General features: G+C 43.4%; 4 protein-coding genes across 4 annotated transcripts; 3 read left to right on the forward strand and 1 right to left on the reverse strand.

Annotated features, from left to right (window-relative positions):
* Nucleotides 1–26716: 26716 nt before the first annotated feature.
* LOC128755888 (regulator of G-protein signaling 20) lies at nt 26717–32897 on the forward strand. The gene is made up of 5 exons (XM_053859982.1): nt 26717–26805; nt 27394–27554; nt 29985–30068; nt 30133–30367; nt 32102–32897. Exons 2-5 carry the CDS (start codon nt 27397–27399, stop codon nt 32291–32293), a joined length of 669 nt encoding a protein of 222 aa, XP_053715957.1. The 5' UTR covers nt 26717–26805; nt 27394–27396; the 3' UTR covers nt 32294–32897.
* Nucleotides 32898–35135: 2238 nt separating this feature from the next.
* Nucleotides 35136–39350, reverse strand: LOC128755708 (acyl-protein thioesterase 1-like). Its single transcript, XM_053859635.1, has 9 exons — nt 38984–39350; nt 38844–38875; nt 38696–38761; nt 37674–37721; nt 37522–37592; nt 37379–37452; nt 37116–37217; nt 36816–36992; nt 35136–36065 (listed from the first exon to the last, which is right to left on the reverse strand). Exons 1-9 carry the CDS (start codon nt 39050–39052, stop codon nt 36006–36008), a joined length of 699 nt encoding a protein of 232 aa, XP_053715610.1. The 5' UTR covers nt 39053–39350; the 3' UTR covers nt 35136–36005.
* Nucleotides 39351–39802: 452 nt separating this feature from the next.
* mrpl15 (mitochondrial ribosomal protein L15) lies at nt 39803–43560 on the forward strand. Its single transcript, XM_053859753.1, has 5 exons — nt 39803–39973; nt 40099–40256; nt 40444–40609; nt 41790–41913; nt 41980–43560. Exons 1-5 carry the CDS (start codon nt 39869–39871, stop codon nt 42315–42317), a joined length of 891 nt encoding a protein of 296 aa, XP_053715728.1. The 5' UTR covers nt 39803–39868; the 3' UTR covers nt 42318–43560.
* A 9682-nt stretch (nt 43561–53242) lies between these two features.
* On the forward strand, nt 53243–54793 carry sox32 (SRY-box transcription factor 32). The gene is made up of 2 exons (XM_053860596.1): nt 53243–53537; nt 54177–54793. Exons 1-2 carry the CDS (start codon nt 53243–53245, stop codon nt 54791–54793), a joined length of 912 nt encoding a protein of 303 aa, XP_053716571.1.
* The last annotated feature ends 16877 nt before the right edge of the window (nt 54794–71670 follow it).

Genomic DNA, 71670 nt, shown 5'->3' on the forward strand with positions numbered 1-71670 from the left:
AAGAATAAAGCATCGGACTGGGCAATTACAGTGTGACAGTGATTCCAGGTTGATTTAATTGGTTGAATTATAGTCAGTAAAAGTCATTATTTAATCATCAGTCACTCACCAGTTGTCAGAATCCCCTGTGGGGAATGTAATTAAGGAATCTTAGTCCTTCTTTTCATCAGAAATGTAGTGTCAGAAACAATTTTCCAGATTCCCTGCTGGTGACTCTCACTGGAACAAAGCTGTCACTGAACCACGCTGACAGGTATCAGTGGGGAGATTTTACATGTTACTTTCGATGTGTGACTGAGAGGTACCGAGGTAAATGCAGAGATAAAGAAGGTGGGGGATTTGAAGTACTGAGGCTCAACTGCCAGGGCCATGGAGAGTCTGAGAAAGAGGTGAAGAAGCGGGTGCAGGCAGGATGGAATCATTGGAGAAAAGTGTCAGGTGTGACAAAAGGGTGTCGGCAAGGATGAAAGGGAAAGTGTCCAAAAGGGAGGTGAGGCCAGCAATGTATGGTTTGGAAACAGTGGCACTGAGGAAAAGACAGGAGGCAGAGTTGGAGGTAGCAGAGATGAAGATGCTGAGCTTCTCTCTGGGAGTGAGCAGGATGATGATAGGATCAGAGGGACAGCACATGTGCTCAGGTGTTTAGGAGACAAAGTCAGAGAGGCTTGATGGAGATGGTTTGGACATGTACAGAGGAGAGAGAGTCAGTGCATTGGTAGGAAGATGTTGAGGTTGGAACTGCCAGGGAGAAGGTGGAGAGGAAGGCCAAAGAGGAGATTGATGGAGGTGGTGAAGGAGGACATGAGGTTTGTAGGTTTGAGAGAAGAGGAAGCAGAGGACAGGGTGAGATGGAGGAAGGTGATCCACTGTGGCCACCTCTGAAGGCAGAAGCTGAAAGAAACAGAAATTTCAATGCATTCCAGAGTGACCTGCCCAAACACTGGTCCCACATGAGTTATTTTTCTTACTTCTGCAGCCTGCTTTATGAAGACGTCTGACCATATTTCATGTCATTAGCTCGGCAACAGCAAGAAAAATATTGATCCAATTCTCTGTTCTCTTTGCTTTGCATAATGGCAGCAGCAGCGCTCGAGAAGTCATGCATCAGACTCATCCCGCCACATCGCTGTGATGGTTTGATTTAAGACCACCGACGGCGGACTCTATTATATTTGTCCATTTTTCCTGACACGTCACATGACTGGGATAATGAGGCCATTTCCATTTTAGCGCAGTTTGCCAAGACTAATCCCCTTTTCGGTGCACCACACCAGGAAAGACTTAAATCAAATATTCATGTGCTCAGGAACCCCACTGGTCATTTTCTCCACACCAGCAGTGAAGTTTGTTCTCTCCAAGTCTCCACAGAGCCGAGCAGTGGAGTCAGCACTGGCATGGAAGGAAGTTATTCTTTTAGTTTGTGCATCGTTCTGCTGATGGTGGAGGAGGATGAGGATCAGCTCCTCTCTATTTGAGACCATTCTAGAGATGACTCATAACACATTACGGGTGAGATCCTTCACCAAGGGGGCGCAGTCTTAAATGTAGGTGAGGACTGGTGGATCCATGAAGCACTGAATCTCTGGTCGGATGACACCGTAGAAACAACCACTGTACATGAGCACTGTTTACTCCATTTGAATAGATACTTTCTGGTCGGAGATTCAGGCCCAGTCTACTGCCGAAACCACCTATCGGCGAACTGAAGCGTTTCTTGAATCATGGATCTGTGCTGTGAGATGTTTCCGATTCAGTTTATGTGACAACTTGCTGTAACATTAGATTCTTGGGAAGCAGTTGGATCTTTTCCCACCGAAGCTGATCTGTCCAGACGCAAACCACTTGGTAGAAATGTGGGAAAACTGGGTGCAAATAGCAGGAAGTGTTGGAGGAGAACACTCTACCCGCTGCACCGTTTGTTAACAAGCTGCCATGGTGAACCGAGTTACACCTCAGAGCAAAGAACATCACATTATTTTTTTAAATTACCACTCATCCGCTGCTGAGAGTCGTTGTGTTTGTGGTACTGCTTCAGTGGCTGACATCGACGATGCTGGAGGACTGTTTGTTCAGAGTGAATTTGCTAGTCATCCTTAGTCGTAATCCCATCTCAATGACAGCTGAATCGGGTCATTTGTTTCCCCAGTAGAATGAAGCTTTTTCCTACAGATCAGGCATTTATTGAGGCCAGTGTAAGCATCGCTGGTCTGTCTTAGACGAGGGAAGAGCGTGAAAATGAAACTCTGCAGTCAGTATCCCAACCATGGTCAAGGTGTCCCCACAGGAATCTGGCCTCCCCCCGGGACCTTGTGGTCTTAGATTCCAACATCCTTTTCTTCCCTGGCAATTAAAAGGTCTTTCTTTCTTAGTCTTTCTGGTAGCTACAGCCAAAGAAAGATACACTCATTCACCAGCTACTTGGCTGGAAGTGCTGCATCACAACTCCAAAGTTATAAGCCTCTAAAATGTCACAGAGAACTTTCGTCAACCAAAAACCTCCCACGTATATTCAATAAAGCATTTAGTAAAAAAGTGTCAATTCAATAAAGTTTGTTGCTCCAATTGAATTACGCCGCTGCTTGAACCCATTTTCATTACGTTACATTTTGGCTGTGAGAGCTTTAACCAATGCCGAACTAACCAGTCTGCCCTGTAATCACATCAGTCGCAGAGACTTGATATCCTTCTCCGTCACCGTGAACCGACGGCAAATCCAATTTTGAGGCGATGCATCATCATAATGAAATTCAGTTGCGTGTTTCTGAACGGAGCTGACCAAGCTGGGAGCCACAACAAAACAATCCTGACTCCTGTCGGCCGAAGCATCGGCTCCCGAGCGATGGAGCGCGATCAAGAGAGTCATGCCGCTGTGCTCAGACTCGGGTGAGAGCAGAAGCTGAGACGATCGTGGCGTCGTGACACACGAGGAAGAGTATGGAGATGAAGAGTGTGGGAGAGAACACGGCAGAAAATTGAAATCTTTACCCTCAGTATGTGCTCAGACAAGCGTGAAGGGCCACGATGAAGAAAATAGAGGTGAAAAGGAGACAGGAAGTGATGTGCGCACTGACTTCGAAAATGGAGGTGTAGAAAAAAAAATTCTTTAATACTCCTGTAGCTACAATGTGGAGCTGTGGTTGAAGAACAGTAGCAAGAGAGAAGGAAGATTGTCAGTAATGAGAGCTGCTGATGGAGTCATCTGACTTTGACTCGGGAGTCACAGTCAGAAGAGTCAGAGATGAAGATGCTGAGGCTCTAATTCTAGTCAGGGCCATGAGAGAACTAGACAAGTCATTTCTTGCAAGTCCAAGTCAAGTCTCTTGTCCTACAATTGGAATGAGGTTGATACGATTTGCACTTTGACTACATTGTTATATCTGGAAGATCCAGAGCACAAACTATGACGGCTTCACCATGGGTTTGAAATATTATTACTTCACTGACAACAGCTGTCCTGCATTTAAAATGCATGGCAGTTGCTATTGTAACAACCAGCCTTTCATCTCTGTGTTCAAAAGCTCGGGCTGTTGCTCACTATAATGGAAGAGTAGCTGAAGTCGGTGTTAACAAAATGCTGCAGTCGAATGAGCGGCACTGCAGTGTTGGTCCGACATTATCTTTGTGATGTGATGACTTTCTGGGTGAGAGCAAAGACGCACGGTGCTGCGATTGTTGCCGATCCACTGTGTGGTATCAGAAACGCTCATGTGGATACGGCTGACACCGTCTCTGTGTGGACACGACCTTGTGAGCTGACAGGTCGCAGGTGCTGGTGCTAACCAGTCACAAATCACGGGTCCAAGTCGAGTCTCACGTCTTCGGTCTCAAGTCCAAGTCAAGTCTCAAGTCGCTGATAGGTGAGACTGAAGAGTGACTCGATTCCAAGTCGCAGACTTCAGTCTCCATCTGTGTCAGGGGCCAAGACGTTTTAGATTCTATGGAGGGAAGCTTGTGCACAAAAAATGTTTTGATCTGAAGCAAACTACTAAACGTATCGTCCATTGTTCAAATTCATATTTCTACAACACACTGAATGGGGGGGGCATGCACCTCAGGGCCCCTCCAGTCCCAACTACAGTGGTCACTTTTGGGAAAAAATCACTCATTTTCTTGCACTCACATAGGACTGAAGCCTTACCAGCTACTTCGGGTGAGAGGTGGGGGACACCCTGGACAGATCAGCAGACCACCAGAGAGAACAGACAGTTAAGAGTCACCGGTGAACCACTGTATGATTTGGGAGGAGGAGGGACACCTCACATTGGACATAGGACATCGGCGAGTCACAGAGGAGATGTTTGTCATCCTTGGAGAACGTTGTGATGGTTTTGAAAGCAACTGCATCGGAATGTGTTTGTAACTCTGACGCATCCATTCAAATCCAATCTTATCAACCACATTGTGGGTCCAGCTTTGACCTTGCTCGTGCTGAAAATGGTTTCTCTGCTTCGCTACATGCGCACAATCATCACAATGATTGATTTCCAACTGCAGCCATTATTTCCCATTAACCCAAAGTCACGCTGCATCTCTACCCAACTCCCAGTCACATCAAGTCGCCACACTGTGGATGACTCGTGGTAAATGTCACATTACTCGCCTGCTCAGCACCATAGTGCCACCATAGGATAAAATAGTGCCTTGTTCAGGGACGCGTAAACACTGCGACATGAACTTGTGACCTTCCAGTCATCCAAGCGATGCTGACCATGAAGGCGTGGAATCCATATTTGCATGGCTGGGCCGACCCCTTCACGCAGGTCAGGATCAACCACAGCAGTGTTTTTGTTTAGTTTTTCACCCGGGTACATTCTGGGGTTTTTTTCTGTTCTGTTCTGTTTGTACAGACACAAACGTTTGTGGAACGTTTCAGCGGCGTGAGAGTCTATTATTTAAAGGAATTCCCTTCAGCTCCATAATTGGTTGACTTGTTGCAGGTTGAAGGTCGCACGTGTATTCGGGAGGAACAGCACTCCGAGCTGAGGGTCCGCACGGAGGTCGCCCATTAATGCTGCGACGCCGTCGTCCTTCATCTCTGCAGACGTGGAATCCACCGCTGCACTGTTACAACGTGACCCCTCCATGTCGAAAATAAGATGAGCGCTGTTTATTTAAAATACAGAAAACGTCAATTCATTAATAAATGATTTATCTTTTATTTTTCAATAATTTGGATTGTTTTAATTTTAATTGATGATACACATTTCATTTCTTTTTAAAGCCAAAATTTATTTTCCTTCAACATTAGCTTTGGTCACATCATCTTTGAAGGTATATAGTGACCCCAATTTCCAAAGGGAACTTAGTCTTAGAAATATTCCTTACATTTTATTGACGACATTTTACATAAATATATTGTTCCCAGAAAGCTGAGAAACCTTTTGAGAAACAACGCGAGTTTATTACGGAAACAAATCAACTTTGCCTGAATAAATGGGGGTTTAATTTGGAGAAATCGCTTGCTTTTGAAGGAACAAGGAATGCAGTTTAAAGTGCTCATGTGGGAATGACACACGAACTTGAGCGCACCATCAGCGCACCGGCAGGATGAATGTTATGGTTTGAGGAAGAGCAATATTGAGCAACAGAGAAAAACAGAGAAACAAAAACAAACTGCCGATTCACCCAAATGATTGTTATTAATTATTAAACCGATTATTTTCCGCTCTTGCTCCAGCGACAAGATCAGAGAAACTTTTTGTATTCGAGGTCAAGGCCCAAATAATTTATTTTGTTTTTTTAATTAATTGAACAGCAATTTAACAGCAAAGAATAGGGGCCGTTTATTTCTTCAATGGGCCACACTGTATACTCTGGTGTGAGGAGCCGTCAGCCTAAAGACAGAAGGACAGAAGAAAACAAATATTAAATGTAGCTTGAATTTTGTTGTCAATTTTCAATAAAGGTTCCCAATGGATATCATACATAATTGAAGATATTTCTTAGTGGTGAACATCTTGGATATCTTTTTTCATGCTGTATTTGAAAAATAACTTCCATTTATTTATTTTTGTGGGACAAAAGGAAATGTTCACATGTACATTCGAAGAATTCAACTGGAAAATCAAATAAAGACCATGAGATTTAAAACGTATTGAGCGATGACAAACTTTTTTTTACTTGGCACATGACGGCTGCATAAACACGGCCGAATGGCTGCGGGTGGTCCCCCCGAGCTCTGGTCTAAAGAGCCTGTGGTCCACCACTGACTCCGGCTTCATGATACTGACGTATCATGTAGGTGATCTGGTCGTCCCGTATTTAGTTTGATTTAGACTATAAGGTTTTCTATGCTGTTGTGGGTCCAATAAATGTCATAAAGATTTGGCCCCCAGGCCTTGACTTTGATCCATACGCTTCAACACGAGCCATACGGTATATACTTTTATCATTGATTCACTTCAATGAGTTCATCCAGAAAAATGAGAATTATGAAGTGAGTTTGACATCACAGCGAAGAAGATGGGGGGGGGAGAAAGAGAGCTGTGATTGATGAACGCTGAGGTCAGCAGAGTCATTTGAATTTAGACGACTGCGTTCATTGATGCGATCTTGGAACGAGGACGGACATTTGCATGGTAATGGGGGGTTTGCTTGCTGACAGGAAGTGAATTCCAGATCAAATGTTTGCTCTGAGCAATGTGCAGGCGGCCGACACGAGACAGCGGATTGTCGTGTCCGACGATCGGTAACCGCCAGTCACATAACCAAGCATGTCTTTATAATCTCCAAATCCACTCAGCTGTAATTTGGAGTGATGCGGTGATGTTATTTGATCAGGGACGTCCCATAAATCTGCTCTAGAATCTCAGGATTTAGACTTCATTTCCACTTTGTCCACTTTCTGCACAGAGCTTTGACGACAAGATTGTTGAGATAAAACCATGTGATGTTGCTGTTGCTTCCTTGTTTCAGAGCTCACACACCGAAGATAGTGTCTTTGTGGACCAGCATCTTCACTATAGGATCTTCAAAACCTCTCTGACCTCACCCTCACAAGGAGGCCTGGAAATATTCCGCCTGAGACCTCAATGGCTTTGTAGAATCAGATGAGGCTCAGATTTCTCTAACACCATGCTTCCATTTTCCTCCACTCAGAGTTCACCTAACCATGAGCGAGCTTGTGTTACCACAAACAAAATCCGCTGAGCCAGAAGAGAAAGCTCAACAGTCCGACATGGACAACAACGATTTTTGCAGGAAACCATCCGCCCTCATGCTTCAGCTCTGGATGAATCATCCTCGCTTCTACTCCCGTGGAATCTTTCTGTTACAATAGCTAACCAGTCTTCTCTGTGTGACGCTCCAACTCCTGGTCATTTCTTCAGACCACACAGATAAGCTGCAGGGGGCCAGTGTGGGCGCACATGAATCGATAAGAGTTCTTAAGTGTTTTGGTGGGCAGAAGATCCCTGCACTCACAAGCGAGGTCAAGAAAAGAGGCAGCCGCTCTGACTTCTTGTTTGTTACCTTGCTGGTTTTAGACGTCGCGCTGGCTAGCTAGACAGACTGTTATTTCACACAGACCGACATCAACAAGGAGTAAACATCACATCATGTCTGTGATATGCTCCGATAATCTTGATTCTGTCCCACCACAGATCAAAACATCATCCTCTAAGTCAGAAATGTCACATGATCATGTGATTAAGGGTCACAGCAACAGAAAAACCAACACTTATCATAGAAATAGACGCGGTAATGGTGTTTTTGGTGTCTTTAAATGGAGAAAAACGTCCAGACAGAAACATCATAGTAACTAAACAACGGAACTAAGGCTTGCGTCTAGAGCCTGTAGTCATGTCTCATGGTGAAAAGCTCGAATTTTTGCTGTCATCAGTGCAATAAATATCAGAATTCCTTCCTTTACTTCTTTGTTTCTCAGTCAGTTCCATTTCACAGCTCAAGTCAGAATCCATGAGTACAAATTGCAGGAGGATCGTAATGGTGTTACTGTTCCTTGTGACAGATTTTTTTCTAATAAATTTCCCCCGAAAATCCAATTTACTGGCGACTTATATGTTCTTCTTCATGATGCATTTTTTTAACCCTACAAACACACAAAAATCCACATTGTATCGTTCCTTTCACGACCTCTGATGAGGACGATCACACGGTGGCTGTACTATGATACCGTGACTATTTAGGTGTGGAGAACAGAGCGACAGCGATGCTGGAAGGTGCGACAAGAGAAACATATTTTTGGTTCTTAATGCTGCATCACTGAGTCCACCACTGCAGTCAGAATGACAATAAATCTTCCTTTAATCCAGAAGCTATGCCTTGTTCGTTTTGCTAAATGATCGCATCTCTTTCCACGATACGGTAGCCCCAACTGGTCGAGCACAGACTTCTCAACGTTTGGTTTGTGTGTACCGTATAGTGGACCCTAAGGTTGCGTTGAAATGTGTAGATGTCAAACCAGCGTTCCCCAAAGTTCTGCGCCACCTTCAGCTCAGCTTTAAGAAAACAGCTTTGTTTCCAGACGTGTCTAAAGCTAAGCTCCTGCTCACTCTGTTCTTCGCTGAGTGGTGGGAGGTGCCGTGATATTCACTAAACTTGTACAAACACTTCCCTCGCATTGTCCTTCACCTCCAACACTCTCGGTCCAACACTGCAACTCCTCTCCACGTGTCCATTTCTGATCTTGTTCTTTCTCACCATTCGCAAAGAGAATATCTTCATCTGTGACTCCTCCAACTCTCACTCCTCAATCTGCTACTTGTCCCACAGTCACTGAAGGATTGTGTATTCAGCCACACAAGATTGTGATTTTGACTGTGAAGATAATTTTTTGGAAGCGATTGTGCTGTATTGCCCCTGTGCATTTTGTCACTCAACAGGTGGCGAGTCTCATGGTGTTACATCTGGGTGTTAGACAATGAGTGGGTCAAACACAAGTGAGATCCACTCATGTGTGCTAATCCCTGTGATTCCATTCGATGGATTCAAACAGGAAGTGATTCATGTAGTCACCAGACTCATGGATTCATGTAGAGTATGGTGGACTGAGGCTGAAGAAGAACGCAGGACGAAGTTCCTTCAACATCAGGCTCAGTTCGAGAGATTATATTTTCCACAGTGATCTGCTCAGCTGACCGTAACTGATCCGCTCGAGTCCATTGACTACAGCTCAGACTCCTCCGAGCGGCTGGCTGCAACAATACTTCCTGTTTGCCTCCGCACTGTAGATGTTATTCATTCATCCGCCGCAGAGACAGAAAAACACTGCCTCCTCTCCACATCTACCAACTGAACCATGTGACACCTCAAGGCCAAGTCCTTGCTCCACAGCCAGGACCTGCACGGTAATTGGTTTCCTCTTCCTGGACCTGAGAGGAAATCCCAGCAGAGAGGAGGCAGATTGCTTCCCAACAGTGGAAAATGCTCCACATCTAATCGATAAAAGCTTTTTGTTTTGGTCCAAATCTCTTGGTTGGGACGTGTAGGAACTGCGAATGCTCTGAGAGTGACTGCTGTGTTTAATGTCCTCGATCTATGGTGAGGCCGACGCTTGTAGATTCATGTCTTTTGTTGCTTCTGAGGTCATCATCGTGCTTCATTTGATCAACGTTTCTGATTCAATTCCATCAACACATCAGTGACAACTTGAATTCAAGGTTCCAAACAAACCAGCAATGCGCAACTGTGGACCTTCGGGAGAGCGTGGTCACATGATCATTGTTTACATTTGGTATCACTCAGCAGCTTAGATACATGAGAAATGCTAATGTCAGTGAACTCAAGGTCACCTGGAGCGACGGGTGAGAAAAGTCTTCAACAAGAAGTGAGTGGCAAAGAAGTGCTGAGCAAGTGCGTTTGAATGGAGCCCACATGACTCAACGCTTTGATTGACTTGTTCCTGGAGAATTCAGCAGGCTACTGTATATACTAAAGTATATTGAAATGCAGCAGATAAATATAAGCCTCAATGCAGGTATTAGGCCGTAACATGTGTTCAGACTAGATCCGAGAGATTCTGTAGGTCCCGAGCGACATCATCAAAGATGAGTGACATCATCACTGTCAATACACTTCGGCACAACAGGTCTCACATACTTGGTGGGCAGTTACATTTCCTAAAGGGCCACATTATAAACTGTGACTGTAGTGAGGGGCCTTCATGCCAAAAGAAAGGCGGCGGTGACTATGAAACGTGATGGAAAAAAATCTTAAGTAACTTGGACGAAATGAACAATTAAATATTCATCGTATTATATAAATCAGAATAAAACTGTGGACCAAACATGTATGATTAAAAAGGCAATTTATTTCAAAATATATTTAGAATTTTCTTTCAAACAAATTTTGAGGAAAATACAGGATATAAAAAAGACGACTTATCAGTTGTATTTTTTTTTTTGTCTGACCTCATGAGGGCCACAAAAACACAGGCAAAAGGCTGCATATGGCCCCTGGGCCGCACTTTGCCCAGGTCTGATGGTCATTACACAGGGCCATCTGACGTGCCATATCTCACGTGGCGTATTTGTTGGTGAGTGCATGACCTTTATATTTGTCTTGACTGACTGTTTTGAAGATTAATTTTTATTTATTTATCTATTTTTTTACCATCACCCTGTCTTATTGTGTTATTGTTGCTACAGGTGATTTCTCACCTAGTTAGAGTGAAATGGTCGTCTCCATACTGAACGCAATGGTGCTGAAACTCTCTTTTTGTGGTTCTTCCGTCTCCATGGCAACAGGTGAAATGGACTCAACGACCTTGTTGTTTCACTTTTGGTATCAATCCATTCAAAGAACCGGTAAAACATGGCTTTGCTGTCACTGCACTGGGATCCTGTAGAGCCTTGTTCACTGAACTGTATTGACATCTGTTGTGTGACGTCATCAACAAGCGACAAGTGACATAAAGTAGCAGCCCGTACACACACTCACACTGTGGCGTAGCTACATTTAACAGAATACATATCAATTTATACACAACTCATGTGAAAATGATGCTAACAAAGGAGGATGACCTTTGAACTGTGGCAGTCAGGATCACCCACACTGTCTTGTTTGTGTACTTGCCATCCCTACTTCACTTTTATATGTATGGAAGCTTCATTGCTCTTTGAAAACTTCTGAACGTCTAGTTTGGTTGAAGCGTCATTGTCTCTGCCAGAGAACACAAGTCTCACAGCAAAACGCTCATTTTCATCAGCAGCTGGATATTAAATTGCAAATGAAACAACCACGACGGTTCGCGCTTCAGCATCTGGAGTTGTTGCACATCATTTGGGGAAATAAAGGGATCATTCTCTCACAGCAACTGTCAATCATAAACCAGCAGTCTCTAGCTTCTGCTCGGTTCCCGAAGTGGAGGGACATAAATACTTCTGTGTTCTCCGTGTTTTCAGAAAACCTGCTGCAGCTGGATGGAGTGTGAGATAAACAGATGTGACACGCGTCTCTGTGTGTGTGTGTGTGTGAGAGCCAGGTGTGCGACAATTATAATTAAAACCAGCTCAATCTTCTGCAGCTGTTTAAGTGGCTGATCACGGCGTTTTATCGGCTAAAAAGTCGCAAATGAGTCAGGTTTCTTTCGAGCTGTTGGAGAGAGGGAAAGATAACTAACTTCTCTCTGAACCGGTTGGATGCGTGAAGCGGCAGAAACATGACAAACATCAGAACAAACCAGGCATCAGGAGAGGTGACGTGAAAGGAGCCGGCCATCTATCAATCCTGGTGTGAACAGCCAGCGCTGACGCCTCTGCAATTGTTCCAGCGACCTATTGATCCCAGCCAGGAGGAGAATGAATCGGTCGCTCAGCAGCGCTGCCAAATAAAGTGACTGATTCCTTTAATTAGTGTCGGTGAATAATAGAGACAGTCTTCTTAAATGGCGCCGCGCGCCTTTAACAAATCGCGGTTGCAGGAGCCGGAAAATTAAAACCAGGACGTTATCGAGGGAAAAGAGAGTGGCTGGACATAATAACGGCTTCCTAATAGTTGAGCCGTGCAGCTGCGTGACAGACGAGGGTTTGAGTCTCTGGAAGTGTTGAGCACGAGCGGGAAGTGTGTGTCAGCAGGACTCCCGAGCTGGGCTCCACTTTATCACGAGGGCTCGGTGGTTGCCCTCTTATCTTGACCTTCTCGACCAGTGCGCCACCTTGCTGGTTCGGGTCACAAGCTTGGGCTCTGTTCCATTCCTTCGAAGCAGAACTCATGTGAGGGATACAGAGGAGGTTGAAACCCAAGAGCAGATGTTGAGAGGACAAACCAGAACTTGCAAAAACAATGAAAAGTAGTCGTCCAAAGCAGTGGTTCCCAACCCCCCGGCTGGGGGGCGGTACCGGTCCGTGGATCAATTGATACCAGGCCGCACAAGAAACAATAAATTATTTCGGTTTTATTTGTTATCGGACTTTGAATGATCTTTTATTTTGAAAAAAAAACTGAAAAATGACTGGATTCTCTTGGTTAAGCCTCGGTCACTTGAGAGCCAAAATGTAACCTACTAGCTCGCAAAATGAGTCAAACAGCCGTCTTTGGAAAGTTTCTTTGCGAGGAGAAAAAGGCTCAGTGAAGAGACATGACTTCCATGAAGAAGAAAGTTTTTAACAGAGTAGTAGTAGGAGTTGTACTTGAAATACGGATTTATCATGGTCGGTGATTTCCACGTGCCAAGCACACAAAAATGCAGAGGCCTTATCTGAGGGTTCAAAGTGGCTACTTCATACCCCTCGGGCCACGTTGAAATGGTGAAGCGTAGACTGGTCACCGGTGATAAAAAGGTTGGGGACCACTGGTCCAAAGCACACATCTCTATAGTCCAAAGCTGGGCTGCCACCACGGATTTTGGACCCCAAAAAAGGAAGTGTCACTGGGCCCCCCATTTTACATTAAAGCATGCATTTTATTGATAATTTTGACCATGTTTCTCACATTTGTGGGACAGGGTTAGACGGTAGGTTAGAGACTTGGTTGTCTTTGAATTGAAAGGATAACTGGTGACTCTCCAAAGCACAGAGTCACGTGCCCTGACTCACTTAGCAACCATGCTAACGGTTGCTAATGAAGAGAGAAAATTCTCTCCAGTAGTCGGACTGAGCTGTTTACATGCATTTTTAAAGTCCAAACGTAGCCAAACTAACGCAGAACTTTGGTTTTATGATGTATGTCACATGTAAACACGTTTCATTTTACACAAAAAAAATGAAAGAAAGAAAGAAAATTAAAGCCCTTGGGGTTTTCTAGCAAAGTTCACTGAATCAGTTTATTCGTGTGGCAAAATAAAAGTTGGTCCCACAAGCCAGGTGAGCTGAGTACAGGGGTTCAGCTTGCCCTCTGTGGTTGGAGAAAACCAGGCTAGTATTCTCTTTTTTATATATAATGATACTCGCTGTTGTGTTTCCCTCAGAACCGCCCTGTGTTAGTGCCTCACTTCCTGCTGTAGAACTACAACTGCAAGAGCATCATGATTCCATGTTCCAGCACTTTCACAGGAGCTAAAGCAGGTGTTGATATTATTATTAGTCTGTAAACAAACCAAAACCAAATCACACCAACATTCCCCAAATTTACAAAACTAATATCAAATTCTTTGACAAAGAAAAGTACAATAGTTAGCTGGTGTTTTTGAGACGCCGGCCATCTGAGGCGTTGGCCGACTCATGGGTGTTCAGAGAGCCACCATCCCTGTGTGGCGCTCTGCTGCATCCTAGTAAGGGATCACCTGCCCCCTGGACACCTCCAGGCTGTGGAGCCTGTGCTATTTTGATGCAGTGAATCACCCGTTTGGAGGGAAATGAAATGTTCCGTTTAGAACAACATTAAAGTTTTAATTGAAACATGCTGGCGGACATGAACAGATTTCCACCCCAGAAAAGATTATGAATCACGATGAGTCATAGTGGCGAGACGACCAACAACTGTCACTGAGTGACTCCCTCTTCCACTTTATCTAAAAATGACTTTTATTTTCACGTTTTTTGGACAAAAAACTCGAATAAAACAAGGATCTTTTCTGCTGATATTGAAACTATTTTCCCTCCATCAACAGATGAAGCAGGGACTGGCTCTCGCCTGGTGCAGAGCGCGTGTTGGCCCACCCCACTCTTCCTGTGGCCTTGGGAGGAAATGAATTCTGTTCTGCTGTAGATAGAAAAAAGAGCCGTGTCGTGATAATTAAATCGCGGCGTCACTTTGATTACTGACGAACACCTCCCCCTGGGTTCCTCCTCCCGTGGGAGCGTCTTCACCTCCTCGCTCCGCGCCTGATTAAAATGAATAAAGTCAGATCGACTCCAACAAAAGACAAGCAACTTTTTGCCACCAGGACTTTCTCTTGCAGCTGCTGTGGATTTAGAAAAGCATGAAGCTGTTTTCCACGTTATCAAAGCATCCTCCTCGTCTTTATCGCCACGCAGATGTGGAGGAAAAGTGAAATCCTGCGTGCTGCAGGCTTTTAAGTTCTGCTCTGGGCCTCATAAAAATGCTTAAAGAAAATAACGCACACTGAGCTGACGCCAGTGGAGAGGATCTGCATCGTAAAGGCAGAGTAATGAATCGCAGGCTCGTCCCAGGACGATTGAGTCTCCACGGGCCACATTCTATTACACAAGTGTGAAGTAGCATACAGTTAGTAACTTCATGGAGAGTGCAGAGACACTTGTCTGAGTCTTGTTCATGAGTGAGGGATGGAGAGCAGCCATGAAAGGGGGAATGAGTGGTCAAGAGTTTTAGGTTGCGTCCCACTCCTCCCCCTTACACTAGCACTTGGTTGTGAGTGCCCTCCACTATGAAGTGCCCTCCAACGACAAAGTGAAGTGACTGACGTCCCTAAGAATTAGGACAATACTTCATGACGTCACACATAAAGACAGCGTGTCATTGGCTGCCGTGCTGTGTTTTGTTTCCTGCATATGAAGTGTTGGAGACGTTTTGGAAATGCCAGCGTCAACGTTTTTCCAATCTCTTGCATCGGGGCCGATCATCTCACTTGGTTTGGTGAACCAATGGAGAAGAAATGGGCGGAACCTCGCCACTATGTCGCGGTGATAGATCTGCTAGAATTATGAGGATGCTAACGTTAGCCTGGATGCTAGCCCGCTGTTGTTTGTTCAGAAGAAATGAAAACATACTGTTGTACATACATGTTGTATTGTTCATGTTGTCGGACACGGTCGACCATTTGGCTCGATAACGTGTGATACGAGAGAAAGTCAACAAACAGAAGAGAAGTCCTCATCACTAAGATGTCCTATCCAACATTGTTTTTAAATAAAGTACTTTGGTATCCTGGAAATCTATCCACACTTCCGGAGCTCCCTGGGTTTGAAGGGATCATTTCAAGAGGTGAACGGCGAGTGCCCTCGGTCTGAGGAGTGTTGGGACGCACTACACTGACACATGAACATGCATAACCCAGTGTTGGGGTGAGAAATGGGACACAGACTGAGCAGTGATTGAGGAGCACTGAGGTGAGAGCCTCATTCGCCGCCTCAGTCCTGAGCAACAGGTCTTCATTCTGTCTCTGTATCACAAACTCAGTAAATCCCTCCATTGCTTCCCCTCAGTTCGGCCCACACGTCACGCTGGAAGTCGGTTTAATGTTCTGTCACCTCCATTACTCTGTTTAACTTCGCCTCAGTGTGGAGAATACAGCCGCTAATGAGAGACGGGAAATGAAGGCAGCGACAACGTAAATGTTCTCCTAAAATAATTGGACTGAGACAGTGATGGCGCGCTGATATCCGGCGGCATTCAGGCGGTGAGAAATGAGGTGGAAGCGAGAAGCTTTTCTGCGACAGAGCGCAGCCATATCTGCTGTTATTTTGGGATGAAAAGTGCTAATGTAATGGAGCTAAAATGCTAATAGAAGATTCTTTTTTAAAACCAGTCTGATTTAAATTTCAATAGTCACTAATAAATCATGTCTATTAAAGAGGCCCAGTTTATGAAATTTGATTCTGAAGAAGCGTCAATTAATTTGAGCTTAAAAGTATTGGTACTGTTGCAACAGATTAAAAGCAATGTTCAGCAATTTTTCTGCTTGTTTTTTTTCTTTTAAAATTGTGTGATTGATAACATAAAGTAGCGTGAGCTAATGCTCATTAGCAACATAGCTAGCACTCAACCCAATGCAAACAAATTGCTCCCACTGTTTAATCCTGCGTATGAGAACTAAAACTGGAGACTAGACTATGTGATGGAGGTTTGTTTACAAGGTCGCCTAAAGGGGAAAGACTACGCTGAAGTGGACATGAGGAGACACTGTCGAGAGGCCAGTCAATGAGGTTTACAGATGTGGTGGCTGAGGAAGAGAGAAATGGATTGTGGAGTTCCACAAGGCTCAGTGCTCGGACCCAAATTGTTCATACTAAATGTCAATGATATCTGTCAGAAGTATGCCGTTTTATGATGACATAACTTTTGAAGATTAAAAGAAAATAGTGAGAGGAAAACGGAGGCAACTCTGATTAGACACAGACTCCCTGGATGTTATGATGGTTTCATATCCTGGAGAATAGTGGGTGAAAACTCTAGGTGTAAATATCAGAGACCATCATGATTTGCCTTACGTTTGGTTTTATTTTGATGCTTTTCTGCTCCTCCTGTTTTCTGGATGTGAATCGCACATGGCTGGAACTAATCGGTAAATCATCGCACCTGCAGCTCGACATAAGCTCCCAGGTTCCAGTCCACTGCGCCAGATCCTCCACCGTGCCACACTGCTAAACTGGACACTCAGTATTCTCCTGGTTTTGTCTGCGATTGCTCCTGAGCTTCACTGCTGTGCTCCTGTTCTCCTTCTCTTATCGAACTGCAGCCCTGACTACCACACTGCTCCCTGTTTGTATATTATTCTGTATTTTCCACAAGCGTGTGTTGTCCCGCTCGTGTCCCTTTGAAACAGTTCACTGTCTCCTCGCTATTGTTTGCACTTGGATCCAGCTGAGCTCCAACACAATGAAAATATGAAGACAGATATGTGTTATGAACAAATACAAACTGAACGATTGTCAGCAGAGCGAGAAAACTCCACTGCCAGGGTGCGTAAGTAAACATCCTATAGAGCCACATTATATACTGTGAATGCCGTAGGTTCCTTCAAGCAGAACATAAGAAAATAATAGTGTTATCCCTGTAGGCGCCAGTGTTTTCAATGATATATTCCACGATGGTATCACTATTTCAAAAGGCTGTATCTTGAAAATGGTGTGAGATAAAGCCATTCTGTAAATGAGTTCAGTGTGACCTGAAGTTTGGGAAGGAAGTAAAGTCAGTCATCAAACAGGGATATTATGATATCATCAGGCAGCGGACGTAGCAAATTGCATAACTTTTACAGATGTTTATCTGAGTCACCGGAAATGCTATTCCTAATTTCTTCACCAACAATGGCAATAACCGGCCTGCCTCCACCACAATCTTCCTGTATTTCCACCCACGGTGTTCTGACCATTACCAACACAAGAATCGGCTCCAGAATGTTCCGCTTGTGACACAGAGTCACTGTACCGGTGCTGCCACAGTGTGAATATTTCTTATCTGAATCTGAGTCAGATTTGCTCTCCTGTCAAATCAGTCAAATTCGCAAAACAAATACAATTTTTTTATTCTTTAAATAAAGATTTTTTTTAATTATTTGATCTGTCAAAACTATTAAAAACTAATAGTAAAATAATAATAAACTGATAAACAGGAAACAGCAGACATAAAATGGAGGAAGGAAGATAAAGATCTACAAAATAACAAATGAGAAATGTTAAGTATGCAAATGGTAATTTAGAAAAACAATATTTTTTTAGGTTTTTTTTTTACGTACACATGTACAGGGGTTGGACAAAATAATGCATATTATTGCATATTGCATAGCTGCTTGCTCTGCAGAGAAGAGGCGTGGGGCAACACTGATCAAAGTAACACAAGGTCACTGCTTCAACAGAGGACAGAATGTAGAAAAAGACCAGTCATGTTAAGACTGAAGTCAACCACGATTGTATCATTCACAAAGGACTTCTCAGTCCAACTCCAGATGAAGAGGAGCAGAGAAGGAGAGGGAACTAACTTTGTGCTTGAACTGCACTGAGAACAATAAACACACTGCTGTAGTTCGAGCGAAAATGTGGAACACTAACAAAGGAAAAGAAAACTTCACACGCACATGCTTCTTTGTGGGGACCACTCATTGCCATAACCCCTTCCCCAGCCTCTCATCCTAAACTTAACCATCCAAAACAAATGAGCCAGTTATTTTCAGGAATTCATCCTCAAATTGAGGCCCCACAACCAGCTAAACAGTTTAAAGATTTGAATATGAGCCCACTGCTATGTTAATATCTGCTCAGGTGTTCAGTGCGAAGCCGTACATTTCACAGAGTTGGAACACAATCTTCTGCTTAAAGATGGTTTACACCCCGGAGACGCGGCTGTTACAAAGCAGAAGAAAAAGCTCCTGATATTCTAAAATCGTTTAGGTGTCTCCTCCGTTGTGGCCATAATCTCTGGGATATGACCAAGACAAGGAGCGTGCACACACTCGTGCTCCCTGAGGCCAAACTGGCGATATTATGTTTCTGCTCCGGCTCTAGGTGGCTCAGTTAGAGTGGCGGCGAGGACAGCGTTGCCCTGGCGACAGATTGTAAATGCATGTTTGTGTGGCTCGCCGCAGCAGCTTGTCATTTCGTCACAGTTCCTGATATACGTGCAAATACAGGCAGATTGATGCATCTTTAATGGCAGGCCTCACGAAACTTTGTGTCAATCGCTGGAGAGACAACTTTAAATCGAGGCTCCCGTCGAGCTGCAGACGATGATGACGTCCCTTCGTCCTCAAACAGTGTCAGAAGGAGAAGCAGATGATGGCACTCCTGCTCCTATCAACATGAAAACGTCTCGGCGATGATGCAGTCGGGGGTCTGCCGTTCCTCTCTGTTTCTCGTTATTACTTCCTCTCTGCAGGCAAATGACAATCCTCATAGGCCCCGGACTCAAAGCAATTTCAGCCACAATGAAACTTTCCTTCCGAAATGAGACTCAGTTTAGTGGCCAAGTCTCCCCCGGAGTGTGGAGTGGGTCGAGTTGGGAGGGACAATGTGGTCAGTGGAAGATGGAAATAATGAGAGGGGAGTTATGAATTGGGGACGTTAATTGAATTCTACACCGAGACGAATTAAACAAAAAGGGTAAAACTTTGGAGTTCTCACAGAGGGTGTTGGGAGTGAGAGTGGAGGCGCTCTCCAGTTCACTTGCTTTGAACTGCTGGCTTCATCTGACTCCGACCAGACGTGGCCACGATGTAGAAGTGGGCAAAAAAAACAAAAAAAAAAGGTAAATGAGTGGGAGCTAATGTGGACCTATAGGGAGTAAAAGAATGACAGATCCTGTCTGAGGGGGGCCATGAGAGTCACGTGCCTAAAATACAGTGACTAGTAGGTTTGGATTTGACCGGAAAACGCATCCTCACTCCTATGGTGTAATACAGAGGTGGACTAAGTGCGGGCCGTGGGCCATTTGGGGCCCGATGTCTGTATTTCTGTGGCCGGTTTGATGTCTGACTAAAACTATAACTAATACCGTAATTTCCGGACTATAAGCCGCTACTTTTTTCTCGCGGTCTGAACCCTGCGGCTTATAAAACGATGCGGCTAATATATTGATTTTTACAGGGATATTCCAATCAATCGGCCACCGATTATGAAAGGATGAACTCGTTGTGATCTGTGAATGCCGACCACTGCCTGTCATTGCCGGTCACAAAGTCCGAGCACATGTGACAGCAGCCGTTCTGATGAGGCACCGCCCGCGGTTTGTGATGCGTCCGCTCCTCCCTCCCGACTCGCCACTCGCTTGGCAACGCCGTGTCTAATGCGGAAGCTTTTTTCAGTCTGTCATGTCAAGTTTGCATCCTGCAGCACATGCACGTTAAAGGGCGTCAACGCCACGAATTCAATACGATATTTAAAACACCAGCACTTGACGGAGCACAGAGAGTTTTCTGGTGCTCATGAAAGTGAAACTGCAGGAACCAGCGGTCACTCGCGACACTCGCCGGTCTGAGCGTGACGTTCAGAACGCGAAGCATATTGCCCGAGAAATAATCATTAATTTCACCGCGCCAGATGAGCAGCCTTTCTCAGGTGTCGTTTTAAGACGGAATCAACCGGGACCGAATCCGCTGCAGTCTTGTGTGTGTCAGATGCAGCGTTCGCGGTGAATCTGAAACGTTTGCAACCGTCCAGAGCGAGAACTTTCATGAAAGAGGTTGAAGACAGCTGCTTCAGCTGAGTGCTCTCCCTGTCTCTCGGAGCATCCCGAGTTTTTAGAGTCTAATGAACATGCTCTTTGCTGGCAAAAATATTGAGCTTCGTCACATCAAACCGATGACATCACGGGCGTTTTATTTACCTTTAAAGCGCTCAAATTGCGCTGTCTTCGCCCGCGTGTCCGCAGCTCTGCTGACAGAGACGATCTACTGGAGGGTGAAAACAGCGCTTTCTGAACACTTTAAATGTAAATAAGATGTGAGGAATTCATGACTGGAGTTCAGAACATTGGCAAGATTGTTTCATGAGTCAGTCTCGACACTGGACCCCGTTTTCAAAACTAGTACTAGAGGATCGCTAGAAGTGATCCTCATGCATTTTCTGTGGCGCAGACAGCAACGGTGCACCCGCGGCTTATAGAGCGGTGCGGCTTATGTATGAACAAAATCCATTTTCCTTCTTAGATTTGGTGGGTGCGGCTAATATTCCGGTGCGCTCTGTAGTCCGGAAAATACGGTATGTCCTAATTTTTCTGCCATTTTTTGTTTTTTCTCTTTTAGTCACCACCACCACTTCAGCAGTAAACATAGGATCTTCTTGTTTTAAGACTAAAATTTTCTTCTTTTCATAGGCCATTTTTGTGTTTTTCTTGTTCCTCAAAATACATTGAAGGAATACTGAAAATATATTTTGAAATAAATTGCCTTTTATCTTGAACGTCTAGTCCGCAGTTCATTTAAATTCAAATGAAGTACATATGAAATGAAATATTTCAAATGGTTTCATGGCATATTTCCATTTCTTAATATCCTGAATTACATTTCATCGTCTTAGGTTAATTTTGTCCTTGTTACTTAAGTATATATTTCGGATATTTTGGCGGTCTAGCCATGGTACCATAAGCCACATAAGGGGTTATAAACATCCAGTTTCTTTCAGTGTCGAGGAGCTCACGGTTGACACATTTCCAAAAGGAAAAGTGCTCAAACTTCCATCCATCTCTCTGATTATCTCTTCTGAAAACAAACAAAAGTTTGGAACACAAAGTTTGGTGGGAAGAAGCTCACTCTCCTCATGGCATCTAGTCTTATGCACCTCTTAAAAGAAGAAGTGTTTTCTATTATCAACAGAGCAAAAAGTATTATATCATCTTTTTATGACCTGATGTCTATTCCAATGATTTGGCCAGGTAATAGTCTGATTTAAAGACCTTTGTCTGAACATGGTTATTGTGAAATACAAGATCTTTGGTCCAAGCTCCCAAAATGAGTGTTCTGCCAAAGCGCTGTGAAGGATGTGTGAGTATTATGAGCTCAGTCATCTGGCCGAGGCTCCAAGTAGAACCACAGTCTTCCACAATCCTCCTCATGTCAAACTTCTGAAGACTATCGATCCAGTGTGACTCTTTCAGTTTACACCTTAGGTCTTTGTTCTCGTGGTGATTTCAGTGGACATTTGTGAGGATCATTTAGGATCACGTGATCATAGATGTACAAGACTGTAGTTGAATATTCCAACAGAAAGTGAAGAATGATGAGGCCGTACCTCCAAAATCACCAGTACTGTGTAACCTAGAGAAGATCTGCATCTTCCTGTGGGGTCCCACAAGGGTCAGGTGCTGGGTCCTCGACCCTTTCATTGTTTACCATTTCACTTGAATCGGAAGTTAACTCCCAGGATTTTTTTATTCTCATTCATTTTCCCGGCGCAGTGTGAGAGGGACACAGCTTACTCAGCCGACTGTCGGAGTGTGTGAGAGGTCGCCTGTCTGAGCGCCTCCTCCGAGCGCCAGAGCCCGGAGGCCAGTTAATTCAAATGATATTCATTTAAAGAAGCTTCCAGAGCCTTATAAACTGGTAAGAACTGATGCTTGGTGGCGACTTCTGAAGCAGCAGTGGTCAGACCATTTCTATCTAGTGTTCTAGTTTGAATAACACCTGGTTATGAGCACAGCTGCAGTCAGACGGAATGTACCGTAATTTCCGGACTATAGAGCGCACGGGAATATTCGCCTCACCAACTAATTTTAAGAAGGAAAATAGATCTTGTTCATTCATAAGCCACAGCGGTCTTTAAGCTGCAGGTGCAGTGGTGCTGTCTGGGCTGTAGACAGGTCAGTGGTGCAGCGGCTTAAAAACACTTTTCAAAACTAGTTTTGAAAACGGGGTCCAGCATCGAGAGAGGAAATAGCGGAAACGAGCTGCGTAATACGGAGCGTCTTGATTTATCCACGCTGCTCTCACAACACGTTGAACACAGTGAAAGAGATTACTGATGATCGAGAAGGTTTTAATCAGTGAAGTACAGATCCACACGTCAGAGATGATCAATGAATACTGATCTTCCAGTCCCGGACCACTGCACTGAGCTCCACAGCACCAGTCTCCTGCAGCTCCCTGCTGCACACCTCAGTGTGTTGGAGGTTTGAGAAGTTGTTTTTGAACAATGTTGTCCGCTCAGACAGCGATCAGACCCTTTACTGCTTGGTATTTTTCATGTTTATGTGGAGTCGCGCTGTACACGTAGTTTCCGGCATCTAGTGTCAAGTCACCTGAGGCGAGAAGCTCACCCTCCTCGTGGAGAGTTTCCAGAGACAAGGTCCGCAGCCAAAACCCGTCTCGCTTGTGTTCATGTCGGACTTTTGAGCCGAACGCACTTTGTCTGGAGACAGCGTTTCACATCTTTCACTCACAATAAAGCTCTCCAAATGCAATGTTTTCATCCGCGTGCCCAAAGTTCCGAAACCACAGCGGGTCTCAGTGGCTTCTCGACTCCAGACCTCCAGGATATCGACTCTGTTGATGGAGCTGTGGACACGCGGTTGAAAACAGCGCATTTTGAACGCTTCAAGGGTAAATAAAAAGCCTCCTATTTCATCGATTTCATCGCCTCTGATTTAATCTGATTTCAGTCTGTAAAAATCCATATATTAGCCGCACTGTTGTATAAGCTGCAGGGCTCAGACCGCGAGAAAAAAGTAGCTGCTTATAGTCCAGAAATTACAGTAATTATGATAACTGTATCCGTCGCCGCAGAGCAGACAGTGATTTACTGGATGTGTTTTGAAAGAGTTAAAATGATGGCGCACCAACACACCTCATTTACCCATGTGGAATCAGAGCCCAGGCCCAGCTGTAGATCACAGTTATCACAGAAAAGAGCAGGTCCCATTAAAAAGGCTTCCCTGCTCCAGGATCCTGCAGCTCCACCATGTATGATTTATGAAACAGATTCAGGAGACAGACCTCTGTGGATTGGATGGTTCTTTATGGGCTCAAATACAAAGTGGAGGTGGATGGATATTCCTGCTCCGCTGCAATCGACACCCAGCATATTGACGCTGTTGGGAGTGCATCCACCGTCACGGTGAATTATCTCTTCGTACAATATGTGCTGCGTCGCACAAGAAAAGTCTGCGATTGCAGCAGTTGGAGAGTTTAAAGAGGGAGTGTGTGCGTCCGTTGTGGACTCTGTTTTGACCTGATTACGGGGCACAAATAGGATTTATAATGGGCTGGTGATAATTGGAACACTGCAAACAGAAATATGGTCCTTCAGAACCGAAACCACAAGTTCAGAGGGAAGATGAGGTCGGTACTTTTCTTTTTTGGAAGAAAATCAAGCCTCTACAGAACAATGCGTCTAACTGAAGGCCCGGGGGCCAAATCTGGCCGGCTGGGTCATTTCACGCGGCCATAGTAGCGATGGGTCGATGAGGTGTCATGAAACAGTGTCCTGGTTTTCAGAGGCCACCAGGTGACGCTGTCTGCTGTGAAGTGTTTGGATTTGAACAACTAATTTGATCAGATCATTTCTAAACCAAGAGCGCCATCTAGTGGCCTCTGAAAATTACGACACTATTTCATCAACCCAGTACTGCAGTACTGTTTCATGATGCCTCATCTACCCATCACTAAGACACGGCAAAACTCATGTAACAACCCAGATTGTTTATTTAGCGTTTATTTGCAAGCGAAAACATGAATCTCTTGGGGTTTTTTTCTCCTTTTTTTGATTATTATTTCGTTTATTGATTGATTGATTATTTATGAGTGGTTACGATTTACTGCTAAATATTTTTAATTCCTTTTAATGCATTTTTATTAAGGGTGGGATTCGATTAAAAAAAGAATCAAATTAATTAGAGAATTTGTGATTAATTAATTTCAATTTATCACAATTTAATGGTATCAGACTATTTGCCACAAGAAGCCACATTTTTCAATTTGAATGAATTTGGTATATGACTGAATCAAATGATGGACCCATGCGTACATTTAAACAACAAATTGTATTATTGTTTATTTTGCATCAGCTTGACAATAAATCACCATGGTGGCTACATTCAAGTTTTTATATCACCTTATTTAAGCTAAAGCTCTTTTAATGACTTGAAAATATTTGTATAAGAATTTCAATTACATTCAGAGTAGTGGAAACCCTGGCCAGTGGGTAGCGAAAAACATCCCTGAACCAAAGCAAACAGGCTACTTTTGTTTGTTTTTGTTCAAGGATTCCTCCATGTTTGTTGTTGTTATCATCCTAGCTGTGACGTGTCTTGTGCATCAGTGTGATCAATGATCAGTACCACCGCTAAATTTTATCCATGCCCTATCCAAAATAATATTGAATATAGTTGTGAATATATTCATAAATAAACGTTGACTGCCTTCATTTTAAGTCTCAGAACAGTGAGTGAGTGAGTGAACGGACGGGAAAGATCTGTTTCGAGCAGCTAGAGCAGAGAAGGGATCCTTCTGTCCGAGTTTTGCTTGTCAAAGTGAAGCATGACACGCGCGAGACTCGTTGAGCAGGTGCGTTTGAGGCCGCGGCGGATGACCCCTCATCTCTGGATGACTGAGCCAGAAGGCTGACAAATAGCTCAGGACAAGCAAAGAGTCGCTTGTGAAGAATGGCGGCTCAGAGGCCACTGGAGAGAGAAAATCTTCCATTTGACATTCACTGACTTGTGATGAAGAAAATAGAAGGTTTAGACGTGTTATTAATGAGGTGGGTGATTTGGAATGCAGCTGCATGACCCATGATCCACCGGAGAGATGTGTCCCGTTCACTGTAATAGATCTTCCTTTGCTCCCTGAGGGGGGCGTCACAGTTGCAGGAAATGAAACATCCCTGCGCTTGAACTATTGTCTCATCAATCGGTTTGTATGTATGAAACAATACATCTTGTTAAATTATATGACTTTCTAGAAAATATATTTTCCCACTAGTCTCTGTCTTTGGTCATTTCCTGTGGGCGTTTGCCACGGCAAGTCATCCGCCATCACCTTCTCCCTCCCTCCCACACATAACATCTTCACTTCCTCCTTCATCATGGACCACATTGGTGGTCCTCCTCAGCTTCATCTCCAGCGGTCCAACGCTGTCTCTCCTCTCCTTGCCTCCAAACCACCTGCTCTCCAAAACTTCTCCACATGATCCTCATTTCTGAACCTGTACTTTCTAGTTCCGCCAACTGACAACATCATGATCCTCATCTCGGACCCCTCCTCTTCTCCTTCTGTCTACTCTTTTCAAATTAAGAGTCCATGTTTCCTCATTAAATGTATTTTATATTAAAAAAATTTAAAAAAATTGGTGTGAAATTCTTTTTCACTCTCCGATTCCCTCAAAATTTGCCAAAGGATGTTGCTTTTGAAAAAAAAATTAAAAGGTTTCTTGTTACATTTCAAATTCATTACCTTCCTATATATATATATATATAATTTTTTTATTATCTAAAAGTATAAATTCATGTCAATTACTTTATTCAGTGTGTTGCCTAATTTTTTTTTTTTATATTTTTGGGATCCTCCCTTTAGAATTAGATTTTTTTTTTCTTCCCTTTATTCCATGTAACTAATATATGAATACAGACTCACGCACCTGAAATTGTTTATCAGCCAGAACATGTGTAGACCACAACCCAAACCTCAGGTGACTAAATTCTCTGCGTGTCGCACAGCATTTCTTTAACATCACCAGCTCACAGACTGACGTTTAATAGAAAAGGTTATTTCCTAAAGGTGACCAGCTTTCCTTTATTTACATCCAATGCCAACTTTTTGGGAAATTCATTCAAACTCACATCCAAAGGGGCGGGGCCGAGGCCATGAAAGGGCCGCGTGTGGCCCCCGTGCCGCACAGGAACGGTCCTGAAGCGCGGGTTCGTTTCGGGAGCCATGCTGTGTGTGTCACTAGTGCCCTCTAGTGGAGGTATCCTGAGATGCTTCGGCTCCATTGGCGTTTCTGGTCGTTGGATCTCAGTGAGAAATTGAAATTCCTCGATATATCGACTTTTTAGAGAGCTGTGTACAAAAATCGCCTCCTTGTTCTCATATAGCACCGACCTCTCTGCTCACATTCGACTATTTCCACCGAGTGCAAGGCGTTTCTGGCGGAGATCTCCGCTGTTTCCAAGTGATCAAAAGTGAGAAACGATCGACGGCGCTGTCAGCTGGTCCTCCGAAGCAGAAGAATCGGGACGCGCATGCGCACCGAGGGGACCAACTGGCTTGTGTCAAGCGGAGGCAGACGGATGTGATCGAGGCAAAAAAAACACCTGAATTCTTGCATTCATGGTGACACAGTGAGTAAATAATCTGATTTGTGCATCGGTGATTCGTAACTGTTCGAAGAATTCGGGTGTTTCCACCGAAATGTGTCCATGGATCAGTGTCTATTTTGGAGGCATTTTGCCGTGGAAATCCGACTCGGGAGTCCGGCTGGGGTCTACGTGCAGCGTTGCCTCCTCTCGAGTGGATATTTTCTAGAAATCGAACTGATTTGCCGAGTAGAAATTCACCATCATGTTCCTATAAATAGCCGCAGATCCCACTACTCCACTCAGCTGCATCAAGTCGACCATCATGAGCGTGTTTCCTCCGGAGGATGAGACTGATGGATGGATGCATCATTATCTCAGCAGCAGCAGCAGGATGTTGCTCATCGCCAGCTGACGTTCCCTCATCCAGCTGTTCCACACTCCAGTATTGGATTTGTAAAATGATCAATGTGGTCGTGCATCAGAAAATGATAGATTCAGGCCCACTGTAGTGGCAGTTGGCTGATGATGATGATGATGATAGTGGTGATGATGAGGTCTTGCCACATCCCCCCCCTCCTCCTCCTTCCTCCCTCTGTGGTCCAGCTCTCACTGTCCCATCTCTGCCTGCAGTTCATGGGCTCAGAGCGGCTGGAGATGCGCAAGAGACAGATGCAGGTTCACCAGGAAGCAGCTGCCAGTGTCCTCCAACCCCCCCACAGAATGGGAAACACCCCGACAAACGCCTCAAACGCCTGCTGCTTCTGCTGGTGCTGCTGCTGCAGCTGCTCCTGGTAATAACACGCACATGCTCCAACACACCGCTACGGAAACATGTCATTTCAAACTCTTAAAATCTCACACGCATTTCTGGAAAACCCCTAAATATATTCTGAAATATTATAAAATATTGAATGTTTTATTGTGGGCTCTGATGGCAGTGTGTTTTATTTATTTTTATCAAATATAATTATTGTTCACAATTCTTTTAAGAATCTAGCAATGATTACCTACAAATATGATATTTCTAGATTTGTGATTTATTTAATATTATTTTTGGATACTTCTTTTTTGATTATTTCGCTACACTCTAAAAACTGAAGCTGAATTTTTGGATGACACATTTTTACACTTAAAATGACTGAGTCATTAACAGACATGGAATTTGTTACATATACATAATAAAGTAACAACAAGTTACACATTTAAGTAGATATGAATAACCTTATTTGAAACTCTTACCAATACACATGAGGACTGATACATGTAAGAGTTTTTAGTTGACAGAAACAAGAGAAAAACAAGAGAAAAACAAACTTAATGCTAACTTAACTGACTTGAGATAATTTGTGATAGTTTTAAATAAAATGTTTTTTTAAATATATATATATATATATATGAAACATTCTATAACATTTTATTAACTCAATGATTTTAAGTGTAAATGTGTCTCAAATGTTAGAGTGTGTAATACATTTTATTTATGTCTCAATGTTGCTGTACAATAAAACAGTCATGAATAAGCCGAGAATGAAACGTAGTATATATAAATGGATACAATTTATTGACTAAAATCAATAAAATACTGTAGTGGGGGGCAGGGAGAGTAGATTTGTTTGAGCCTCCATCCATCCATCATACACAGTATGTAAATACACACTTTCTTTAATAGAAAATGTTGAGTATATTATCTTTTTAATGACGTTTCTAATGTGTAAATAGCCTAAGCCTCCTAATAATCGTTAAATATTATTTCAGCCTGAGATGTGTTTTAAATGTGCTCACATTTTACTTCCATTTTATCACATTACTCACTCTTCAACTCTCAGTTCAGCTCCTGCGCTCACCGAGAACCTATTAGCCAATCAGAGAGTAGGAGTGTGTTCAGGTGCTGAAACAACTGCGGAACTTTTATTATGATCCAAGGTTGATGATGTGCAATATCTGCCTATATTTGCCTGACAAAAGTAATTGTTCGAAGTGGGTTGTTCCTTGTAGTAATATGTTATTGAATAGCAGCCATTTTGATAAATCAAAATGTGTTTTTTTTATTCACCCACCACACCATGTTGACCTGTAATAAGTGAATGATGGACAAACCTGACAGGACCTGAAGCCTCTGCTGAGGTCACTGACTGGTCAGCTTTCTGCCTCTAAAGTTTTGTGTTTGTGTTGGGTCTGATCCAGCACCAGTTATGTCACTGTATGATTGAGAGGGAGGGAATTACAAACACGTTCGGTTGCGACGTTGGGTCTTTAGTTTGTCAGGAATAAGTGTGAGAGATTGTGGGAAGGCGAGGAGGAGAGTGCAGGCAGGGTGGAATATTAGCAAGGCTTGGACTCATGGAGAGGAGAGGCAGTGTCAGCAGCCAATGAGATTCATGGACGGATTTAAAAAAGAAAAATATTGTGAAATTAAAAGCATTTGAATTGAGCACCTATTACCTGCAGCTCACCTGAAAAAAAGACAGACACACGAAGTGAGCTGTTAATCTGCTTTGAGTCCGGTTAATTTGCTCCTCGGGGGCAACATAATAGCTCGCGTCAGTGGTCGCTCTAATTGTTGCGCTGCTACAACGGCTGCACTCCCACGTGAGGAGCCATCACACTGGACTCTCACCTGAACCAATTAGCTCGCAGCCAGCTGCTACATCGGGTCTTAGGAACATTTTAATTAAACAGAGGATGCTGTGGGGAAAAAACAGTTGTTGCCTTCCCGGCGGATCATCGCCAAGAACTCAAATACAAGCTGTAGCATTGTGTAAGAAATAGAGGTGAACTGCTCCGATCTCCTGCGCTCGCGCTTCAGCTAAGCTAATGTTGCTAGCAACAGTGTTAGAATCAGAATTAGAATTGCTTTATTTGTCTGAGGGAAATTGGTTTTTATTGTAAAAAAGAGAAATAAAGGAATAGAGAGAATACAATATGTTACTCAAAAAACATACAAAATAAATAATAAAATCAAATAAAAACATACTAGTATACACTAAGCGCTATACAATAGAATAGAATAGAAGAACCATCTGAACATATATGGCGATAATACAATGTTGTTATGGTTACTGGAGCAAAGAAGCAGCTCCTGGTGACCCGTAACCCAAACACAGCCAGCTACATCAAACATGGCAGAAGCTTCACCAAACTCACTTCACACCAGCAGATTATTTTTAGTTTCTCTAAAGGAGCAGGGAGATATTTCTTCAGTAGCTTTGGTGTCCCTCCAGTTTGACCGTCAGGAGCGAAGACGAGACTGTGCAGAGAGGCAACTTCGAGCGCAGGACGGATGGGACCAGCAATTGCGAAGAAAGGTGAGGTCCTAAAGTCCTTCTGTCGTACAGAGAAGTGACGTCTTCTGACTGTTTTCCCTCAAAGCCCCAAGCCCACTCTGGAGGACGCGCGCTCCTGGACGGTGTCGTTCGAGAAGTTGATGAAGAGCGCGGCGGGGCGCGGCTGCTTCAGGCAGTTCCTCAGGACCGAGTTCAGCGAGGAGAACATGATGTTCTGGCTGGCGTGTGAAGAGCTGAAGAAGGAGACCAACAAGACCGTGGTGGAGGAGAAAGTCCGTCAGATTTACGAAGACTTCATCTCCATTCTTTCACCCAAAGAGGTGAGAAGAACTGTTGTTCCTCCAAAACCCTTAACCTCAGTGAAGGTTTCTCCTCCAAGTATGAGGAGATGGATGTTGAGAGCCAAAAACATTGATCAGCCATGCTACTGTAGTAGGAGGTCCTCCATCACAGCGTGTCAGGAGGATTCTACCTTCGGAGAAGACTAAGACTGGATTTCCAAGGGGTGTAACCTCATTGGAATTTTATTTGCCACTGCAAAACTAATTTCTAAATTTGAATTGCAATATTTATTTCCTCTTGCGGTGAAGCTAAAAGCAGCTGAGGAACCTAAACCTTTGTCCAGATAAAATATGTGACAGCATGTTATCGAAAGATAAGCAAATGTGGGGCGAAAAAGGGAATTAATTGGATTGTTTTCACGTATAAACCTAATGAAATACAGTGGGAAACGTTGGTGTTGGTGAAATGTTGGTGAGGAGCTGAGCTTGAAACCAAGAAACTGACCCACTGGTGTCTGCCTGCCTGTGAGGCCCTTCATGCTGTTGTGCTGGGGAACGTAGTTCAATATTAAAGGGGCCCTACTGTGCTCTTCCAGTGTTTCTCACTGAAGAGCAAACATGTGCCAATATACTTAGTTGGGCCGATATAGAAACAAACATTCCGCCATTCTCGAAGCATTCTCTCACAGCCTGCTGCCAATCTTAAAGACGCCACATGATGGCGCTGCATCAGGTGAAAAATACTGTTTAAAACAGCGTTCTTCAACCAGGGTGCCGCAGCACACTAGTGAGATTGGATTCCCTGACATTCTTTCTACACTCTACTGTAGAGCTCCAGTGTGTTGATGCGCTGATCTGTCCGTCAGTCAAAGCAGCAGACTTTCACCACAGAACCATGGAGGGAAGGATCCTTGTCGGAGCCGCGACGCCAAAGACTGTCTGCACCGCAGAGCTAACAGAGCTAATGCTAGCGTGACGTCTCACTTCAAAACTTTATTGGCACTCATGGAGGTTTAAAGTTTGCTATGTGGTTTAAAAGTTGGCAAAAAACTAAATGCAGAACAAAATTAACGTGTTCCAAAATGTGAAGAGAGAAAAGAATAGTTGTTTTTTTTAAGCAAGTTCAGGCAAAGAATGATAAAAACTACAATAAAATCATGAAAAAAGTGATAAAATCGCAACACTTTTTTTAAGTAAATAAATAAATCGATATATTTTGCCATATTTCCCACCCCCTTTCTGGGCACATTTGAAACAAATACATTTTCTGCAATTTGTTTCTGCAAATAGCCTGGCAAAATAACAACCCAGTGTCAGTAGCTACAGTTTTCCAAAAATTGAATAGGGATTTTTTATAGGACTTTTAGCACAAGTGCGCTTTGGCCCAGGTTCCTTTGGTGGTGAGCCTCGGGATTTTTTCAATGAATCAAGGGTGCTGTGAAAGGGTTGAAAAACACTGCTTGAGAATACTGTTTATAAAGGGGGTTAAAATGGAACATGGAGAGTAATAGAGTGGTGGAGCTCAGTGGGGAACACACAAACCTGGTATCAGTCGTGTTTACATGACGGAGCTGTTAGCCTCTTGCTCATCAGGTCTGGGCTCACACACGTCAGGCTCTGTTGTGTGAATATTCTATGATATTAAAGTCATATTTTCAAGCTCTTGTGGGCCACAGGGAGTCAGGTCGTGTGCCCAGACCAAACCCACTCTAAACCCAGAGTCGGTCCAAGCAGGAGACCTTCACCGACTGAAACCTTTGTGCCCCCCCTCAGGTGAGCCTGGACTCCCGCGTCCGAGACGTGATCAACCGCAACATGCTGGAGCCCACCTCGCACACCTTCGACGACGCCCAGCAGCAGATCTACACGCTGATGCAGAGGGACTCGTATCCGCGCTTCATCAACTCCTCGGCATACACGGACCTGGTGAAGAGCCTGGAGGAGCTGCCTCCCACCAAGCCATAGACTGAGCACTGAGCGCTGCTCCGGAACGCATGCATCCCCTCCACCGGAGGGAGCCCGTGTTACCCTCCCTCCCGGTCTTTACCCAGCTGTGAGTGCAGTTTTGTTTCCTCATAGTCAGAACCCCGGAACCAGAACAAACATCAGACATATCTATATTTTTATAAACTCCCTACGGCGCTGGACATCGCACTTTTCTACCTGGTCTGATGAGGGAAAGCATGTATCTGTGCGCACTGCGTTTGTATGTCGGTATCTTGTGAGCCTTAAAGCATATCCCCTTCTTGTATGAACTAGAGATTTTATTTAAACGGTAAAGAAGGAAGTGCCTTGGAATAAGATCTTCTACTTCAGCACCTTGACCAGAGCGGTGCGACGTTGACCGCTGGTGCTTTTGGCTCGTCCCCACGTTTTTACAATCTGACGAGCCGCTGCCTGAGAACTAGATCTGATGTGTCTCGTGTGTATTCATACTGTGATATTAGTCATGAGGATATATTTCTTTTGAAATGAGGAGAATCTATTGACCAGGAGCACTGATATTTATTTGTGTATCTAAAGCAGGTTTGTGTCAAATAGCCATTTTAAAGTCTCACATAATAAATAAAGCACAATCATATGCGGAGTCATGTCGTGAAGCTTCCTGTTGCTCGGGAAATACTGATGTGTTCCTCCCACTTGGCCTCAAGTCATGGCTCGGGGGCCATATCTGGCCAGCTGACTCATTTTATGTGGCCTGCTAGAGCTTTAAATGAAAGAGTAGTTTGTGGACGGTTCATCACCTCACATCTGAGCACGTTATAATGGGCTCCAATTCTGGACTTGATCCTAGACCAGAGTTTTTCAACCTTTTTCTTGCCACGGCACACTTTGTTCATTGAAAAAATCCCAGGGCTCACCACCAAAGGAACCTGGGCCAAAGCGCACTTGTGCTTAAAGTCCTATAGAAAATCCCTATTCATTTGTGAAAAACTGTAGCTACTGACACCTGGTTGTTATTTTTCCAGGCTATTTCCAGAAACATATTGCAAAAAATGTATTTGTTTCAAATGTGTCCAGAAAGAGGCGGCAATATGGCAAAATATATCATGATTTATTTATTTACTTGCTTACTTTAAATAACTCTCTTTTGCGTGATTTTAGTTTTTTGAGTTTTCAGACAAATCCTTAGCATTCTTTGCCTGAACTTGCTTCATAAAAACAATTATTCTTTCTCTCTTCACATTTTGGAGCACATTTATTTTGTTGTGCATTTAGTTTTTTGCCAACTTTTAAACCACAAAGCAAACTTTGACAGTCCATGAGTATCAATAAAGTTTTGAAGTGAGACGTCACGTTAGCCGTTAGCTCTGTTAGCTCTGCGGTACAGACAGTCTTTGGCGTTGCGGGTCCGACAAGGATCCCTCCCTCCCTCCATGGTTCTGTGGTGAAAGTATGTGGTCAAGTTAGAGGCGCATCAGGTTTAACAACTGCTGGAAGTTGCACCAACAGTCCACATAAGGCACATTTCCTGCGGGAAAAACTGACCTCTTGGACCAGAACCAACGCTGCTATCAACCTCTTCTCTGGCAGGAGACAGGCTATACTCCGAGTCTCAGATGGAGTACAAAGCCGTTTACAGTCCTCAAGTGGGTTTGAGTTCTCCACTGACCGGACCGGTTAATACACAAAGGCCTTGTGAGTTTCTCAAGTAACACAAACTACTCGGCCTGAAAGTGTTTTAGATGTGTCATGATGATCTGTGACGGCTGACCATTACCACCTCCTCCCAACCAGTCGCTCTCACAGAGTCCATTAGTGGTCAGCGCTCCACAATGGACTTCTTGGTTCACGTGAGTTGAGTGTCGAACTTTAGATATGGAAGTACTGGAGACAACGTTTGATGTGCATGGACATGAAGGAGGAGGACATGAAGAGGAGAGGAGCGATTGGGGAGGATGAAAAGGGCAAGAGAGGCTTCTTCAGGAGGCAACAAGCAGGGATGTTTTTAGTGGCTGCAGATCGAGATGTCCAGCGAGTCATGTGGCAAATAGACGATTTCATGGTTAACTAGTAGCGACACCTCGAGTAGTGATTCTTACCCATTGGGTTGAGGCCCATGGTTGGGCCGCGAGCGCCTCCTAGAGCGCCTCCTAGAGGACAGCTAGTACACCTCTGCGATGCTCAGTTTTAATGCACTTGCCACATATGGTGGCAGTAGTGTGTCATTATATTGACTTGACAGCTGCAAATCTGTGATAGCTAACAACTATGAAGAAGTTCTTGGAAAAAAAATGATAAAGGCGCCCCCAACAGTAAAAACTATTCACCTCTTTTTAAAATGAATTAGAACATTTTTGGCAATACACTACTTTCATTTCCAATTTACTATCTTATAGTATATTTATGAAAAAGAAAATATCTTATTTAGACGTTTTATTTATTTATTCGGAATTTTATTCATGACGTGCAGTTTTTCCCAATTTTCTCAACAGTTTGCATCAAGGGATTTTTCCTTTAGTGAATTTAATGAGCATGACATGCACCTGCTACTGCTACTGGTTGGACCTTTCCGGACCGGGTGAGGTTTCCCGTGTTGAGTCATGACAAATATCTTGGCGCTGATCACATGGTTTCATGTCATTTCACAAGGTTTTGGTTTGTATGGTTATTCAACATAAATGAAATCAGTCATCGCAGTCATGGATCAGTTCTATTCCTTGAATGGACCCTGAGATCAGAAAGGTTAAGAAGCCCCGACCTAGAGAACGCCACTATAAGTGGAGGTTGAAGTTCCAGCAGCAATAAGTTTGGGTGTAGTGTGATGAAAACACTTAGTTCAAGCAGTAATAAAATGCAAAAACACTTTAGATTAGAGTTTAATGTTTTCGCTTTTTCCACAATTCAGTTGACCAAATTCATAAAACCAGTAAAATGCCAACAGTCCAAAAGCCTGAAATGATTTTAAAGTTGCATACGCTGATCATTTAAAGGACATGAACCTAGAAGAAGCAGCAACACAGTCGAGGCTTACTCCTCGATAATGACATGGAATCAAGTGTAACAGTCAACTAAACTGTTTCAGAGACCAGAAAGGTAGTCAAAGAGCGCAGCGCTCCGCCAAGCAGCTCATTTTCAACCCTTTGTCATGCACTTTTTTAACCCACTATTTACATCCCTTTAGTAGCTTTTGAATTAGCCCAGAGATAATGTCAAATTCAATTGAGTTCAATGAGACAGCAGGTGGCAGTAGCGCACCGTTGCTGGAGCTTGTGGTCGTCCAGAACACCAGGAAAATGGACCCACCTGTTCCTTGTCCAGTACCAAGGTTTCCTCAAAAGAAACCTGATGGCAGCGTTTCCAGTTATTATGCGAAGAGACAGACAAAGCCCTCCTTGGCAGAAGCGAAAACAGAACAGGCCTTATTGAAGATATGAAACCATGAAGAGTAGCCCTAGTAACTCCAGTACTTTATTTCCAGCAGGAAATGGCTTGTCAATGGAAAGTTGTACAATCAAGCAGCTAACGTTACGCTAGTGTAACACGGAGGATGGTGTGGCTCCAGGTCAGAGTGCAGCACCGTGTCAGAGCCTGACCAGCAGCCCTCAGTCTCCTCTGGCTCTACGACCGTGAGCAGGTCATTGTCAAGTTAGTCAGTGGATCGTGGAATTCAGTCTGTGGGAGCTCAGCAGACTGGAGAACGAGGGGCTGATGGAGAGTGCGGCCGCTCCCAAAGTTACTCGTCGCCGAGGGGAGGGAGCTGATTCGCGATGAAATGCTTGATGTCCACTATCTCCTGCAGGGGAAGAGCAAAAGGGTCACTCAGGCTGGATCGCTCTTCAAAACGGGATCCGCACCTCGGTCCCAGGATTGGTTGGCCACTTATATAAGCTGCACAGAATAAAGGCGTCGCTGAAAGAATCTGCTGACAAACACTTTTCGTTCTGCTGCTGCAGCGACAAGAGGCAGAAGAAAAGAGAGCAGAAATAACAGGCTGTGACGCGGCGACCAAGGCAGTCGCTGGCAGCAGCTGTTCACCACGACAAGACCTTTCAACACACTGCTTAAGAATACCCTCAATATGTTAAGAAGACATGGCCGAGAAGCTGTTTTTGTTTTTAATCACAGACTCAGTAAATAAATTTGTTTTCTGTGAGACAGTTGATGACATTTTCAAACATTCAATATTTTGGACAAATTCGTTTTTATTTTGGCGAGAAATCTGCCTCAGATTTGACTAGTACCTACCCCTCTTTCACAGAGCTCAGACGGTGGCACTCTCTTTAAAATGATGTGAGGTTTCATTGAAAGGTTTGAGCAGACAGCGCCATCTAGTGGGCTCGGAAAATTAGGAACCATTGTCATATATATTTAGTATTTCCTCTTTATACGTGATGTTAGCTCTTCTATAAATTATAAAACGACAAAACAGCTACAAGAAAAAACAAAAAGAAATTGCTTAGTAATTTTATGGTCAACGGTTGTCTGATTTTTATGGAGACAAGCAACTTTTATGGGAGTTCTGCCTGTGAAGCGGCTCACTGACCTCGGGACAGGTGCTGTGAGGTAGTCCCCGGTATGACTTGAAGGTGTAGTTGGAAGGGCTTATGAGGGTCTTCATCATCTCCGCCGTGCTGGAGCCGAACGCGAAGGGGACCAGCGGGTCAGCGTCTCCGTGGCACTGTAGTACATGCATCTCCTTGTTGGAGCTACTGGCACACTCCTGAGGGAAGAAATAAAATTTTAAAAAACTTCCATCACATTAGGAAGTTCCACCCAAGAATGAGGTTGAGCTTCATTTCCCCACAGCACACGGAGCTCAAAGCAGCCGTGCGATTTGACCTACCTGAGGGAAGGTTTTGCGAAGAGGAAGCCAGCAGCTCAGAGCAACCACTCCAGCCAGCTTCTGTTGAGTCGTCAGAGCTGTGTACAGCGACAGGGCTCCACCCTGAAAAGATCACCGTGAGCTTCATCACATGTCAAACAGAGGTTCATTCAGCCTCTCCTGTGCTCGGTCAACTGAAACCCAAGTCAATCAACAAGGAACCAAGTTCATCATGCTCTTACTTATTGTTGGTTCAAAGTTAGTCTTGAGTTCCACCCGCTCACCTGTGAAAACCCTCCCAGAATAATTCTGTGGGACGGAATTCCATTCTTCACTTCCTGGTCTATCATGGCTTTGACTGTGAAGAAATGAAACACTGAGTCTTCCACCGCTCTGAGGATCATGAACACAGGACTGGTGCACATACTTCTCTCAGAGGCCATTTTGATACCGCTTTCATCTTCTTTGGATTCCGGGCTCAGGCCGTAAATATCAAACCTACGTGTGAGAAACACACCACAGATGTCGCGTTCAGTGGACGTGGATTTTAGAAACGCGTGTGGAGACGTCAACACTCACCAAGAGGGCATGGACAGGTTCATGTTCAGGGTGACGGGCATGTTGAGACTGGATTTGGAGGAGGAAATAACAAAACAGAAATGAAGCACATGAAGTGGGATTAGGCCAGGATTACAGTTATAGTCAGGGATTATTATGAGGCAAGGAGCAAACCACCCGTGTGAGGCGGCACATTACTTAATATGTTACATAGAGCAGTGCGAGAGGACAGCCAGCATGGTTCCGTGCAGAGTAGCCCCACTAAAGTAATCACTAAGCAGTAGAGTCCAATTGCATCAGGTTCTCTTGGTTTACATGCAGTGGAGGTAAAACCAAACACTTGCTCTGCGACGGGGGCGCCGTGAGCTCTTTATCTATCTGGTTCCACTGTCAGTAGAGGAAGGAGGATACACCGCTGACTGGGAGCGAGGAGCCGTTTCAGACTGGGATGTTGACCTCAGTACAGAGCCATCGACCGATCAACTGGTTGATCTTAAGAGCTAGAATCAGCGATGTCACCCTCGTGGAGCGATCACTGTCAACAAGACTAACTTATCAACCACGCCAACATGATGGTAACGTCTCCTGAAACCAACGAAGGTCGTCTAATCCTCAGTGATCGGTGTCATCGCGAGTGACAACATGGCTGATGTCATGTCTGTTATGTGCTCGCATACCATCAAGTTATACAGAGGATCTCTCGCTATATATATAGTGTTATCGGGGAGTCGCTTGTTTACTCAAGCACCGCATCACCCAGTCTGATCATAGTGTCCCTACGGAGCCATAACGTGCATTATCCAGGTCGTGTAGTCCGACTACGAGGGATTGAAATTTCTGTCCCAGATCTCAGTGTCGTACACAACTCCATAGGCAATGGCTGAGGGACAGGACGAGCAGACGGCGTCGCCTGGCCCCGCCCACTCGTGTTAGCTACTGACCAATGCAGGCGTAGCCAGTGCGATATACAGGATCAATAACACCACCACCTGATATCTACTTTAAACGAACTCTATACCATTGAACTTGAGCGGCAGACTTACGCGTGTGGAAAGATGTATTTCACATGTGGTATCCTGATTCCAGCAAACGCCTCGGCCCATCCATGTCTGCCAGCAGACAAACACAGACAAACTACAGTTAAAACGCAACTAACGGAAGACAAACAAGCACCTGAAGGCAGCGGCTCACCCGGTGTCTCCAAGGCCGTGCAGGAAGATCACCTGCAAATGAAATGGTAAAGCCACCAGCCCAGGTTGGAAAGTGTTATTTCACATATTGTTGGTGTTATGTAGCCCTTCGGGCATCGCCGAGTGAGGGCAAGGACTCACCGCAGCGGTGGCTTTGCGGGCAGCAGGCACGACGGCAGGTAAAGGGGCCGACATGTTATTACCGCACATACAGTGCTAACACCAACGGAGGAGGAAGTCGGCGACCACCAGCTGGAATCCGAGGCGCTGTCGTTTCAGTGGCGGCTTCAGACGACGCACTCACCAATGTAGATCCTCAGAAAAGGTGCAGGGAATTTAAAAATGGATGGAAATAACGCGACCGCTCGATCACAATGACACTAGCTAACAGCAGTGTGCCACCGCGTACGCCCGCCTTGCTGGTCACGTGACTGGCATCGACCAAGCAACGCGTCGGCGTCAACCCCAAAGAGACGATTTCATTGGTTATTTGAAGTGTCACTCAGACCTCAACTCATATGACACTAAATCCTACAAATTATTGACAATGAAGTTATCAAGAAACGTACTTTACTCCTCTCCTTTGGCCGTAAAGACTGTGCAATTGGTGTATTTATGACTGAAGCTACTTTGGTGTAACGGCCCTAAAATGATATAACTGCATTAAAGGAATGTTTAAAGACGTGGACACTTTTTAGTCTTCGTTTCTTTGATTTCTTTATGTTGCTAATGATCCAAAAAACACATTGGTAGATGAAACTTTTAGGTGTATTTTTAAAGACCGTTATTATCCATTATTCGTTTTAAATAAACGGCGGAAATTATAGCCATAAGACCTGGATAAAAGCGGATATTTCAAACTGAGTTTCCAATTCGTCGCTTGGTTTAATTTTGCATAAATATTTACTTGCGCCGTGTTTTATTTTGAAACGCGACTTGATCTTGCCATGTAGTGTTTCCGGGTTGGCCCGTCACGTGACTCGAGTGCCCTTCGTTTGCAGCGTTTGACATGTGAGCCGCAGAACCATGTCTTTCCCCAAAAGACCTGGTGGTAAAGCTCTGGACGTCTTGCAGACTCTACCCCGTATCACTTTAGCGAACCTGCGACCTGAGCCTGGAGCCCGACAGTCGGTGAGTCTCCATCATAAGCGTTCGCTCATTGTTGTTGTCAACCTTGCTAACGTGTAGTAGCATCTCATCCAGTGGAGGTCAATTGCAGCATCGCAGTTGTCGCGTCTCTGCTTCGTGTGTTGTAGAAAAGACGTAGAGGCAGAGGACAACATCGTGGTAATAAAAGCGGCCGAGGACACAAGGGAGAGCGACAGCGAGGCAACCGGCCGCGGCTCGGGTTTGAAGGCGGCCAGACCCCCTTTTACCTGCTCATCCCTAAATATGGATACAATGAAGGCCACAGGTATATGACTGTTTACACTGTTCAGTCATGGGTTGAGAGTCAACACACCACGATGCTTTTCTATTCTAGACTGTACTGTGTGTTGTTGCAAAGAAGAACCGGATTATGATATTAGGATTTCACAGTGATGTCTTATACTTCCTGTGTGAGGTGTCATGGCCTAACCCAACATGTCTTGTCTCCTCAGTCGCCGTCCTCAGTATCTGCCTCTGTCCCTGAAACGACTGCAGTACCTCATTGATCTTGGACGTGTTGACCCAACGCAGCCCATTGACCTGACGCAGTTGGTCAATGCCAGAGGAGTCACGGTGCAGCCGCTCAAGAGAGACTATGGAGTCCAGCTGGTGGATGAGGTATCTGTCCAGAGTTTGGTTTTGTTCTTTATTTCTTCTAGCATGACTAGTTGACTGTTCCGTCTTTTCTGTGGCTAAACTTAATGCACAATCAAGTGTCTCTGACATTTACATAACTAGAAAGAAGAATACTAGGGTTTCATTCCAAGTACACGAAGAAAACAATAGGATTTTGTATAAACTTCCATAAAATACTTAATGATCCTGAAGAGGTTATCATCAGTGAGTCAAACGAGGCGCCATCTTGTGGCGATACACGTGCGCTGCGCACTGAAGCGGTGGAATTAACGGCAATATCAGCCAATAATGAGGGGTTTGTCCACAGTTTTTGAGGAACAAGAGCAGCTTCATGTGAACCAAGGACTTGTTTTCATTCCAACCACGTTGTTACAGAAGTGACGACTCAGACTATTGTGAGAGGATGAAGTGTCTGAACGGATCAGAGACGGCAACACTGAACGCTAATGTAAATGGAATGTAAAACTCAGAAAGGTCAGCAGCACAAAACGTCATAAGTTTGCGTCAACAGTGGGACTGGCAGGGCGAGTATTGATGCCTCTTCACCCATGTTTTTGATAGCTTCTATTTATTATTATTTTCAATGACAGTGGTGTTTCTAAGTCACAGGCTACACCTGAAATGTGTAGCCATATAATTTATAGATAAGCTACTGCTGAAATAATAGTGGCATTTCCTCATATTTATTATTTGGACAATCGACCAGTCGAAATTATTAACTTGTGTGTGGTGTGTTGGAATGCTTGACCTTGATGACCAACCCTGCTACATGCTTTCAATAACTGTCTTGGACTCATTTGTCTGTGTAGAATCGTATTATTTCTATTAGTTGACCAACCAGAGGGCTGTCAAACTGATGGTAATAAAGAGTTGCTCTTGCAGGAATTGCCCCTTAATGCCAATAAATAAGTGTAAGAATGAACGACAAAACCAATAAAGATTGATTTGTTTTATTAACATCGACACAGGAGATCACACTGGCGTCGGGTCTTGAAAAACCAATGGCGCTTTAGAGGTGTTTTTCTGGTTTATTGTGATGAACCGTACTTCTCAGTGGCCTTGGCCACTTGGCGTAGTTATTTGTGTCGTCGCCAGGTGGCGACATATCACCGTCTACTCTTAACTCAGCAGCGGCTCATGTGCTCTGGCCTCTACTCTGCAGGGTGCTGACATCTTCGCAGCTAAGATCAACATTGAGGTCCAGAGAGCTTCTGAAGGAGCCATCGCTGCTATCGAGAGGAACGGTGGTGTCATCACCACCAGCTTCTATGACCCCATTAGCCTTGGTATTCAATCATTTTCCTTGTTTTAAATGTGCATTTTCTGATCCGACCATTGACTCTGTGTTGCAGATATCCTCATCAAACCAGTGCCGTTCTTCCTCCGCGGCCAGCCCATCCCCAAGCGAATGCTCCCAGGCCAGGACATGGTGCCGTACTACCGCAGCCCTGAGAACCGAGGCTACTTGGCAGACCCCGATCAGGTCCAACAGGCCCGGCTGGCCCTGGCGAAGAAGTACGGATACACGTTGCCGGATATTTCCAGAGATGAACTGTACCACATGCTTTCCACGAGGAAGGATGTTCGCCAGATCTTCTTCGGCCTCTCTCCTGGGTGGGTTGTCAACATGGCCGAGAAGAAAATCCTGAAGCCCACCGACGAGAAACTGCTGAAATATTACAGCTCTTAGGGGAATAAATAAAGCCTTCTTTTGATATTAAAAGCTTTGTGAAATCACCGCTCCACTCCATGCACATTGGTAGTGCTCCCATGAAGCGTCCGGCGGCTGCTGGGATGGAAGGATTTTGGCCTGCAGCAGGTGAGGGGAGGAAATAAGGAAAATAAGATATAAGTCAAAGAATGAAAACAGGAAACAGATGCCTGGTGATGTGTGTCACTTGTGAAATGGCTCGTCTCGGCCCTAGGACGGGAGTTTGAAATTAGTCATAGGCAGCTGTATCCTGGTCTGGATGTTCAAAAGAGTTCCCCCCTGCCCTCCCCCCTCATACTGAGAATACAATCGGTGAATAAGAGGCATGACATGTAAGGAAATGATTTGATATGTCATAAAAATACCGCAAATCACTCAGCGGTCTGATCGTTTTTGCCTCTGCTAAAAAAAAAAGTGGTTTAATGGAGCATTATTAATGATGTGTTTTATTTAGGGATTATGACTGAAGGTCCTGAGGTTATCATCCAGATTTAGGTGAATCAGAGGAACGACTCGTATGGAGAGACAACCGCACACAAATCCTGTTAAACATCGTAACCCCGGTTATTTTCAGTAGTGAAGAAAATTCCGATAGTTGCATCATCCAAACGCGTACGACGTACGTAGATCGGCGCTTCACTCGAGAGACGGAATGAAATGAAGAAAAGCGAAGAAAGTAACCCGATGTCTTGACGTGTAAAAGAAACAGATTCCTCATTTATTTTAGCATAATATGATAAAGCAAGTAGCACAAGTTGCTTGATCTACGGTGGCCTGAAGTGGACAAAAATCATGTCTCGCTGAAGCGGGATTCATGAGAGGGGATCAATATACAGTATATACAGAAGTATAGTAATATTTCACTGTTAGCCTGCGTCACAGATGCTTTAATCTAATCTAATCATTTTTTTAAATCTAATTTAATCTAATCTAAAGTGAAAGCCATTCTAATCATCTCTCCCTTTTATCAAAACAAACTGACACACTGGAGATCTATGCCTTGTTTTTTTTTTAAATACATTTGAGCCGTTGCTGTATGCGAATGTATGTAAATAGTGGTTACACATTTTTTCTTGTTGCAATCAAAGTGTAAAATTCATCTCTGGTTCATTAATCGGCCTTTTTGTGGGTCTATTGTTGTTCCAAGTGGCTCCACGTGTGTTTTTTTCAAAGCTGAAATGTCACACTTCCCTAAAAATACCTCGGCCTTTTTATGCAGATATTGTGTGAAGGCAGGCCGCCGCTGCGTTTCAGCCGCTATCCAACACTTAATCGAAGGAAGCATATGTTTGTGTGTGTGTTTGCAGGACTATGCTGCATTGTGTTTCGGTGAAGTCCCTGGGTTCCGTGTCACTCACTGGCAGCCCAACATGCACACATTATGTAAGCAGAACCACGTCATGTTGTGGTGAGATTGTGCTTTGGCGTATCCTCACCCAAATACTGCCGGAACAGTTTGATGATGTAACTGAGGGGTTTTTATATTGGTCACAGAAAGAGAAAACGTTGGCTCCTATTGATGATAACACTCGAGGCGTGTCAGCAGAAACACAACCAGAGTTGAACATCTCACAGGGCAAGGCCGGACAATTTGATGAGCGGCCGTCAAGCCCACCAGCAGAGGGACAGAAAAGTGAAAAATTAAAATATAACTTCAATCTGGTTTTAAATAAATATTATAGAACAGGAAAAAATGTAGTTACACCTCAGGCCTGAAATATGTGTTTTTCTTAATGAGATATCTCATTTTATACAAACTTTATTTAGATATTCTGAACATAAGTAATATAAGTATAATTTTTGTATTGGAACAATGGAAGAAATGATTGGTAAGGTTGTTGCTTTTATTCATCTATTTTGAGGCAGAAGAAAGGCTGATAAATTGCTTATGAAAGGAATCTGATTTCACAAAGAAAATGAGATCAGGAAAATGAATTGTTAGTGTTGTATATTGTTGAGTTGTATGTCGGATTCAAATGTAAATCAATGGTGAAAAAAACATGTCTTTATTAGTTTAGCCCTGGCCACATGAGGGCTTCATAAATCCAGCAAAACTTTGTTCACCTCTCTTACAGGGCCATCGTGCTCTTGCATTCTGTCTTCAATTCATTTAATACATAATTAAGGCCCAGCTGTCAACAAAGCACAACTTTTATTGCACGATGATTGAGCATGTACCTTATGTGATATCATTATTATTATTACATTGTTATTGTTAGTAGTAGGAGTATCATTATTGCTATTTACTTTCCATCTCCATCCAGCACAGGAACATGTTGAGACGTTTCTCTCACTGCAGTGAACTTTGCATCCTCCTGATGTGGACGAGTCTCTCCCAGATGACCGAGCTTCATGTCTCTAGTCCAGATGTACGCAATGAAAACCCATTACAGCCATTAGTATCTTGTTCTTCTTGTGACTGACAAAGCTTGAGAGAGCTGGTAAATGGAGAGCTGTGTCTTTTGGCTCAGCTCTTTCTTCACCACAACTCTCGACCGCTGCTGCGAAACCGTCCGCTGGTCCTAAGTCCTAACAGAAGAAGAGACCCCCACATCCCTGGAATGTCCTGCAATCATACATTATTCAGGTGCCTTCACAACAATCTATTTTTACTTCTTTGAACTTAACTTTGCTTTGGTTTCATCACTGTTCACTCTGTTTTACTTATGTATTTATTTGTATGATGAATAAGTTTGGAGTTTTTTAGCCCCAAGGTGCAGCATTTTGCTGTAGCTTGTCTGGAGTAGTGTTGTAGTCCTGACCACCTTACTGGAGTCTGAGTCAAGGTGGACAGACAGACAGACAGACAGATAGATAGATAGATAGATAGATAGACAGATAGATAGATAGATAGATAGATAGATAGATAGATAGATAGATAGATAGATAGATAGATAGATAGATAGATAGATAGATAGATAGATAGATAGATAGATCTTGAGATCTTGTTGAGAAGGAATGAAGTGAACCGAACGACACAAGAAGTAATCAGAATCAACTTTATTGCCATGGTGAGTGGGGACCCCACCAACTAGGAAAGTGTGTCAGAATAAAGCGCTGTCAATAAAATAAATAGAAATATATAAAATAAAATAAAATAACCCACAAACAACAAAGGCTGATCAAGATTCAACAGCGTGACAGCGGAGGAGAAGAAGCTGTTCCTGTGACCATATGTCACCAAACTCATCTTAGGACTGACCAAGAAATGTTGCCGCGCTGCCTTCAGTTATGAGCCGAAGTGAACTGTAATGTTCTGGGGACGAGCTAAGAACTGAGCCTCAGGCCTCCTGTACTGACCCACAGAGGACACTCATGGAGGCGACCGCCTCTTCTCACTGCACCAACACCACCGTGTGCTGCGGCAGATAGAAGACTGGATCAGTTAATGTGTTTGATGTCTGCAGAGCATAACGCTGTAAAAGAATCCTGACTGCACCTTTTCATATTTATAACCTGTCACTGCATGAGCCAGAGGTTAGGCTTTGATGACTCCAGCGCAGCTTCCATGAGGGTTTTCCTGCGCCTCAAGTATCCAATAAAGCACACACACACACAGAGAGCAGCGCCAGGAAAACCAGCCCAAATCCTTACAACATAATACTCAAAATAAATCACGCCACAGGAAAGAAAGAGCACAGTCATTGTTTACGGGCCGAGCGCGGCGCTTATCTTCAAAGCAGCAGACCCTGCTGTATCAGGCCAAGACATCAGGTCCATGAAAAGCCAATCAGGGATTCATTTTTCCTCCTGAATGAATTACAATCATTTTGTCTGTTTCTGCTCCAAATAATCTAATGTCTGTGTCTAACCAGTTCACACTCTTCAATTAAGGCCGGATGCGGCTGGATCAGCGTGGTTTTGGAGCGAGGCGTGTGGGACAGACACAGAAGCAGTGACGTCTCACAGCTGTGGGCCCAGCTCCATCCCATAATGAGCTGTAATTGAAGCTGCGGCGGCTCTGTCTGCAGGGACGTGAGGACCAGCGCGCCGCCCACACACACACACACACACACAGGATTAGGAAGATAAGCGCCAATAACATCCAAATCTTTACAATATAAAAGGAGATAAGGGCCTTATCACCCGCAGAATACAGTTCTTCATTTGCAAAGAGTCGAAGGTCAGAGCCTCATTAGCCGGTCTCTGAAGCAATCACTGGTAATTACACGTGTCTGATTTGATGTAATAAAGTTTCATTTGGGAAACAATGAACCCTTCAGTCTTCATTCACGCTGGTTATGGGCCTCCTCACATGAATCCCGCGTGGAAATGAATGCTAGAAAAAGACGCGTGTTTTTGGCCTCTTCTTTAACAGTAAAAAAAGTATCAATTTAGTAAATAATCTTATGAGATTTTTTTCGTTTTTTAACATGTATTTAGCAGTTTACATCACTCCACTTCATTAAGAGTAAAAAAATATTAATTTAATAAATAATCTTCAAAAATTCAACATTTTTATGAGAATTTAGATTTTTTGTTTTGTTTTTTTTTACATTCATTTTCCAGTTTACTTCACTCGACTACATTAACAGTAAAAAAGTATAGATTTAGTGAATAATCTTCTAAAATTCAACATTAATTGTTATGAGAATTTAGATTTTTTTTCGTTTTTTAACATGTATTTAGCAGTTTACTTCACTCCATTTCATTAAGAGTAAACTAATATTAATTTAGTAAATAATCTTCAAAAATTCAACATGTATTTTAGATTTTTTGGGGTGTTTTTTTTTACATTCATTTTCCAGTTTACTTCACTCGATTACATTAAGAGTAAAAAAAAGTATAGATTTAGTAAATAATTCAAAAAAAAAAAAGATTTATTTTTATGAGAATTCAGTTTTTTTTTTAGATTTGTTTTCCAGTTTATTCCACTCCATTTCATAAAGAGTAAAAAAAAAAAGTAATAATTTAGTAAATAATCTTCAAATATTCAACATTTATTTTCATGAGAATTTAGACTTTTTTTTCTCTATTATATATAATATTATATCTGCTTTCACAATTACATTTCACTAAAGATTATGGAAACATTCATAGCTGAATTGTTGTTTTATGCCTTTCATTTTGTTCCTGTTATACTACTCCTACTCATGCGTGGGAAGATCGCTGGATAGCAGATGCATTCTGAGAGATATTTTTTCCATTATTTACCATTATTATTACTTTGTAACTTTTACATGACAGTGTCTGTTGGATCTTTGATTTGTTTCCCGTTGAGAGCCCATTAGTTCAGTGAAAACCAACCCAAATATTGTGGCCAACATGGCTGTGATTCCAAAGTTGCCCGGCAGAAGTGGAGCCCGGCGTATTTGTCTATTGAGGAGCACCTCACATGAGCGTGTGTTTGAAGTCTGGCTGAGTCTTATCAGCGCTCAGCTTCATTGTGTTCCACTAATGAGGCTACATTAAGCCGGTCGACACCAGGGGGCATGTAATCCTCTCAGCTCGGGCCGTCGTAGCCCTGGGCAGGGTTCTGTTTACACTGGGAGTGTGGAGACTGGCACTCGGGCCTCTGGACTCTTGAGTCATGTGATTAGAGGAGGGGGGAGCTGGGCTGTGGGGGGGCCACAGACCAGTGCATAGAATGGAGTCCTGACAGTTGTGCTGGCCTGCTGAGTCCATACAATCCCCAGTTTGGTATCTCACACCTGGGCCACAAAGATGCTCTCTATGGATGAGACACTGTAGGGAAAGTCACTGACCAGAATACAGAGCTTCATTATCTGCCGTCCAGACACGACCTGCTGCTTCTCCAACCTCAGGTCCTCGGGAAACTCCGATCCAAGTCGAGAGGAAAGAGTCCTGCAAACATCCCCGCTCCGTTTAATCCACAGCCAGGAGCCGGCAGAGAGTCCAGCAGCTCCACCTGCGAGGCTCTGACCGTCACTGCCACAGCAGCAGAGGAGCGTCCCATATATGAGTCGTGTCCACCACAATGGCACATTGTGATCAGACAGGGAGAACAATCCCCCTTTCACAGAGCATAGTGGCCCATTCATCTGGGGCCCGCTGATGAGACAAGGAGATGATACTGGACTGATTAGGATTTTAGCAGTTATGCTTCCTTCAGCACACTCCGCTTGTTAGTGAATAGAAATCTGTCTGCAGTGTTGTTCACATTTTACACAGCTGTCATCACTCATGTCTGTAGATGCATAACAGTCTCAGAATTATTTATTTTTTCTCATAATTCATGTCAAGTTCTGACAAAACCACTAAAGAGTCTGTGGAAAATATGCATCTGTATATGTATATATGAGCACTGTCATAATGCATGATGCTGAATTTAGTTATTAAACAAATCTAATAGAATCTACTACAATTACTACTGCTAATAATAGTTATCATAATAATAACTGGTCTAATGTTAGGAAATTAATAAATGAATGCTTTTTGGACCATTAATGAATACTGAATCTCAGTACTATTATTTCTATTTATTTATTCATTCATTTGGGTTTATATTCCAATTTACTTTCATTTCTTTCTGTTTTTTTTTTTTTTTTTTATTAAAATGTATTTTAAATTTGTTTTGTTATTTCAGGAAAATTCTATGTGAGTTGTCCTTGTGATATATTAGATGTACCTGCTCAGTTTTCAAACAAATACATTAAAAAGAATGAAATAAATTAATGTAACAAGAGTCACGTGCACCCTTTCACCAGGATTCATCCAACTGGTAATTTCCACCACATATTGACTGATTATATATTGAGGAATTTGAGATACATATACATAAAATGAAATAATATTAAATCAAACATCACTTTTTCTTGCTTCTGTAATGCCCTTCTGATTTTGTAAATTGTTATGGTTTTATTTACCGGTATTTGTTTTCCCCCCGTTTCCTCCATATATTTTATGTTACATATTCAATGTTCCCATTATAGCATTTAACTTTCCTAGATGGCCACATTATAAACAGTGACAGTTGTGAGGTGCCATCATGCCAATAGAAAGACAGCGATGACAATGAAAAGCTTCTACTGAACTAACAAGTTTTAAATGGACTTAAAAAGATTAAACATAAGTCAGGGTGTTAAGAAGTGTAAATATACATCAAAATCGATAAAAAATATTTCATTTAATATGCATTTAATTTTTAATATAAATCAAAATAAATCTTCAAAATATATCATTTGCTGTTGAATTAGTTATGGACAAAAAAAGTAGCAAAAACAAAAAAAATAGGACAAAAAAAAGCTAGAAAAATCAGTGTTCATCTGACCTCATGAGGGCCGTAAAAATACAGGCAAAGGGCCGCGGAGAGCCTGCGTGCCGCACTTTGCCCAGGTGTGTATTATAGGTTTACCGCTCCTCACTTCAGTCCTCCTTTGATCTTCATAGGGCAAACATATGTATTTCTTTATCTCACCTAGTTTGAAAAATAAATATGCCACGATATCAGCATGACATGGAAACTGCAGATCTGTTTTACTGTGTATTTATTTTTATTTATTTTTAATGCAGTGCTTCAATGTTTTTCTTGTGACTGGAGCGCATTCCTCAGCTTCCGTTTCAAATAAATAATGGCCACCTGGCTCAGCTCTTTCTTTGACTTGGGCATATTATCTTGCAGTAGTTTGACATGGTGGTGGCTTCTGCGCTCCACACTCGCAGCCCCTGATGAATCGACCGGTGGCGTGAGTGAGTGAGTGATTGATTTACCGATGAGAAGGCGCTTCGCCTCACAGTCAGTCGAAACTAACGTTATTGTATTCACGCTGGGAGCTTCAGGGTAATTGATTAAATCCATTAAGGTTTTCACGCGGATCCGCGCGTGTGGCTCCTTTAACTGCTGGATGTGGATTCAGCTGCAGATTCTGACAAGCTGTGAAACACAAGCGCGCGCGCGCCCCCCCGCCCCTCCACCAGCGCCTCCATGGAGCAGGTTGTCCAGTCCCAGTGAAATAAAACACTCAGCCTCCCATCGACGCGCGCTTTATCTCGTGCTCAGGAACGTTATCAGCGCCTTTAACGATCAATCACTTATGGAATCCTCAGGGGAAAAAAGTCAATAACAAGCTCATTTCAGTCCAGAACAAAGTCCAAGTCATCGGGCCCAACACTCTACCAGCGCTTCTGTTTCAACGCGGCGTGTGTATTACCGTCCGAGTTTACAGGTAAACACGGTAAACAACAAGTGGGTCTGCGCGCAGGTGCAGTTTAGTGTATTGAAGGTTTAATGGAAGCCTTTGTGTGATGGACATTGGTCATCAGGGCTGAAAAGAAGCGATCGAGAGCAGAGAAAACACCTGTAATGACGTCGTTGTGATGTAGAGTGACGTTTAGTGAAGTTTATTCTGACCTTCAATAGGTCAAGTATCACCTGCTCCCGAGGAGGAGTTTCCCTTTTGTGTGTGGGTGTGTATTTGCATAAAACAATCTACATATTAAATGAATAATTAAAAATAAAATAAAATAAAAAACCTTGATAATGCTTTGACTCATATTATATTATATTATATTATATTATATTATATTATATTATATTATATTATATTATATTATATTATATTAAACAGTACACAACAACAACAACAACAACAACAACAACAATAATAATAATAATAATTTTACTTTTATTCTTATTTTATAGATAATGTGTTTCACAACTAAAGAAATTTGTAAATTAGAGAGCTTTATAATTTTTTTTGGAGTTGTGATATCAACAGATGAAAAGTCCTGTGATCTCTTCAATGACAGTTGTTCATCAGCCACAACAGCAGAACTTCATGGACCGATCCAGCTCCATTGGAGCTCCATCACATCAGAGGCCAGAGTTATAACATGGATAAATACCAGCGAGCATCTGACTCTCCAATTTTTCAAAGTTTAACGTCACAGTAAAACTTATCAGCAGCACATGTAGCCGGAGACCGTCTTTCTTCCCTCACAGAAACTCCTCAAACTCCCTTCCATCTGTGTCAAGTTTTGAAAGTCTCCAGGTGAATTGAGTATCTCAGCTTGTTACGAACCGACTCAAAGAACAAAGTACTAGTCTCCAGCGGGCCTGATAATGGCTGGTTTTAAATTAGTATTTATACATTTAATTTTGAGCTTTTTCAAGCGTTCGTGGGCCACATAAAAGACTTTTCCGGGCTGGATGTGGCCCCGGACCAGGGGTTTGATGGAGAGCGAAGGATGAGTGTAAAGCCAAGGTGAATGCAGCTCCACAATCATCATAACACTTTGTTTCCCTGCTTATTTGCTCAGTCAACATCCAGCTGTCAATGTGGATTCCAAAACTCACTTTCTAATAAGGACACGGGACATTTAGCCACAGCTGGTTTCTGTGTCTGTGCTGCAGTTTTGACAGAGCTCAATACACTCCTGTCTAATTTCGTCCTTCTGTGACGTCACGGGGGCTGCGCCGTGCCGAGTCAATATTTGTAATCGCGCAATAAACTCGCCTTGATCATGTTTGTTCCACTCGTGTCGAATGTCCCCAGATAGAGACAGAGCGGCCCCCGATAAGAGCCTCAATGTAATTATCAACCAGCGCTGTCGCCTCAAAACTTTGATGTTCACCCCAAAACCTGCGACCTATTGACCAGATTCCGCAGATGTGTAACTGTCACTCAGTGATGATGGAGGGGGGGGGCTCATCCTGACCTGACCTGTGAAATAACCCTATTATAAACGCGCTTGAAGCACTTCATTAGAACGATATCAAGCGAAAAATGAAGTCATTCTTAAAGGTTTAGAGCGTTTTGAAAAAGTAATTTGAGTGGGATGATGTTAGAGAAAGATTTAACTATACGTGTTATACTACACATTTATGTGTTTATTGTACCTCAAAAGTCTAGCCTTTATTTATAAAAAAAACATTTTGAACAATTTATGTTGAAAATGAAAATGAATGAATGAATTTATTTGATCTGGGAAAATGAGTTTGATTTTTCCAAATAAAACATAAAAGGGCAGGAAAAAAAAACAAATAAAGGTCCATTAATAAAACTCGTGTGCAATTCGGAATTTTTATTAATTTATTAATATCATTATTGTTTTATTTATTTCGTGAGTAAAATGGGACAATATTTCGTTATTTATTTGTGTTCCTTGTCCTCAAAATCTGGCCAAGAATTGACGAATATAACATATTATTCGTTGTTTTTTTTCATTCATGTGCGAGTTTCCAATTCCGTTTAATTCAAATATGAAGGGCAAACAACCCATTGTTGGTTATAAAGCTATAAATCGTGTTTTCAGTCATGAAAACTATTTTATAAATTGATAAAGATTGGTTGTAGTTCAACTTTAGGACCATTGATTTTTGCCAGTAATACGAATGATTCCATGAAATCATGCTCACTTGATGGAATATCCAGTTCTTTCTTTTATACATAAAAATATTGTCAATAACTTGAATTAACCGGGACAAACTTGTGCCGTTCGACTTTAATGATATTCCTAAAACAGGCGTATTTTTCTCATCCACTAACCATTTTGGATCGAACATTTGCCGTCATTTCGCTGGCGCTTATTTCATATTAATATTTTGGGGTTTTCTGTCATTAAAACCAGTATAAAATAATATGACTGAGGGGTATTAAATGTGTCATATGAAATGATCGTTTAGACTTGGCGAAACGCGTGAATCTTATTCTCACAGTATTTGAGACGCGTCGTCGTTTGGCTTTCATCCCGCTGCCATGAGTCACTGAGCCGATGACGGTGTGAATGATCTTGTTCTGAATGAATTAAGACCGTTAGACAGTCGCGAGCTGAAGTTTCGTGGGGTCGTTGACTGGGGCGTCAGATCATCTATCACCGACACGAGAAAACACCTGAAATTCACACCTTAAAATCCACTCCTCCCGGCCGCTCATTGGTGGATGCGCCGCATATATCCCGGGCAGGGTGACAGAGGCCGCCACAGCAGCCACCGACCAACCAGCATGTTCCACAGCCACGAGCCCGCCGCTGCCCTGCAGCTCAGCGCCATGCTCGACAGTGACGACCTGACCTCCGTGAGGTCCCCGACCTCCGAGCCCGCCAGCCCGCAGTCTTTCAACTCAGACTCCAGCTGCACCAGCCCGGAGGCCAAGTCTTCCTCCTCCTCCTCCTCCTCCAACAGCCAGCAGAGAGTCAGGAGACCTCTGAACGCCTTCATCATCTGGACCAAGGAGGAGCGCAGGAGACTGGCTCAGCTCAACCCGGACCTGGAGAACACCGACCTCAGCAAAATACTGGGTGAGACCTCAATAGCCTTTATCCATATTTCATTCATTTCACTTCAGTTTCTTCCTCAATTCAATTTTTACTTTCTGAAAATCAACTTATTTATCACTACCCTCTTCTTCCTGTATTATTGAAGTATATAAATATGTTTATAGTGGTTGTTATGTTATGTAGCATTTTCATTTTTAACTTTAGATTCAGCTTTTAGCATTTGCATGAGCAGTTCCAGTTTTAGAAGCAAAACTGGTTTGTTATTTCAGTGTTGTAGTTGATCATGCAGTGCAAGTACGACCAGTTGAATTACTGTTAACAGTACTAGTTGCCATAACTTCATTCACTGGTTTGAATGTAGACATTGCTATGTCACATGTGTATCTGCTGTGGCATTACTAGCTACATAGTTGTGTTGTTACTATCTGAGGCAGCATCCTTCTGATAGAAGCAGTATTAATGGTGGTAAAATATATGAGTTACGACAGAAGTAGCTATAGGATCAGAAGTAGCAGTCGGGGTACTGCAGTAGTGAGCTTGAAAGAATATGTGTTTGAAGTCTTAGCACAAAGAGGTAATTGTAGCAATGAACATTAGCATATAAGCAGCAGTTGCTGGAGCACTTTTATACGCCGACGACTAACCGCCGTTCTCCTGCAGGAAAGACCTGGAAGTCCATGTCTCTGGCTGAGAAGCGTCCGTACATGCAGGAGGCCGAGCGACTGAGGGTCCAGCACACCATCGACTACCCCAACTACAAGTACCGGCCCCGCAGGAGGAAGCAGCTGAAGAAGAGCGGTCGACTCCAGAGTCCAGAGGCGTCGTCCACCTTCTGCAACTCCGGCTACAACCTCACCTACCTGCTCCAGAACCATCAGCACGGCTTTGCCAACGCCCCGCCTCACTTCTCTGCCCTCCACCCCGGCTACACCAACACATGCCCGGGAGGGTTCTCGGACAGAGCCGCGATGTACCCGGTCCCCCCCGCCTACCACGCAGACCCGCACTCGTATTTAACCACCCAGCACCCCCAGCATGGTTTCCCAGCCCCTGCAGGGGCGCACATAGACATGGGCGAGAGCCGGGGGTGTGGTGGGCTCCTCAGCGCCACCGGACCTCCCCTGGAGTTCTATCTGGACCAGGTTCAGCTGGACATGCTATACGACCTGGACCGCAGTGAGTTTGAACAGTACCTGGGTCCTTCAGTGCCTGAGTCGGTGGATCCCAGCAGCTACCTCCAGCAGAGCAGCCACAGAGAAGAACGCTCGCTGTCATGAACAATCCACCTATTTATTGAGGGTCACATGGCCTGCAGTGTTTTATGTCTTGATGTCTGTAGTTTTTTTAAAAGTGAATTTAACCTTGTGAAACCTTAAGATTCCTAAATAAATATCTAATCATCCCCTAATGTATGGTTCTTTAGTAGAGCTGGTGTCGTTGTTGTGAGGGATGCAACACTTAAACAGTAGGCTGGGCAGTTAAACTCTTCTACTGTCAAGCCAAAACTGTTATATATTCACTTGAATTTTGTTTCTATAATACTAGTAAACAGAATCAGAAAAAAAACATTTATGGCATGATGTTATGGACTTGGAACGTGCTGTTTATTCATATTTATATTTCAGATTCTCATTATAAATTAAGAACTTTGGAGGATTTCTTTAATAGTTTGGTAACTGAATCAATGGGTAAAACATGATATAGAAGTATTTAATTGTAAGACATTTTTCCCACTGTTATTTATTTATTTAGTTTGAGGGACAAGGAATATTGTTAAATAAGATTCTTTCTAGTCGTAATGTTCATTTCAATCCAACTACTACCTGCTTACCTGCTATGGGGGAAGAAAAACAGGCACGGAAGATATGTTGTTTATAAAAATCATTCTTTAGAATTCAAACAGATGAATTTCTTCTGCAGTTTTGGCCTCGAGTGGGCCTCATAAATGCAGCCGGTCAAGGGCTTGTGTCCCCTGGTCTGGTCTGGACTGTACGCTGACTGGGTTGACATGTACATCACATATTTAAAAATGTAAATTTAATTAAAAAAAAGACGTAGGACCCTGAAACGCAACACATGACTGTCATGTTATTCCACGATAATGCCTCTGTCGTATGATGCCATCAACAGGCCACATTAATTCACAATGTCCATCTCATTGGGGGTATAAATGTTTCCCGTGTGACGTTAAAGCATTGAACGAAAATGTAAAAACTCCACGGTGACATCATCAAAAGGCGACAGCCCGGCCACACACTGTCATTGGCTGGTTTATTGAGCTTTGAGTTGAGTTTTCAATGCGTTTAACTCTGTGAAAAATTGATTTGAAAAATGCCACAAAACAAATATAAAAAATAAAAATAAATATAGCAGATGATTTGAAGAATGAACTGGGATGGTCATGACACAAACTGCCCTACAATAATTAAAAAACCCGCACTTGAAGGACCAGCACAGGGCACAAATCAAATCAGTACTTTCAACCACAGTTTTACTTGAACAATCCTCCCTCACATTCCCGCTTAAAACAGCTGGACTGTATTGTCACGTTTGATTTAACATCTAACATTTGGATAAATTCCATCAGCAGCCTTCCAAAAACTTGTCCGGAGTTTCCACACACAATGTTGTCACGATGATATAGAAACGTTCCGTCGGAAAAGTCTCATCTCTCAAAAGCTGCAAAAAAAATGTCAGTAATTCAACATAGCATTAGCATTTGTGGATGAAGTGGAAACAAACATTGATTTAATGACTGTGGATGGAGCAGCCCACCGCTGCTAATGTCTTCAGCGGAGAGCAGGTCAACACGCTGAGGAAGAAGCTCCTGCGTCAGCGCTGGAAAAGCTCCTGGTCTGGATCCAAGCGAGCGCTGGATGACGGCTCCGCTCGCTGTGAAAGTGAAGACACGCTCTCCGGGCCCAAATGAGCGGAAGAAAGCTGACGTCAGTCCGATTCCCTGGACGGCATTACAGAACCACGCATAAATGTGCTGCCGTGCAAAAATAGTGGCGATAAAAATAAACAAGAAAAACACGGCCGGGATCATCTGCCTGGATGCTTCTCAGAATCTGACCTGGACATTGTTGTTTGGCCTCCAGGTTTGGCTGCGCACCAACAGTTAACGCTCACATTCAGGAAGCTCCTGCAGGAAAAACAGGCATGATATCAGAGAGGCCGATGGATGTTTATTGGAAGACCAGGTCCAGTCCAGCGGATGGGCCGGCGAGAGGCATGAGGACGACGATGATGTTGGGCTCCTCAGCAGCCAATCACAAGGCAAAGAGAAATGAAGGATGCCTGATGGACAAAGCAAAACATAGCAAAGGAATGTGAAGAATGTGCCAAACCATCCCATAAATCCGTCCCTAGTTAGTCATTTATCATTTGAAAACAGTCTCTTAATATCGACTGGTGAGTGTCTGGAGTTTATATTCGACCTAAAAATAGTTCTGCTTCCTGGTTTGTAGCATGCTTGAGATTTGCTGCTCCATTTTTAGGCGCCGAGCGCGAGGGTCACCTCTGGCTTCCTGTGCTGAGTGTTAAATTTGGGACTGTGGTCTGCAGATAAAGCTCATCCACGTCTTATCCTGCAGGAACGTCTGCCGGGGCGAGGACAGATGAGGAAGCTCAGGCAGGAAGTGAGTGAAGTGAGAGGCTTCTCCCAAGCAGACTGGGACGCCTGGCGGGTGCTTGTGCGGGTCTGAAGTTCACTGGGAAGAAGTGAAGCGCCAGTCTGGTCGTCGAGGAAATCACGGATTGAATTCATGAATTATGAATATCACTGCTTTTATTCTGAAGGAGGAAACTGTATTTTCTTCTGTTTATTTTGACTCATTTCCTTCATGTGCACGTGTCCATGATGGCTGGCACAGAATCTTTGAAACTGATAAATAAATGCATCCACAAATCACTGAACACAACCACAAACTACTATTGACTATCTTATCTCACTTTATCTCATCTATTTTACCTTATACTACCCCTTATCTTGTCTTTGCATATTGATAAACACAACAACAAAAATGATTCAATAAATACAAAAAATGACACAAACTAAATCTGAAAACAACATCCAAATAAAAACACAAAACCTTGATTCCAAAACAAACAAAAGGCACATTTTTACTGTGTGTGTGTATCAAAGTATCTCGAGGTGGAATTGGAGTTCGCTCCAAAGCACGTCATCCTGTGAGTTAAGAATTTATATGAGGGAAAGAATGTGAAAAGCATGACCTGATTTTGCTCTCCAGCCTCTGCGGGAATGACAGCCTGTGTAGCAACATGTTTCATGAGGAAGTCATTCTTTGACCCCAGTTGACCTTATAGGATCAATATTCACATGTCTCTCGTGTGTGCTATCAGAATTCTCATAGGTTAAAGGGGTCTCAACGTTTTTATCAAGTGTAATGGAGAACAAATTCTATCACAATGCTCCGAAATATTTGTTCAAACCAAGTGCTTATTCTCCCCAGACCTGAGGTCGAAATAAACATTCCATGTTCATATGAAGTCGTTCACTACTTTAAAACGTGGTTTTAAAGGGGGACACAAATGTAGTCAGTGTTAGTCAGAATGTCTTCCGCCCAGTGTTCTATTTCACCCTCCCTCTCAAAATCTCTGTGAATATAAAGTACTTTTCTCTATTCGATCAAAAGTCCAGGTCACGTATCAGTTTTGAAAAAGTCTGAGAAAATCACCCTGTGTTTCCATTGACTGGTTGATGAAAGGAGGAAGTGTGTATTGAACATGACATGTTTCCTGCTCGCCCCTAACTTCATATTCATCTGTGTTTCCTTGTTTGTTTACAATCGTCACACATTTGTTTTCTTTAAACTTTAATCTGATTTGATCGTGACAATTCTGCAGAGACAGGCCGGTTCCCACAGCGCCGCCCGCGGGGCCCGCTTCCTCCGGAGACTGAAATATGTGCGCTCCAGCCAGAGACGGTCAGTCGGTGAGCAGCAGACAGACGCTCACTGTAACACTGTCGGACTGACCACGCGGGCGTGACCCGCCCAGCAGATACAATGCTGCCACAAAGGCCACTGGCAGCACCCAGCGCACGAGCGCTCACCCGGAAGTGTGTGTCTGTGCAGTTAAAAAAGAAAAAAACCCAACTATGCAGTTCACTTCTACATCATCTGTGATGATCAGGACTCGGAATGTTCGGCATCAGTGTGGAAACAAGGTCACACCTTCTTCCTGAGAGTCTCCTGCTTTTTGACTCTGAGTCTGTGTGTGTGTGTGTTTTGTTGTATATGTGAGCACCAGGTCTTGACAAGCCACCTTCTTATGAAGACCTTTTGGCCTGTCCTCACAAGGTTTTGAGGGTTAAAACCTCAGTAAAATCAGTGTATTGTAATTGGGCACAAGTTTGGTTCAGAGTCCTGGTTAAAGTCAGCCATTTGGTTTGGGGTGAATGACTGGGGAAAGGGTTATGGTAATGAGAGGTCCTCACAAAAATAGTGTGTTTAAGCATATATATCCAAGTGTGTACCATTTTTGGGGAAAACACTGGTGTGTGTGTTTAAGTTTGGTTCAGAGTCCTGGACAAGGTGAGCCATGTGTTTTGGATGGTTAGGTCTAGAGTGAGAGGCTGGGGAAAGTTAGGTTATGCCAATGAGAGGTCCTCACAAAACATAAAAACATAGACTGCGTGTGGATGTGCATGGTTTGTTTGATAACCTGATGACATTTCCAGATTAGATTAGATTTCATTTGAATGGACCAAATAGAACAACAACAACAACAACAATAATAATAATAATAATAATAATAATAATAATAATAATAATAATAATAATAATAATAATAATAATAAACAGAGGAAAATGTCCATGAAAATATTAGAAAAGTTTAAACATATTTGAGAAATCTGCCTATTTAGCATCTTGAGTCAATAAAAAATAAATTAAATTTGTTCGATTATTGTAGGGAAACATTTTGGAAGTGTTCTTGTTTCATACAGAACAAATGATTCACTGGAGAAACATATAAATGAAAGGTTATTCACTGCTTGTTTTCAATAGATGATTTCCCGTTTCCATTAAATGTGTCATTCATTTGTTAATTCCATTTTTTTATGAAAAAGCCGCAGCACTTGTTTGTTTTTATTTCCTTTATGGATTTTTTGAAATTCTTAAAGTGTTTCAAAGTAAAGGGGACTCTGGATGGTAGACTTCCATCAGAGCCTCAGCCCCTCGTCCTTCTCTGAGCACCTGCCAGTTTGTGCTGACGTGGCGTCTTTCTCACCTCCGCTGATAGACTGAGCAGGTAAGAGGCGCGAAAGGTCGCGAGTCGTCACAGCGGGTCGCGAACTGTGTGCGCGAGTCGTCCTGCTGGCACCTGAAGGCAGCACGACTGTGTGTTAAGAGGCTGCCGCAATAAAGCCGCTTTGCTTATAATGCCGAGTCAGCGTTTTCTCATGCTGCTTCTGGTGTCAGGGGCTGAGGGATCGGGTCACGAGTTAACTGTTAAAACTGTGAGTTCGTGGATCATGGGACTCACCCATGACAACAGCAGCACTCTGCCTTCTGGCTCAGCTCTGTTTTCATTTCACCAGTCAGGACCTTGCTCCTCACTTTTCGCTTCACATATGGCAGACCTGCGGAGAGGAAGGAGCACCGAAATCAGGCAGTGGGTCAAATGTTCTGGTGGACTCGCAGCAACCAAAGAAAAGCCCAGTCCAGTGGCTCAAGCTGAGCGTTACTGCCTGGGTTGGCAGAGTGTTGGGAGGCGACAGGGCTTCTCAGGACGTGGCCTCACTTCCCCCGCTCCGAGCCTCTTTTAACTTCTTTCTTCGGCGGTGTTTGTGAAAGCCGCATTCCCCGAGCCGCGCTGCCACTGTGTTGTTCTTCCTGTGCACCTCGCAGCTGGAAGGACAGGAAGGCCGATCTGGAAAAGTACTTGGCGTATGTCATCAGTGATTACAGGCCGGCGCTGGCAGCCTCATGCCCACCGAGCAGCAAGGTCCCCAGGGGCCGGCGCTGTGCACCACTCCTCACTCAAGTCCTTGATTTTCCTCCAATAGAAAGTGGCGAGTCCCCGCAGCGCACGTCCTGTCAACAAGGGCCCCTGCGCCATCAGTCATCCAGTCTGAGTCATCAGAGCGTTGGAAGCTTTTCTTAAGGCTTTCACTCTGTTCTTCCTCCACCACCTTCAACTAGCCTCCTCTCTAGCCCAGCATCCATGAACCTCAGTGGTTGTGTTGGTGCACATCAGACCTGCCCATCGGGGAGCTAATGGGTTCATTCGAGGACAAATTTTTCACCATAGAAAAAAAAATTCAAATAACATAATATAACACAATAATAATAATAATAACAACAGCAACAACAATAATAATAATAATAATAAACATTCTTTCTCTGGGAGCATGTTTTGGTGACCAATTCCAGGTGTATCGGAACCGAAAACATCCATGATGAAGACAACAAAACACTTCAGAGGGAATGAAAATTAAAGTTAAAAAACAGACAGAACCATTAACAACGTTGTTCTGAGCATTTTAGCAGTTAAAAGTTAGCTCCTCACTGGAGTACTTGGAGTCCTGAGGTTCACAGTGGTGATTCACCTTCAACTTGACAATACCAGAGTCAAGTATTGGAATGTGATTAATCGTGATTAATTATTTGATCAAGAAACTTCTATATATTTTTTTTAATCGAGTCCCACCTCTACTGTTTCAAGTCATACAATAGCCCGTCCAACTGTTGTGTTTTACACACAAGCACTGCAAATATTGTCTCGACATTCAACAGGAATGAAATTCAATTGCAATACAGATTCTACTTTGTGATGGCACGAGTCAAATTCATGGCCCCGGGGGCCAACACTGGTCCTCAAGCGTTTCAAAAACATGCTGCTGGTGATAAACTCAATGCTAGTTTCATGCTAAACCTGCATTCCTTGTTGCATGCAAAGACAACAGAGCTGTTCATGAGACAGAATAGTTCACAGTTGATCTGGGAACTTGGACAAAGCTTTCTGTTCTGCCTCCGGTTCAACACTCAGGTGCGGTTGAGTTTGACAGCAGGACCATCTGCTCTGCTCACAACTGGTCACAACCACAGTCCATGAACCAGAAAACGTGATGTGATTCAACAAAGTATGAATCAACAAAACAGCAAAACCTGAATTCCTGTCATCTGCCAGGGACTCAGTGTAGAGCACCGAGAGAAGCATGATCTCCACTCCATTCCACTCAGTTTGCAGGACACATCTGAGCAGGGGAATGAAAGTATCCAAAATGCTAATCTGGATATTGATAGTTCAGCAGCCAAAAATCTTTACCAGTCATATTAATAAAAGCGGTGTAATAACACCTCCTTCTGGAATGTCACTTATCAGCTTTTCACTGCTTCCTCTTTCCTGAGACGCCACTTTCCCAGGCGGAGGAGCCCAGAGCAGCGAGTCTTGGGGGATCACAAGTGACACGGCAGTCCGGCCCCCCATTGTAGTGCGGCGTTTACTCAGCATGAGAGAACAAGGACAGTTAGAGAGCCAGAATACAATAGGCTCATATTTATTTACTGCTTAGTGGCGACCAGGGAGACCCCCCACCCCCTGCCCTTCGCAACGGCTGATAGCAGCTTTACAGTAATGGAGGCTAATAAAGACTCTGGAGGGCAAGTGGAGGCCAGACTCCCTGACTCTGACCTGCAGGAATGCGGAGGTGAGACCATTAAATATTAACACGGCAGCTGAGTCTTTCCTACTCATCTCCCATGATGGACATTATGATTCTGGATTGTGCGAGCATTTATTGAAATCCAATAAATTAAATAAATAGATAAATATTAAAAAATAAAACATATTTGTGCAAAAATGTATCAATAACAAAAATAAATAAATATGACTTACATCACATGTTTAATGAAAAATTAGAACAATTTCAACTCTCTACATCAAAACAACAAAAATGTGTTTTTTTATTTCCTTCAAAGTTATGATTAACTCCAAACAAAAACATGTGAAAAGCAATTATAATAAGCAGAATTACATATACTTTTTATTTTTATTTTTTATGACATCGCTATATTTTAAGAGCTTGGAATTCTAATGCTTATCATGTAATGCAATTGAATCCATACGTTTTTGTTTTATGATATAGATAGAAAATAAATATTAATTTCTATTTTATCAAAATGGTGCCTCCTGTTGCTGAGTGATGCTAACAAGGGCACATTCAGATTTTGAGTTTGAGATCAATCAATCAGAACAGAAAAAAAAAAAAAAAACATTTTGATTTAAAAAAAAATCTGGGTAAAAATTTCAGATTAAATTCATGAATTTCATTATTATGGATAACAATCATGGGGTTTTAAGGCATAACATGGAATCGAGGTGAATTATTTTAACGAAGCTTCAACAGTCGTTTACCAGACAGGGTTACATTTTTAGAATTTCTGCTTTGTTGAATGGTAAAAATGGCCGTTTGAGAGGACGTCACCGTTAACGAAATGAAAAGTGAGCGGCAGAAAGAGGATGTAGTAGACTTACTCTCCAGTAGGGGGCTCCCTTTGTCGAACCTACACCAGCGCCTGCCTGCCTGACAGTCAGCCGTCATTGTTTTTAAAGATGGTGAAGTCAAACAGGGTTTTCTCTCAACTAATTCCTGACAATTTTCCTGGACTCTGGACGCACCAGTTGTCCATCACACCGCTGTCTCTAAAACAACCTGACTGCAAAAGCCAGAAAGTGGAGCGAGACAGAATCGTCCACTGACCTACATGACCGGGGCCCCGGGTTCACCAAAATTAATTTTCCCCGAGGCATTATGAGAGTGTGATTGTTGCCCCGGTCGGTGGGTGTAACTGTGCGAGCTGAGTGGCTTTGACTCCCTGTCCCCCACCACTGTCCAATCCCTGAGATTAACTCGGACGTTGGATTAAAAATCTGAAAATAGAGAAATCCTTTTTAGATGACTAGATTGATTAAAAGAGGTGGAAATGGGTGCGTGGTCTCACTCGGCTGGTCTAGGGACTATCAGACGCTAAAAGTGGAGCTCAGGTGGAAGCCTCGCTGTCAATCCTGGATTATAATCTGCTCGCTTCTCAGTCAAACACGCAGACAAGTCGACAGCGCCGTTCACTATCGCTATTGACACAGGTTCCACAGCAGGCGGAGGATATGGGAATAGAGTGGTGTTACAGGGAATACAATCCGAATTGTGGTCCACCCTTCTGAGCCCATGCATCGGCAGACAAAATACTGCATGAGTAATATATGAGTAATAATAAGTGTTTGATTCTCGGATCACAATTTCTTTATTTTTTTTGTCAGAAAAACTGTGGCCAGTGGTTCAGTTTCAGTCAAGTACTGACCACTGCAGGAGCCTTCAATAGGGGCCTCATATGGGTCATAATGTTGTGATGAATTTGAGGACAACTTGTCGCTAGAATCTATACACAGGTTTGAGTTACTGCGTGTGACTCCCTGAAGTGACTCGCGGTAATGAATCCCTTGTCAATACTGTGAAATCAGCGTGTGAATTATTATTTTTTATCGATAAATGCAACATGATCAGTGGCGTCCTGGAATGAACGCTACACCTGTTGTACGTCACTTTTAGCATTGGCTGGTTTGTTTTGCTTGTAGACAGTTACAAGGCTCCACTTGTTTTTAAATGAGACTTTGCATGGGACTGTTGAGGAAGTTAAACCTGGTCAGAAGTCTGAGCGACTCAAGCCGCCTGATTCACCTCCTGAGTTACACATTTGTGACTCATGGGTCAAAGTGGAGTACAGGCGTGTGCAGCGTGTGCACTCACTCAGTGTGATAAGAGTGTGTGGATGTTTGCGGCAGGTGTGTGTGGCCGCAGCCTCTCACAGTAGATTGGCTCACTTCCTCCTGGATTCCAGGTTCCCTCTGAGTTTCCCAGCAGAGCTCAGCGTCATCCCGCCGTCACCACGAGAACTCGCCAAAAACACAGGTAGTTAACGCTAAAACTTCCAGATGTCTTTGGCTCTCATCGCGTCTCTGTAAATATTATTTTTTCTGCGTCTCCACAGACCAACCCACCCTCCTCCTCCTCCCCCCACAGACCCCGGCTCACTTCCTTCCTGCCCCATCGCAGCTTCCTGTTCTTATCACTCCAGAAAACGTGACACGGTCTCGGCCCAGTCAAACCAGCGCTGACCCCTCCAGCTTCCTTGGCCTTCGCCGCCTTACACGCATGGTTCTGGCCCCCGCTCGCCCACCTGGTCGCAGCCGGTTAATGGACTTGTTTATTATAAACAAGGCAGCCTCTACTTCACAGCTCCACCGAGGAACAATAAATCTGAAGTGGCTGTTTATATTTGCGCATTTATTTATCGGCGAGGAAGTCGAGGGTACGTGGCGACATAATCGACTTGTTCTCCTCGGAGGGGTTTTCCTCCCGCCACCTTTGATTTACTCCGTACATCTGCCGCCACACAAAGCTCCTGACGCTGTTTGGGAAAATGCTAGGAATCACATTTCCGTGTTTGAAATCAAATAAACTTAAAAAATAAGGAAAGCATATGATACTGTTGCTGGCTTGTTGAGTGGCATACTTTGAAGAAGTACTTTTCAATCACAATATTCAGATCCATGATACTGGTAACATTAGCTTAAAACCTTGAGCATGCATAGGAACGACTTCAAATTTTTGACCCAACATCTGTTCATCAAATGTGTCATCAAATATTGATACAATCAACATCTATACTGTCTGAACATTTATATAGTGGTAAGTTGGCTTAACATATTTACAACAGAACAAAGAAGTATTTTAAAATCTAACTGTTTTTCTTCCCCTGGAATAAACAAAGCACTTATTTTTAGCACTTATTATCTTGTGAATATTGCATTCACTGCTTTCTATATTTTAGTTTTGTGTTTATAAACCTCTCATTTATTCACACATAATTAAAAAATGTACTTAATAAGCAACAAAAACGGAAATATATTTCAGTTAGCTCGACCATGCTAGCAACAATGCACATCATAGCACTAGGATATAATTAAAGCAAAGTAAAAAAAACTGGATATGAGAGTTTTATCTCAGAGTGTCCATTTTAACTTATAGTGTGATTTCAATTGAAATATATGGACTATTTATATCAAAGACGTGAAAATGAATCACTATTAAAAAGGCAGGAAAGCACGACAGCACAGCAGCGCGGCTGGATCGCGTCCCAGCCTTTACTAGCTGTTGATATCATGCTAGCTAGCTACAGTGAGCAGGAACTGTCTTGTTCTGATGCTGCAACGGTGATCCATGTAGAAGCACCTCTTCATTCACAGACGGTCTGGTTGTCGGCTCTCAGCTGTGAACTGAATCCTCTGGGGCCCCTATTGTTTAGCACGATGCTAAATGTATGTATCGGCGGGGAGCTTTTGTCTGGATGCAGTTTGTGATCATATCAGAGGGGAATTTCCCCGAGGTTTCCTGATGAGAGTTTTCCCATGTCATCATATAGGACTAATCTCAGAGGAGGGGAGGGAAGGGGGGGCTCCGTGAGGGTGCAAGGTGTCCACCATCCGCCCGGCTCTGACTTCAGGCTGTGACTCCTGTCGCTCAGGAGCCAGAATTGTTTGGTTCAAAACTCAGTTTTTTGTTTGTTTCAGCAACACGTGGCTATGCTCACTGACTGATATTTCCGCTCAATCTTAAGTGCTGAGATGTGATACCAACAACTTTATTTAAGCTTTTGATTTTTATGAATCTGCAAGAATCTGGGAATTCAGAGACTTGAATACAGAGACCTGTTGCACACAAGAAACCATCAGACGGGAGGACAACAGCTGAAATAGAACCATCACAGAAAGGGAAATACTTTGGAAGTAACCCTCAAGTTTACAGAAGACAGTCGTGCTACAACGTCAGATCTTCACACTTTTGCGAGGACATTCATGGTGCCTTCAGGCCACCTCAGAAGAAGGAAGTGCATCTCAGTTATCAAAGACAGTGACGACCACTAATGTATTCTGATATGAGCCTCGTCCACATATAAGCTAGAAAACTAGCAGCTAGAAAACCTGCAGGATGAAGAGGAAACTCTTTTGGGGTGTTTCATTGAATCAGAACTTCTACTTCCTGTTTACGCTCGGGGAAGCCATCTTGGATTGTGTTCTCGGGGTGGGGAGGACTCTCCCCATTTGTGATTTAAAAAATTTTTTTTTGCTTGAAGTATTCTTCCACAGTGCATATGTCTGATCCACCATTTTGACTTTCTATAAACTTGATCCCTGACCCGCGCAAATTTCCCTACTTTTAAATCGCTACTTTGAGTTCCCTACTGAAGGTTACCGATGTACAAGAATAGTCTACCTTCACGCTCCATGGTAGATGAACTAGATGAACGAGCACCCACCCAAACTCTGGCCTCATATCCAGATGTTGTCATCAAGAAGTTCCCATGCGCTTTTTGACCATGGAAATGGCTCACAGATCCGACAATAAGTTAACTTTATATCGTAAACTACAAGTTTCAATACGCTCAATATGGCGGGTTGTTTGATGGTTGTGTGCCTTAGCAAGAATCACAAGTCACTTGATGATGTTGGACCAGGTACAGGATCCTTTTTTCACCTGTCACTATGATGTTTTGGAGATACAATTTGCAGTATTCTGAAGGTGGCACTCTCACGCTGTTGGACAAATGGCACACCACCGTTCTTCCTTCACCAAACCTCATCACCTCATCACTGTATACAAACTTCAAAATAGCTCACATTAACTCAGTAGAGTAGGCGACTGTCCCAGTCCCAAGAAAAACTCCAACGAAGCTCCAACATTTACCCGAGGAGAGCAAAGAAAACCCAACCATCTCCTGTCCTCCCGGGTCTGGAAAATGAGAGTTGACTTTATCCAGCGACTAGTTTTTCCTTCCGAGTTAGCATCTAGCATCCTTAGACCCGACTTGGTACTCAGGTCCCCCTCGTTCGAGTCTGCCATCATCGCAGAACTCACTCCAACTGAAACAACCTACAGGTGTAAGAAACTACGCTACGAGGAAGGGATGTGAAAGTCTGCATGTGAATGCAGAGGTTTTGAGGCATCTTCCACCATCAGGCTGCGAAAACACTCCAAGGACAGGATCGACCACAGACAAGTCGCTCTCAGGAGCTGTGGGAAGAGGCAGCCGGTGGTTGTGGGTAAAGCAACGAGAACATCTGGACCTGCTCACTAACTCACCCCACATCCTCAACACCCAGTGACTCGGGGGAGTGGATGCCCCCTGGGCTTGGGACTGGGCCATGGGACACAAGGCCAGGCTTCATCACTGCTGCTGGCCACCTTTGATGACGGGGTCTAGTGGTGAAAGGTTGAAACACCCCCTGATTCAAAGGAAAACTAGTCATGTGCCGTGAAAACTGGCTGAGCTTCAACTCCCCCCCCCCCAACGCTATGAACATCAAGGCAACCAATGTTCTCCATCCACTGGCACCATCACCACCGTCCTCTGCTCCATGAAGTGAGTCATACGTTTCTCATATGTTTCTCTGTTGAGTTCAACAGGCGTCATGATGATCCGTGACTACAGCAGGTCCACCTCCAGCCCTCAGTCGGAGGTGGGCCGACATGGACGGTCCCTGACCATTGTGTGCAAATGACTGGAGGGGGAGAAGCCAAACACAGAACTCCTGTGTAAAGACGGGTCAGAAACAATGATAAGAAGAAGGTTTTCTCCTCCAGCATCTCCACCATGTATTTTGGGAAACGTCTTGACGTATGATCTGACAAAAGGACGCGTCACACTAAGGTGTCTCAGGCTCCTGCACGTGATCCTGCTGCTACAGGGGGACATTAATTGACAGGAGCTGCAGGTGAGAAGCAGCGGCGGTGGCGGGGGGAGGAGGGAGGGAGGGCTTCGTGCTCAAAAACACACGCCTGCTTCTGATAAACTTCCTATCAGTGTTTCTGTGGAGTTAGTGTAAAAGGAACAACACACGGAGGAAGCACTCACACACACACACACACAGCATTTCCTCCATAAAACCACAGCTGTGTGAAAACAACACATTCCTTCAACTCCTTCTCTCTCCGGATCGCGGGTCCACCGGGCCCGCTCGGGTCCGGACCAGGTTTGGTTCTGGAGGAACCGCCGCAGGAGCTCATTATTCCCTGGATATATAATGAGCATGTGGTGTTTGTCACTATCAAAACGCCACTTCCTGCTTGTTCACAACAGTGATTGATGGTTGCCAGGCAACCGGAACACTTGCTCACCGGGTATTAATCACACACGTGCCCCATGATCACGCCTCCTAATTGATCCCTGTCGGGCTGAACGGAGAAATAACTCTCTCAGATTTTGGTTTGGCTTCAAAAACCATTCTATCTACGGTGGCCCTGAGGGGCCAACTATGAGCAAGAGACACATGAACGCGATGGAAGCGCTGACATTTCGATTTTGTTTGAGTTACTGGGATTCCAGTTTTGTTTTGGGATTTTTTTTTTTTTGTCATTATATTTTTTAAATTGTGAGTCCAGTTTTTGGAATAGTGATTCCATTCTTTTTGTGGTTTTGGTTTAAAATGTACTTTATTTATTTACATTCTGTCATTGTGAAGATTTTTCTATTGTGGGTTTAAATGTATTTATTTATGTACATTTGTGATTCTTCAATTGTGGTTTTAAATGTATTTATTTATGTACATTTGTGATTCTTTTATTGTGATTTTAAATGTATTTATTTATTTACATTTGTGCTTATTTTTTTTTTATCTATCTATGTGCATTTGTGATTCGCTCATGCTGTGGTGCTTTGTTTTTCTAATCGTGATTCCAGTTTTTGTATTCATGATTCCAGTCTTTTGTTCTCGTAATTGTGATGCTGTTTCTGTGGTTTCGCCTTTCTTTTGTCACCATCGTTCACCTTGAAGGGCCACAGTACATTTCATTGATAGAATTGCGAAACAACCCACTGTGCTCACCGGATCCCGCCGTGCTTTGTTCATCAAAGAGATTTAAAGCAAAACTGTGCTCAATATTGAAAACGCGTGAACGTTACAGTGCTACTCTTCTCACTGCAGGTGCACAAATCAGTGTTGAACAGCAAAACATATTTCACCATGGTGACTTGTTACCTGTTAGCAACAAGAAATACAGATTAGCATTTGAATTTAGCCAGTTAGCATCACTGGGCTAACGGCGATGTTGAGTGTTGTTAAACAAACAAATGCTGAATATTTTCCCCCAGAAATGAGACCTGACTGCTTTGTTTATTTTCCTCTATTTAGAATACATCATTTTATTTTCAGACAGGATCCCGCGTCAGTTTCAACTGAAACAAAAAGCCAGACACACTTTTGCCTGCCGGTCAGCGGCGGCCGAGTCTTCAAGCCGAGATCACTAGTTTCTGAGTGGAGTTGTCATTTGACCAGTTTTCTCACACTCGCATTTCAATTTCTTGTGCAGTTATTGTTCTCTTTTTCTGGTTGTTGCACACAGCAGAAAAGAGAAGCCACATGTAAAATACTTCAAATAAGGAAGTGTAAAGATTTGACCAAATGAACGTCAAGTCACATCCAAAGCTGCAGGTGTGAAAAGGCAGTTCAGCTGGAGACAAACCTGCACCAGAAACTGCCATTTCTTCACCATGTTTTCATGTCTCACATACCAAAACAAGTCTCGGTCCCAGAGTTCATTTGTGTTGTTTTGTCAAAGCCTTTTTCTAAATGTGTTTGTGAGTACAATAAAACTACTCTTTGACACAAATGTTTTACTTCAAATTGTGATGTTTCTATATCACACACTGAAACGCTTCATTCGTTTCTGTCACTTTTTTTACCAGAATGTGGCTCTCACTCATTCGTCCTGGGAACAGCGAGGCAGCGTCCCATCAGAAACAGGGTCACTTTCTCAGGGGAGGAAAGTCTGGGCCTCTTGAGCTCAGCTGCTGCCTCCACGACTCGGATCGGCTCCTGAAAATGGAGGAACCTTGATCGATCAAATTCACCAAACTCATCTCATGAGCCATTCAGTGATGACATTTTGACTTTCGACATCATTGTTTCCTTCTATGTTTTATCATTTAAAATTATGTTTTTGTCAACAGCCTTCTCAAATCTGAGGTCCAAAATCTTCTTATCAACTCATCAGTCTTTTATCAACTCTGCAATAAATAGCTCCTTGTTTTATTGCACGAACGTTTGTATGTTCTAAAATGCTAACACTTGTTTTAGTGAAATATTTTAATATGAATTGACACTAACATTCCTGCTTTCATTTGTTTTATTTCATATTCATGTTTTAATGTTCAATAAATAATTGATTCAATTATTATATAGGAATTGTTTTTGCCAATGAATCATTTCCATTAAAACTATTACTTGCGTACACTTTTTTTGCCATACTTACTTTATTTTCATGCCATATAATGTTGGGATTAATTGATTATTAGATCACTAAATCATTTATAATTTGATTTATTTACCTTTTCGTGACTGATAAATTCATGGTGAATAAAATGTATGTTTTGCAGTGGACAAACGTCAAAGTAAATCAAACAAAAGCAAAATAACTTTAACAATAATAGAAATAATTTTTCAAAGTCAGGGAGTATTCTGACGTTCGAGTCTGCTACTTTGACAGTTTGCTAAGTAATAATGTCTCCATCATGTTTCGTTTTTCTTCAAGAGAGCAAGTTCAACGTCCACTCTCCTGTTATCTGTCTCGGCGGGTCACTCGCTCTATTGATCCAGATTCTTGCGAGGCACAACGCCACTGATCACACATGCTATTGATCGGAATCGGCCGCCCCCGAGCGACTGGCCGCCCCTCTTGGGGCGAGACAGGGCATCTGAGTTTTGTTCCTTGGTGGCGCGGGGAGGCAAAGGCCACACATGAAAGCCGAGGAATCAATTCACACTCTGATTGTCGTGTACAAAGACGCCAGTGTTGGGCTCTAAAACTGCAGCTCCGCTGTCATCTTCTCTTTCCTTGTGAAAGTGAAAGACTCGTCGTGCTGCGAGTGAACTGAGACTCCAGCGGTTGCAGAGTCAAACCCGTGTCACGCTTCGCTGAATGGTGTTTATCTGAAGCAGGAAAACAATAATGGCGCTTACACAGAATATTGGATGTTTGGCAGCAAGTGTGTGACCCGAAATGAGAAAGACATGACGTCAATGTTTATGTAATTGGGCGACCAGTGACCTTGGCACGGGGGAGAAGTGGGTA

The sequence above is a fragment of the Synchiropus splendidus genome, chromosome 3 (assembly GCF_027744825.2).
Source record: "Synchiropus splendidus isolate RoL2022-P1 chromosome 3, RoL_Sspl_1.0, whole genome shotgun sequence".
In the NCBI taxonomy this organism is placed as follows: domain Eukaryota; kingdom Metazoa; phylum Chordata; class Actinopteri; order Syngnathiformes; family Callionymidae; genus Synchiropus; species Synchiropus splendidus.

Coding starts and splice junctions, on each gene's coding strand:
- sox32 (XM_053860596.1), top strand. CDS start 53,243: ATGTTCCACAGCCACGAGCCCGCCGCTGCCCTGCAGCTCAGCGCCATG. Junction 53,538..54,176: donor CGACCTCAGCAAAATACTGG/GTGAGACCTCAA, acceptor GTTCTCCTGCAG/GAAAGACCTGGAAGTCCATG.
- LOC128755708 (XM_053859635.1), bottom strand. CDS start 39,052: ATGTGCGGTAATAACATGTCGGCCCCTTTACCTGCCGTCGTGCCTGCT. Junction 38,876..38,983: donor CCCGCAAAGCCACCGCTGCG/GTGAGTCCTTGC, acceptor TTTCATTTGCAG/GTGATCTTCCTGCACGGCCT. Junction 36,993..37,115: donor TTCGCAAAACCTTCCCTCAG/GTAGGTCAAATC, acceptor TTCTTCCCTCAG/GAGTGTGCCAGTAGCTCCAA.
- LOC128755888 (XM_053859982.1), top strand. CDS start 27,397: ATGGGCTCAGAGCGGCTGGAGATGCGCAAGAGACAGATGCAGGTTCAC. Junction 30,069..30,132: donor ACCAGCAATTGCGAAGAAAG/GTGAGGTCCTAA, acceptor TTTCCCTCAAAG/CCCCAAGCCCACTCTGGAGG. Junction 30,368..32,101: donor CCATTCTTTCACCCAAAGAG/GTGAGAAGAACT, acceptor GCCCCCCCTCAG/GTGAGCCTGGACTCCCGCGT.
- mrpl15 (XM_053859753.1), top strand. CDS start 39,869: ATGTCTTTCCCCAAAAGACCTGGTGGTAAAGCTCTGGACGTCTTGCAG. Junction 39,974..40,098: donor AGCCTGGAGCCCGACAGTCG/GTGAGTCTCCAT, acceptor CGTGTGTTGTAG/AAAAGACGTAGAGGCAGAGG. Junction 40,257..40,443: donor GGATACAATGAAGGCCACAG/GTATATGACTGT, acceptor TTGTCTCCTCAG/TCGCCGTCCTCAGTATCTGC.